Source organism: Polyodon spathula, chromosome 3, assembly GCF_017654505.1.
Source record: "Polyodon spathula isolate WHYD16114869_AA chromosome 3, ASM1765450v1, whole genome shotgun sequence".
Classification (NCBI taxonomy): Eukaryota; Metazoa; Chordata; class Actinopteri; order Acipenseriformes; family Polyodontidae; genus Polyodon; species Polyodon spathula.
The window spans coordinates 41,750,730-41,822,818 of NC_054536.1; the positions used below are offsets into that span (position 1 = coordinate 41,750,730).

The window sequence follows — 72,089 nt, forward strand, 5'->3', positions numbered from 1 at the left end:
AAAAAGATAAATGTCCTTGAGTGGCCCAGTCAGAGCCCTGACCTAAATACAATCGAAAATTTGTGGCATGACTTGAAGATTGCTGTCCATCAATGCTCCCCAAGGAACTTGACAGAGCTTGAACAGTTTTGTAAAGAAGAATGGTCAAATATTGCCAAATCTAGGTGTGGAAAGTTGGTAGAGACCTATCCCAACAGACTCACAGCTGTAATTGCTGCCAAAGGTGCTTCCACCAAGTATTAACTCAGGGGGGGTGGAGAGCCAATTATGATCTTTCAGTTTTGTATTTAATATATAATTTTTTTCTCAATAAAAACTTTTTTCCCCTTAACAGTGTGGAGTATGGTGTGCAGATAATGACTTTATTACTTTTTAAAACCGAACGAATATGCAAACGAATATTTAAATTATGAGCAAATATCCGAACATGAAAAGCCTGTGTTTGTCCCAACACTAATATAAACTCACACATTTGCACTTGTTTGTACCATTTTTTCTTTTGACCCATTATTTTTGATGTTTGTGTCATGACCAGCTGACTGGGATAGAACTAGCAGCACAGTTTTACAGACTGGTTTCATGGTGCAGATGGAAGCATGATTTTAGGTAGAATTATTTTGACTCCTCTGGCTATACATACATTTCATACAAATGGCAGTTTATGACGGACATTAGATATGTTACCTTTTTACTATTTTACATAGGGCCATTGTTTTGCCATTCAACATTCAAGGTTGTAATACATCTTGTAAATTTACACATCACAAGCTTTCAGATTATATTGACAAAGGTTTGAAAGCTTACATTTTCATATAACTTTTGTTTTATTTCGTTTTGACATCAATCTCACTCCATAAATCTACATTTGGTGATTAAGGTACATTTGAACATTGGAACATTCAAAACAATGTATTATTTTGTGATACAGAGATCATGAATATACCGATTACTTACATGGCAATAATTCAGTAAACAATGTGGAGATCTTGCTGATAGAAGAATGAGTGAGACCAAGTATAAATGCTTGCTGTTCTAAGACAAAAGTTTTTAGCAGATAAGTATAACTTACATCAGACATAATACGTTTCAATAACATTTCACAAAATGAAACAAAGTTTGAATAAGTAATAGCTTTATTTACATATGCATGAAAAACCAATGGGAAAAAAAGATTAAAAGTTTTGGGACTTGAGATATTCTTAACATATCTTGTATGAAGTAATTCTTACCATGGAGCACTAAAAGCATATAGTGTGTGTGTGTGTGTGTGTGTGTATATATATATATATATATATATATATATATATATATATATATATATATATATATATATATATATATATATATATATATATATATATATATATATATATATATATATATATAATTTCTAGAAGTATACTTCATAAAGTGATATATGTTATCTAGATCGCAATATAAACGACAAATAAAGGATACAGAGTCATAGTTTTATAGGAAAGCCAACACCTTAAGTGCATAGAAGTACAGTATTGTATAATCATTGAGTACAATTGTTAATGAAAGGTGCACATTTTTAAAAGATGCAATATTCCATAACAACCTGACAGAAGAGTACATATTGAAGATGCTACTCACTATTAGACAAAAGTCATAAACACAAATATGTAGTAGGTAACCCGTAGTAAAGGCACATATTCTAAGCCACCACTAGGAGTGCTCAACAGGTAGTAGTAGATCCCAATTACAAAGAAACTTCCATGGTTTATTTCTGGGAGCTGTATAATGGATACATAGTCTCTTCTGTTTATCGTTGAATTCTTTACAAGTCATTTACAGGTGTGGAATACAGATACTGCGGTATCCATAAGATCTTTTTTTACTTCCCCCAACACTAATAAGTAATCTACAGCAAAAGCATTCCCGCATATCAAAGGTACAGCATGCAAAATACCTTTAAGGCTTATCAGAGTTGAGCTACACATTTTCTTAACAAGATGGATCACTTAAGATGAACTTTGTCGAAAAAGAAAAAAAACAAAAAACTTAAAACTATACTGCTCTATCTCATGGTTTGCCATATGATACAAATGATCATGACCTGGTCCATCCTGTCTATTTAATGACCTGAATGAAATCAAAATGTATAGTTCGCCATTTTGTCATAATGGCTATAGAGTATTATAGTCATGCAATTTTTTTTAAAGCTCTATAAAAATAAAGAAAATGTATTTGAAAATCTAGGAATATTAGGAACATGAAAAACACAGCTACACGCCTCTTGTCCACCCCTCAAGACTGCTTTAGGAAATCAGTCAAGTTGAATTTCCCATAGAGAGCTGCACAGTATTAGAATGCCACCTTTAGATGAAACCATAAAAGAGGATGAATACATTTGTTATTTTATTTTTAGGTTTAGCCCTCCTGGCCGAAGTCCTCTGTAAACTTCTTCAGTTTCTCCAAGTCCTGCTGGTTAACAGTTGGCTTGGTGCTTGTAAGGGATCTCAACATGTCAGACTGTTAAAAATAAATAAATAAATAAATAAAAATAAAACACAGATTTTGACAGAATTAGTAGGTCTTTACTATTAAATACTGCCTACCACTATAGACTAAAAAAGTATATAATTCATAAGATTACAAATGGAATTTCTCTGCCATTCACTTTTATTAGGATTTCAAAACCATGACATTGTTTTTTGGAAGTGAACTATCATCACCAAGACTCCCACTGACAGCATGGCATAGAAGCATGTGGCTACTGGCTACAAGTCAGGAAACAGCATATAACTGATTTTTTAAATTAAAATTCTGGATCTTAAAAATAAAATACCAAAAGCACTTGACATGTATAGCTAAACCATAAGACACTGAGTGTACTTGGATCCATTTGTCAGACAAAAATGTTAACTACCAGTAGGTAGACTGAGGAGTAGATGTACTAAGATGGGCCAGTGGCAGCGCAAACATACCGCATTTGCATTTAACACTTTGCAAAGTATACATTTTGTCGTATGTACTAAGAGAAAATATGTTAATAAAGAGAGTTGCAATATACTAATTAAAATATTTGTTGCACCAAAAAATGTGTTTCTATCAAAAAGCTCATCAATCATACAGCAGCCCCTCGCTAAACCGGACATGTTTGTCTGACATAAGGAGGTGTCGGGTTTTAAAAAATACAATAAAATCGCACACACATAGACTTATAGTGCTCAGTGTATTAATCATTGTGCAAAATGGGTTTTGGGTAGGCTACACATTACATTATTAAAAAATATAAATCTGTACAGTAGGCCTATACAGTACAGTTGTAAAACCAAATGAATACCTACTGCACTTTCTTTTTACTTTAGCCTGAAATTATGCTGCTGCATTGTACACATTGGTGTACAATGCAAATAAAAGATTATTTTAAATTGAAAAATAAATGTATTTTTAAATTATTATTATTAACTTGACCTACTTAGTAGCCTAGACAATTAACACAAAACAGATCATGGTGCCGCATGACAAGTTATGATACGTACAGGACCACAGTCAATTCTCATTAGTACGAATTTCAAGGGACCAGCAACAAGAGCAAAGCATTATACCACTAATCTCTATTATCATAAGTAGCCTATAAGCCAAATGTATACTGTCAGTTGTTATTTAACTTAATTAGTGGTGCAGTGCTAAATTGTGCACATTTACAAACCACCTACACATTAACAGAATAGGTGTTTCCTACTCCTATACAGATGTTAGCATGAGCTGGAGGGGTTAGCGTCACATGTGTGAAGTCTATTGCTCCCAACATGTTGGAGAAACCATAAATGTCATAGAAATTTGTTTTCAAGGCTTGTAAGTACACCCTGCTTTTAGGGAAAAATAGGTATTTGGGTGTTCTCCTCAAAAATGCAAAACTGGCAACACACGAGTGGGAAATGCCAGCATCAATTGCGACTGTTTAAAACATGCTTTCAAAATTTCTTAAACTGATCTAATTGTAAGCGTCACAATTGCCAGCAGCTTTAGTACATCACATTATAATATTTGAGAACACTCATTTGCACTATATCCATCCCCTTTTTGATCATTTATACAGGAACGCCCATAATTACATATTCATCTAAGGCTAAACCGCAAAGAAAAACTGCCGCAAAGCATTGCATTGCATATGTTTAATACATTTCACCCTGGACTTCCGACTCGTTTTCAACTAGTGTATTCTATAAAAGAAGATGATAAATTGGCTTGAAACCCAGACTTACTGATCCACTGGTTTGCACTAGCCATACAATTGCTATATCGCTATTATTACACCAGGGTGAAATAATGTAGTTACATTTCTTACCATGGAAACAACTGGCTCCAAAAGTTTATCCCCAGGGACTTCCATCCATGTCATTTCTATAGCTTTGGGATCTCCTGGAGAGCATGGGGTCAAGAGGTCTTCTACCAGCCGGTCTGGGTCCTCTCTTGATGCTCCTCGTACCTGTACAAGGTAATTGTGCCACTAAAGAAAACGTGTAAACTAACTGCACAAACTAAACTTTACCCTTAAAAGTTGGTTGTTTTGTATTCAAATATGGTCTTAGGTCCAATTAATTTAACAAAAATAAAGCAAAACTGCACATTGCTAAAACAGAGCTCCACATTTCAACTGTCTAATGTCTGCAGTTTTGTTTAAAATGGAATGGCTCAACGTTTGCTTGCAGTAAAATAAATTGCACATATTTAAAACATGGGACCCTTGTTGTACTCCTTCCTTTCCCTTTACTCAAAATTCTACCCATCAATCAAATAAGGAAAACAAACTAACTTTTTTAAAGTGAGTGGCTGACTGCACTTTTCTGACAGGCTGCATCAGGGCGTCTCTCACGATGATGCTGATGTCAGCTCCAGAGTACCCTTCAGTCTTTTTTCCCAGGGTGTTGTAGTCTGCTTCAGTCAGGCTGGTGGGAGTAGTGCCCATGTGTAGTCTGAACATGAAGGTGCGGGCATGTTCTTCTGGGAGGGGAATGTAAATACGCTTCTCAAACCTGAAGAGAAACAAACAAAAAAAAAAAAATCAATCACTCATTCTCACTTTTTTTTTTTTTTTTTTAAATATGTATTTGAATGGCAATACACTGATGGACTAACTCTTTAAATTCAGTTGGACAGCATGGAATTTTAATATTTGTGCCTCCAAGAAGAATTATGTATCTCAAGTTACTCCACTGGATTTAATCTCTTATAATTTTAGTTGTCCCTTCATTTAACATGGAGAAATGGTGTTCCAGCCTTCTTTCAAACACTCACAGAGAACTAAGCACTTTAATGTCCAAGGATTTTGCATTAAAACTATTAATGCAAATGGAACTATAAAAAAAAGTCTAACGTAATATAAATACTTCTTTACAAGTTCATTTGCACATGCTCTTTTATCCATGAATGTAATTAGGCGTTGCACTTGGTGTTTTTTTGTGACATTGGTGTTTTGTAACAGAGCTGTATCCCGTTAAGACCGCTGATGCAGCATATGACAGACTGCACAAAATGTCAGTTTATCAACAGAGATGATTATTGGTTGTTAGTTACATTGGAAATTAATTATATCCTGCGATTACTTAGTAAAGCCCAGCCACACAGCATTTGACAGGCTGCACAAAACATGACAATAAGCGGGTTTCTGAGATGATATTCCATTACATGAGAGTAGATGTTGAACTTCATGCTGATTTAAACTCAGCTCTCACCAAGAAAAGCACCAGCTAAGACGTAGCTTTGCAGTAAACTAATGTGATCCATCTGCATCTCCATCCATTTGCATTGTTTTCCATCTGATGATGTAGATATCCTTCTGTCTGGTGTTGATTGCTGAAGTGTAATGCTGGCTCCAGGGACAAGCTCATTTTGCCTCCTCAGCGCATCACCACACACAACGGCTGCGATGCTGGCTCTAGGGATCAACCACAGTGTGGTCTCCCCAGCGCATCAGCATGACAACCGTCTGGATTGAGCTAAGTAGGGTACATCTCTGGGGTCTTCAAGTGGGCACCTTCCATCCTCTGTGTTTCGTTGATTAGCTCACGACACCAAGAGGGCTCAACAGTGATTCTGGCGTCCCAGCATCACCACCTCCATCCCCCTACTCAGGTCAGCCCAGCTTACTTACCTGTTCATCAGCGTTGCTTTCTTTCTATTGTGCTTGAGATCCCCAGCCAGAATCTTTCCGTCTCAACCATAGCCAGTTGTTGCTCCTTTCCGCTACTTCAGATAAGTTCTTCACTGTGTGACGCAACTCTTGGCCACTGAATCCAACGTCTCTGAGAAACCGGGTTGTAGAGTGTGCCACAAATCCTCGACAACCCACCTCCACTGGGTAAACTCGGACTCTCCATCCTCGCTGTTCCGCTTCAGCAGCTAGTTGAGCATATCGAAGTTTCTTCCTCTCATATGTATCATCCACAGCATCTTCCCATGGCACTGTTAACTCTACCAGATGAGCAATGCGTGCTGATCCAGACCACAAGATAATGTCTGGTTGAAGGTTAGTAGTGGCAATCTCAGGTGGATATAAAATATGATATAAAATAGGTTCACAAATTTCTCCATGCCAATTAATTAATTTTTATTGGTGCTGTATCCCAGTGCGGTGCTTATTAAAAGTAATTCGGTATTATTACTTTATTTAAATGAATAATATAACTTTATCCATAACTAAACAAATGTATCTGTGTAAACTGATTGGTGTCTGAAATTATTTTTTATTATTTTATTTTTTTGTTTCAGACAAATAAATACAACATAACAGAAAAGCATCCCTTGGACTACATATTATATAATCCAAAATCATTAAGCAGTTCCTATTATGTGTGCCACTAGCCTGCTTACACATGATGCTGTTGTAGAACTTGCCAAGCAAAACTGGTAAAGAACAGTTCTCATACTTTCCTTTCTCTTTGTGCATTGCTTTTTTTTCAGATCTTGTTTTGTTGATCTTTTTACAATCAAAAAATTAAGTTGTTGGGCTGTAATATTTACAAAAAGTACTACTCATAGTTTGCACATGTGCAGTACACGATCAGAATACTTTTTCTGAAAATGTGTTTACATTACATAAATTATGTTAGTTTTGGAATATTGTAAGTGCCGTTATTCGAAAACTGTGCTACATGACTTCTGATAATGGAATTGCTTTTTGGAAATATATAAATTCTGAAAAATACCAACATTTTTATATTAATATAAAATGCAATGAATGATGTTGCCATTTAGTTTTGAGAAAATTGTCACAATACCTGCCACATACAGTATCAACTAAATGTGTTATGGATTTTAAACAAAAATATGTTTCTGTTCAAAGTTAACATAATCTTAAATTAACTTCATTTTAAACAAACAAATAAACAGCATTTACAATCAAATGCCCTAAATATATGAAACTTTGATTTAGCTACTGAGATAAAGATACCAAGCATTATAATTACCTTCTTCTGATTGCAGAATCTAGTGTCCATGGAATGTTTGTAGCCCCAAGTACCAATATTCCATCATTATCTACCCCAACACCTAGAAATGAGTAGTTACATATCTTTAAGGAATAGCACACATCCCAGGAGACGTGTTGACAAATAAGAGAAGAATCTGAAAGGTTTCAATATATTTGCACTTTAACACAAACACTGAATGCAGGTAGGACAAGTATGTGATTTTAGGCTGGGCCAGTGTTGCCCTGACCAGTCTTGACAACTAAAAGCTGTCACTCTTAGCAACCACTACCCCCCTCCCCATTTATGGTAGATTGCTTGCAAGCATGCTGCTTTCACAGCTTTATAGTGCTGTAGGGATCACATGTCACATCACAAGAGCAATCTAATTTGCACCACTTAGTTCAGGGTGATACCAAAGCTAATGAAGTAGACAGGTCCTAATAAAGTTTCCAGGCAACGCATAATGGCCAACAAGGACTTAAAGTATACATAATATCTGAAGATACCACAAACAGTACGACTTCACGAATGGCTGGGTAAAGTACAGAACCGATACATAATAAATGCTGTACACAGCATTATAAAATGCAGTGGATGAATTAAATGCCATGATTGTCTGAAAAAGATCACATGTCCATGCAGAAAGAATCATCTTATGCGAATCCCCTCTGAACATCAAAGTGCGCCTGGGTCAACATCTTTAAAAAATAAAAATCACTCTTGACGCCATACTGGCAGTTAAGGAGTTAGGGCTAAATAGATATTCAACATTTGTATTTTTCTTTATAGCCAAACACTAACAGAAATGTAATAGAATGAATCAATTGCTGTGCATTTAATTTCTTTATAATCTCTAACTCTTGATCTCCTTGGCCACAACAACAGTTCCTGTGAAGCCCTGGGCTTAAGTACAAAATTCTGTTAGACTGCAGGATCTGAAATCGAGGGAGGTGATCTGTTGCGTTTGGAGGAATAAAAAATAAAGGTGCAGAACATGATTATTGTACTTTGAGAAACAGTGATTTAAATCAACTTTACTTCCAGAAGTGTATAAAACATGTAAATAAGTTATATTTTTAGCTTTTCAAACTGCACTTAAAAAAAAAAAAAACTGAACATCTTTAAAAATAAATGTACTCAGCAATAATACATTACATAAAACAAAGTTTAAAATGCTATTACTTTTTTGTTTTCTTTTATAAAATAAACATTTTAAGTGCAATAACCCACTCTAGGAGATATCTATCTTACTGCACTTCTTGGTGGTTGAAGACACTCTGCCTATGGCCTAGTGCAGTGCTTCTCAACTCCATTTCCTGGTGGTGGTATACAGTCCAGGTTTTCATGTTAACCAGGGATCTAAATCTTTTGCAAAAAAAATGAATGTGTATTTTAACCTGATTTTGGCAGAATAACTACCACAAACAACAGTCTAAAAGGTTTTGAGTACCATATTTTATGGTCTGTATTGGAAAGCTATGCAGATTTTAAATTAAAATGTAGATTCTGGTTAAGAAAAAAACCTGGGCTGCATACTGCCACCCAGAACTGGAGTTAAGAACCACTGGCCTAGTATATCACAAGGCACCCAGGTTACTGCTTACATATAGGAGGCTTTTGGTCCAGTGGTTAAAGAAACGGACTTGTAACCAGGAGGTCCCCAGTTCAAATCCCAGCTCAGCCACTGACTCATTGTGTGACCCTGAGCAAGTCACTTAACTTCCTCCATCCTTTCAGGTGAGACGTTGTTGTAAGTGTCTCTGCAGCTGATGCATAGTTCACACACCTTATCTCGTATCTTGTAAAGTGCTCTGTGATGGTGGTCCACTATGAAAGCCGCTATATAAAAAATAAAGATTATTATTATTATTATTATTATTATACAATTCAAAACACTATAGTCTTACCCTGCATCTGAACAAGAAATTCTGTTTTAATGCGCCTTGCAGCCTCACTTTCATTTTCACTCCTGGATCCACACAGGGAATCAATTTCATCAACAAAGATAATAGAGGGCTTATTCTCTCTAGCCAGTTGGAACAGGTTCTTTACCAGCCTGAGAAAAAAAAAAATATAATGCGAGAGTTACACACAATCTATCTATATCTGTGTGTGTGTGTGTGTGTGTGTGTGCGTGCATATATACACACACACACACACACACACACACAGTGACTCTCAAAAGTATTCACCCCCATTGGACTTTTCCACATTTTACTGTGTTACAACATGAAATCAAAATGGATTTAATTAGGAGTTTTTTGCCACTGATCAACACAAAAAAAAGTCCATAATGTCAAAGTGAAAAATAAAATCTACAAATTGTTCTAAATTAATTACAAATAGAAAACAGAAAATAATTGGATTGCATAAGTATTCACACCCTTGAGTCAATATTTGGTAGAGGCACCTTTGGCAGCAATTACAGCCATGAGTCTATTTGGATGAGTCTCTACCAGCTTTGCACATCTGGACACTGCAAATTTTACCCATTCTTCTTTGCAAAAGTGGTCAAGCTCCGTCAATTGGATGGAGACCGTTGGTGAACTGCAATTTTCAACTCTTTCCACATATTCTCAATTGGACTGAGGTCCGGGCTTTGACTGGGCCACTCCAGTACATTGAACTTTTTGTTTTTAAGCAAATCCAGTGTGGCTTTGGCTGTATGTTTGGGGTCATTGTCCTGCTGGAAGATGAATCTTCTTGTAAGTCCCAGGTCTCTTGCAGACTTCAGCAGGTTTTCCTCCAGGATTTCTCTTTACTTTGCTGCATCCATTTTGCCCTCTAGCTTCACAAGCTTCCCAGGCCCTGACGCACAGAAGCATCCCCATGATGCTGCCACCACCATGCTTCACTGTAGGGGTGGTGTTCTCAGGATGAGATGCAGTGTTTGGCTTGCACCAAACATAGCTCTTAGCATTGAGGCCAAAAAGCTCCATTATGGTCTCATCCGACCACAGAATCTTCATCCACTTGGTCTCAGTCTCCCACATGCCTTCTGGAGAACTCTAGCTGAGATCTGATAAGAGTTTTTTTTCAATAATGGCTTTCTTTTTGCCACTCTCCCATAAAGGCCAGTTTTGTGAAGTATTTAACCTGAAATCATATGAAACACCTTAATTGCACACAGGTGGACTCCATTCAACTAATTATGTGACTTCTAAAGACAATTGGTTGCACCAGAGCTTATTTAGGTGTGTCATAGCAAAGGAGGTGAATACGTATGCAATCAATTATTTCTGTTTTATATTTGTAATTAATTTAGAACAATTTGTAGATTTTGTTTTTCACTTTGACGTTATGGACTTTTTTTGTGTTGACCACTGGCAAAACCTCCTAATTAAATCCATTTTGATTCCATGTTGTCCAAAGTCCAAAGGGGGGGTGAATACTTTTGAGAGCCACTGTGTATGTGTGTGTGTGTGTGTGTATATATATATATATATATATATATATATATATATATATATATATATATATACACACACACACACACACACACACACAAATTTCAAGGGACCAGCAACAACATCTCATCAGTAATTCTTATTTATCAGGAGTCTAAATGCCTACTGGCAGTTTTTATTGAAATTACAGTACAAAGTAAAAGTATTATGAATTAAACTACATTTTATTGAAAATAAGGTTGTAATGACCTTTTAAAAAGTATATAATGCAATCTGTGTGTCCCATTCTGATCACAGGCATCTTTAAACCACAAAAGCAAGGCGTCCTGAACATCGGGGTGCTGAGCAAATCTAAAGTAGGCCTGTATTATGGTTAGGGCTTGAATTTTTCAGTTTCTATTTTTTGTTCCGCTCACGGTTTTTTCAGTTTTTTATTATTACTTGGCAAAATCGGTTATTTTTGGTTATTAAAAATAAGCACCACACAAAACGCATCAATTTTAGGTTTCTACAATAAATTGCATGCATGTTTCACTCATACACATACAAAGGTTAACATACTGTATTGAAGTGAGGATGTCAACATTTAGGATTCCGGCAATGTAGAACTTTGGAAGCATTTTTAATCCAAGATCCCCAGCGAATCACTATAGCATACAGTAGCAGTGGTCTGCTCGGGCTTAAATTTAAATCTCGATCCGAACCCGACCCAACCAAACAAATTCGACCTGAGCCCGAGACCTTTGAAATATTTGCATACCTGACTTGACCATCTCCACAAATATATTCTAAATATATGCTACTGAAACTAACTTTCTATACTACCTTCAGTGTAAGGTATTCATAGTTTCCAGTTAAAATGTAAATAATGAAAAAAATCAATCAATCATATCTCATTTACTCCTTTCCTAGTAATCCAACACTGCATGATTTAAAACAAGACAACAAGCTTCTTCAAAACTTTGTTACAATAAATAGCCACACAGAAGATGCTCTTGCAAATCTGCATACTAATTTTGGACAAGCCTATATTACTGGAGTCTGCAGAGTCAGTGCCCAGGGGGCATAGATTTGATGTTAAGGCAAAAGTGGGGGAGGGGCGTTGACTCAAGACATGGGCAAAATAACAAGCAATATCACTGTAAAATTTGTAAGATTAGCTAGAGATTACATTTAGAATTAGGCATGTTTGAAATTCAAAAGGTAAAGCACAGAACACAGTTACGCTAAAGAATCAAGAAGTGCAGCTACAGAGCTTTGGCAGAAACATTTCGATCAGACATCCACAAAGCAGCAGCAGCAGGCTGCAGCTTCCCAACCTGGATTCTGTGCTGCACCGAGTGACACAAAAGCAAGAGAAAACATGTTACTTTCATTTTAAATAAAAAAAGACTTTCATTTTTACAGTTTTGAATGTACATATACCTGTTTACAGACTAGTTTCTTTTGAAATGTTCATTTTTTATATTTTGAAGTAGTACTTTATATGTGGCAAGTTAGAAAATAAACCTTTTTATATTTTTGTTCATTTCAATACAGCGTTTTGGCAGATGTTTGATATTACGTGCTTGAATAAAACTTGCGTTGATCTGATAGTTTGTCTTTCATTTTAATATTGATGTTGTTTAAAATGTAGCCATCATAACGACCATCATAATGTTTTAGGTATGGTATAAACGCGGCGGTTCCAGTGTTAAATGGTGAAATACAAAGTAAAGGGTTTACTTGAAAAAAGGGTGCTGCGTAAGACCACTGTAAGTTTAAAATCAGCAACTTCAACAGTTCCACAGAAGATGATTCTGAAAGTTTTTTTTTCCCCAAAAATGCATCTTGAAAATGTAGGAGTGGCAGCATTATTGTTTCACGAAACATAACCATTTTAATATATTTGCATTCCGCTGTCACCGGAACGATGCCTACCAAGTTTGGAGTCTGTTGGTTAGAGGGTTTTCAAATAAAAGCAGTCTGCTGTTAACTGCGTGTTTCTGTGAAATTTGCGGCAGCCATTTTACTGTTGAATTGTATCACAGCAACTTTGGCACATCAGGTTTGGATGGTGATAACATCTGCCAAGTGTCAGATCAATCACTTCAACTCTGCCAAAGAATAACATTTTGGAAGGTTTCAAGAAGAAATGCATCACAAGGCCATTTCAGTTTAACACCAGTTTCTTAAAAGTCAGTTGTATTGCTACAGTGTCAAGGATGATGCTTGTGAAGTTCTGAGTTAGTCAAGTAAACCTTTTGTCAACTGAGGCAGTTTTAAATTTCGGATGTAAATGTACACCTGGTGGTCATCTTGTTTTATAAAACATAACCATTTTGACAATTTGTATTCCACTGTTACTGGGACAATAACTACCTAGTTTGGAGTTTGTCGGTCAAACGGTGTTCAAATAGCAGCAGTTTGCTGTTAAGGACGCGTTTCATTAAAGTTTGTGGCAGCCATTTCAATATTAAAATTTATCGCAGAAACTTCTGCTTCGCAAACTTGATGAGGGTTTGGATGCTGATGATATATGCCAAGTGTCAGATTAATCGCTTCACCGATTCCCAAGAAGATGATTTCGAAAGGTTTCTAAAAAATGCGTCAAATGGCCATTTTTGTTTCCGCTCAACACACTTTGTCAGTTGTATTGATACAGTATCAAGGAAAATGCTTGTGCAGTTTGGAGTTAGTCAAGTAAATCGTTTGTCAACTGAAGCAGTTTTAAATCGCAAATGTAAACGTATAAGTGGTGGCCATCTTGTTTTATAAAACATCACCATTTTCACATATTTGTATCCCATTGTTACTGGGACGATAACTACCAAGTTTGGAGTTTGCTGGACAAACGTTTTTCAAACAGTAGCAGTTTGTTGTTAGGGATGCGTTTCGATAAGATTTGTGGCAGCCATTTTGACATTAATTTATCACAGCAACTTCTGCTTATTTGATGTGGGTTTGGATGCTGATGATATATACCAAGTTTCAAATCAATCGCTTCACCGGTTCCCAAGAAGATGATTTCGAAAGGTTTTATCGAAAAATGCATCAAGGCACCAATTGCAGGCATGCAGCAGCAAAAATTTCAGCATCTGACAACCAATGTATCCAGCTTGTTACCTGCCAAGTCAGAACCTGATCAGTCACACAGCCTCGAAGCAGCAGCAGTTTAAAGTTTTGGGAACAAAAAAATAATAAAAAAAACTAAAAACTTTAAAACAATAACAATAGGCTTCCCAGCCTTTGGCTTGGAAGCCTAATAAGGCAGTCGCTGTACACAAGAAAAGCTTTAATATGCATTAGTAGAAGCATAACTGTACAGCCGGTTTATATTTACAATAACTTTTTTTGTGCATCACTGAATAAAACCTTAACACCACAAAAATGAACTTGCGACGCCATGTTGCTGGTTTGTTTACAACCAGGTTCATGGGCGTTAAACCCGTTGCTAAGCAAATGACTTTCCTAGTGTATTACGTAGGGCCACAAAATTGATCAGTAGCATGTCTTTGCAAACTGCCTCCCTTCTGAAAGCCATCTTCTGTATATATAGAAACAGCCATGAATGATTGCCATTATTTAAAGCACAGTGCCAAAACCCAGGTTTATCAGTTTTTAAAAAAAAAAAAAAAAAAAAAAAAAAAAAAAAGTCTTTCAAGGTGTTTTTTCGGTTATTATTGGTTAAAACTGAAAACTTCTAGCCCGAATTATTAACTCACGGTTTTGTTTGCAGCAATGTTTAAATCTGTACGGAGGTGCATTATTCACACCTTTCAACACATCCACTTTTGCCTGCAAGGACAATGCACTTTTTTGTGCCGGTGACTCGTTTCTATGCTTCATGGACATGGAATTGATGCATGAGCATTATGGCTACTTGAAATGCATTACATGATCAGTAATCCCAAAACAGCAATACATTTCCCAATATCCTTTACATTCAAACTGTTTAAGCTTGGGCAATTTGTTTGGAGAGCTCCAAATTAATTTTCAAAAACAGGAAATTTGTGTCAAGTGACTTTGTATTATTCACAGTAAGCGACTGCTAAATTTGGCCAGGAACATACAGAAAATTCATACCATCAGGAAAATTGTGTCATCTCAGTTAGTCTTAATGAGAATTGACTGTATATCAAACAACATTATGATACACTGTGCTTATTGTCAAGTCTATTCCCATATGAATGGTACTCTCCTTTCACCTAAATGAAATTACTGCAATCAGATACAATTGCTTACCTCTTTTTAGCTCAAATACTGACTTATTTTGCTATAGTTTTTCTTGTTTATCCTTTACATTAAAGTGAATACGGATTTTAAAACTACAATGCGCAGAATAAAGGTTAAACTGATACTTTGATATGGAGCCTTACTCCAACAGTCTATCTGCAACTGCAAAAAAACTTTTAAAAGAATTCTCTCAAATGAAAATGGGTCTATGTAAAATATGTACCACACTCCAGTTTAGGGGGGTGTTACAGGTTAACCTGCAACAGTCACTTACTTTTCACTTTCACCAAGCCACTTCGACACCAGATCCGAGGAAGACACAGAGAAGAACGTAGAATTGTTGGCTTCTGTTGCCACAGCTTTGGCCAGGTAGGACTTTCCAGTTCCAGGTGGGCCAAACAGGAGAATCCCTCTCCATGGAGTTCTTTTGCCTGACCAAGTTAAGGTTGAAGTAAATGTTACATAACAAGTCTGGTAATGTAGTCCCATGAATTAGTGAAACCATGAACTTCCCAAACCAGGGCAATCCTAATAAAAGTGAGATTAAACATTTAAACGACCACCATATTTAAAGTAATTGTAGCAAACAAAACAAAACCATAACTAATTGTGAACAGCCGTTAACTACATGGGTCTCAAATGTGCAGTTTTGCAAGACATTTAAAAAAAAAAAAAACGTTTTTCCATTTAAAAAAAAAAAAACAGTATCTGATGCTTCTTTAGGTCAGAAAGTTCTCAGTTTCTATGCCTTATTCTCAGGTTAACTGTTTCACTTGCACTTCCAGCATCTACTGGCTCGAAGCATGCAACTGGCTATTCAGTAGGGGAGGAATCAACTGGTTGGTTGACAGTATAAAAGACACTGAAACGGTGGGACAATAGGTGAAATAAACAAGACAAAGCAACACTAATGGAATGCATGGCTTGTAATCTAGACATTTGAGACCTATATAATGACTAGAAGAAAAGAATAATGAAAAAATGTTAAATAGTGCATCACACATTTATTTTAATACATATCTACATTTCCCCAGAAAGCACCAATCTGACATGTATTTAGATATGCAAGTCACAGTTCACTTAATCTTTATTTACCTGTGAAGAGATGTGGAAATTTAATGGGCAAAATCACAGCCTCTTTCAGGGCCTCTTTGGCACCCTCCAAACCAGCTACATCACTCCATTTTACATTTGGCTTCTCCATAACAATGGCGCCTACAATACAATTATAAGGTATAATTATGCAAAAAACTAGACAAAACTAGACACATTGGTGTTTACAAAATAATTAAACTGGCTTTTCAGATTTTTCTGCTAATAAGCATGTTGTATAATATATATATATATATATATATATATATATATATATATATATATATATATATATATATATATATATATGAGGCGGTCAAGCAATTTAAAAAAATGTATCGCGATTATTCTCACGATTAAAATTTTTTAATCTCAGTTAATCTTGGTTTTAATTGCATATTTCATTCTACAATTACTGCACCCATCTCATTAAAGTTTGTTTTATTACTGATGCTATTATTTTTATTATTTAAAAGTTCTTCTTCTTATTACCTATAAGGCCTTACATGGTCTTAAACCTTATCTTCAAGATCTACTGACCTCATATGTCAGTGGTTGTTCTTGAGGTCGGAAAATGCTAATCAAGGCATTTAGTTGCCCCTTGTCTTTGGAACTTGCTCCCAAATCATATCAGGAATGCTAGCACAATTTAATCTTTTAAATCCTGTTTTGTAAAGTGCCCTGGAATGCTTGCATGAAGAGCACTGTATAAGTGAAACTTGTATTATTAATAATAATAAATAATAATAATAATAATAATAATAATAATATTAAAAAACAAAAAAAAAGAACCCAAAAAACAAGCAAAAAGTACTGGATAAAAGACCTAATTACAGGCTTTATAGTTTTACATTTATTTACACAGAATTATACAGACAAACTCCAGCATTCAATGTTACATTGTTTGAACCAACTGCTAAATCACAATGGAGTCATTTTATTGCTCACCTTAATGCATTTCAAATTATACTGTAGATTTTCTTATCAGTTTCCTTTACTGATATTTTTCATTGCCATTTAAAAAAAAAAAAAAACAACTCAAAGCATTCCTGGAATAACAGTTATATTTTCCTTAATTGCAAAAACTATTATAGTATTATACCAGGGTTTTCAAAATAAATGAAAATAAAAATACACTGAAGGATTGCTGGTTGATCATACGCCATTAATAAAATGCTGTAAAAATAAAGAAAATATTTTTAATGAAGGGCTGTAATGCAACAAAAAGCTAAATAATTAAACAAAAGGAAGTGAAAGGTTACTGTATCAAGCTGTAAAAGTTTTCTTTGTAAACTCCAATAAACCAACATTATCTTTCGCCAGTCAAATTGTAGCGTGCCTAAATGAAGTTTTATTTAGTCTGTTGCACCTTATTTAGCAGCTGCAACTATCCCAGGTAAAATACATTCGGTCACATTGTTTACCATTAAGAGTTTAAGGATGGTTTAATTGCGCAGCAGATTCTCTAGTTAGATAATGAACTGACAACATCTCATCAGCCAAAGAAGAATGCACGGTAATTTAAAAATGAAAAACACTACAGTACAGTACTTTGCTGGAAACTACAAGCAGTCCACCGCTAGTCTAGCATGCTTAAACCGTGCAACAATGCACCAGTAGGCACCATTTTAATCTATTTTTTCATAAATCTGAGCAGATCCCTGCCTGTAAATAAAAGTGTTAGGGATTGTGTTTTGGTTGGTGGTTGGCAGGGATGGGGTTAATTGTGAGAATGTGGCTGTTCCCAAATTGGATAATTGGTGCTAACTGGGAATAGCCACAGGATATAAAAGGGATCTTGAAGCTCCATTAGAGAAGACTACCAGGGAGCTGGGAACAAAGGTCTGTTCAGGCTAAGGCCTGTGTGAAGCCCTGGAGTAAAAGGTATTTAATACTTGTACTTGAATAATTGTGGAGTGTTGTAACCGGTAAACAGCTTAGCTGTCTGGTATAGTTTAGACCTGAAGAAAAGTTTAATTTAGTGCTCCTTCAAGGATTAGGCTTTTTGTTTGTTTATTTTGTTTTGTGTGAAAATACATATATGTGTGTGTGTTTAAAATTGTTATGTTTGCTTTCAGAATATTAAGTAAGACTACAGACTTGATTTCTACCACAACTGCTGACAGATATAGCGTTGAATAATTTTGAGTTCAACACTAAAGTGCTGAATTTATTCAAAAACAGTGACTGAATGACAAGGCATTTTTCCAAATTCAACATCTTTTCAACAAATGCACTTTATTTTAACAGAATAGTACATAAATGTTCATGTGGTGCTGTGTTTATTTCACTCACGAGGATGGTCGTAAACAAAACCCTTCCTTGTAACATACTGTACAGGGAATGCATACCTTGGAGCTGGTTTTGGAGCTTCTTTTTCTCTGGGTCACCATCTTCGTCACTTTCATTCCTAGACGCAGTAAAACAAATAAGTTTCACAGTGCTGAGTTTAGTGGGCTGAAACTGTACTTTTTGTCATTTAAAACTAGGAGTCCATATTGTGCACAAAACATGTTTTTCATATTATATCTCTTAATAACAAAAACTGTTTCTTTGGATAGTACAGATTTAGCCAAGAACAAGGGTTGTACAAAATGTAAATAAAACAAATGATACGTTAAAACTCTGAGAAACTTGCTGTGTTCACAGGGTTGACACACAAAGATGATGACTTCCTACCCTTTTTCATCTGCCTGCGATTCTTTTACAGGCTTAGATGGGGCCTTTTCCTTCTTTTTCAAGTATTCCTTTAGTTTTTCAGCTCTGTCCAAGTATTCCGCACATTTCCCTCTGATGCTCTGTTTGGCTTTGTCACCCTGTGCTTCATCTAGAGAAGGGAAAAAAAAACAGGAGAAATAATCCTACATCCTTAATTGTACTTCTTATTTTAGAATATCCAATGATGTTCCCCCAACAGCTCAGGAGGTTGTCCACCGATCCCACAAGCTCAAAAGAGGATGTTGGCAGGCTACTGATGCTACGAGGAAAAACAGGTGCGAGATATGAGCTTTGATATAGCAAACATCTATTGTGTTGCTAACACTGTTTTAGTGAGTCAAGCAAACATTTTGCATATACAGTAACTTTTATAAAGTATTGGGGTGTGTCAGGGCATGGAAGGAAAAATGAATGGCAGGCACCATTCAGAATAACCATCTATTTAGTTTTGTAAAACATCCTAAAAAAGCAAATAACTATTTGAAGATAATGGTGTAAAGGACATATCAATTGAGATTCTATTTTCACAATCTTGCACAGAGGATGTGATACAAGTTTTTTTTTTTTTTTTTTTTAGTAAAGGTCTGCAGTTTAACTTTATGTCATGTGCAGTACTGGAATTTTTTTCAAAATATGCTCAAAGCAGACAAGATCATTAGTTATTGGTTACAACTGATAACATACTAAGATCCAACCAGAAGAAACTATGGCTATTAATTTCTCAAATTGTAACATCATGAATAAATAATACTAATAATAACAAATACTCACATTTCACTACATGTAGGAAGTACTGCACAGCATGCTGGTATAAACGAAGGGCTTCTTCATAATTCCCTGCTTTGTCTTCTTGAGCAGCCTTGCTAGCTAGGTCTATAGCTTTCTGAAATAAAATAGCAATACAGAAACAAATATGAGTAACATACATCCCCTGACAAAGTGTGTTAGACTTAGGTAATGGTGATGGCTCAAAACAAGAACTGAGTCTAACATATAGTACATCCTCTCAAAACACCCTGGTACTCTTAAGGCAAAAGACTGTCCCAAATTGCTTTTTTCAACCTTCTACATTTTGTAATCAACTATTAATGATTTCAGTTTTATCAGCCAATGTATCCCAGCCCTGCAGTTGTAACTGTTGACAAACTATCTAATTGTGTCATTTACCTACCTCACAGTTTTAGTAAAGCAAGATGGCACAACATACAAATTGTCTAGAACTAATTACCAAACTCAGATTCCTTTGTTTATTTTCCTTCTAAAAGTTGCACAATTTTGGCTGTCATTTTTCTTATCACAAAAGTTTTATCGAAGGCTTACATACCGTCTAATTATAAATTTAGCTTTTTTGATCAATCTTAGCTTCACACTTGCTTTATAGTTACAAGAGATACAGGTATCTGATGAATTATATATATATATATATATTATATATATATATATATATATATATATATATATATATATATTATATATATAATTTCACATCAAGTTCAACATTTACAATAAAGCCTTCGATATCAAATATGCTTATGATGCTTATCACCCATGAGAGGTTACAAATTCAGGCATCATGTGACAGAATAAAGACAAATTACATAAAATAATGTAATATTATTATACCTATTATTGTGGTATCTGTAAAATGAATAAATAAATACAAATAAAACAACGAGAAAACTAGAACCTATGCAATGGTCAGTTCCTTATTGTAGTCCTGGTGTTGTGTTATTTTGTGGTAGGCATTAAGAAATGGTACAACGTGTACTGTGCTTGCCTGGGCATATACAAATGATTTCAGCTCACAAAACAAGTTAAACGTCCATCTGAATGGGCTACGACGTACTGAGTTTAGTCCTTAAAGTTCTTTTTAACAATTCAGCAAATATGTGACTAACTGATGAGCAACCAATTGAGCTATCTAAAAATATGTAAACACATACAATTTTGTAGGGAACTACAGTTTGTCTTGTTCTTAGTGATTTGTGCTGTAGTCAATCGCAGCACTGACATGGTACCATTTTCTGACGTCACACGGGCAAGGTTTTGTTACGCCTATCACATTCTGACGACGTACCACTTTCTGGCCCTACACCGGTACTTCCATTTATTGTTTATTTTTTTCTAAAAACATTCTACCACTTGGAAGTTGGTTCAACATCACTCTCTACTATACACATATGAACACGTTTTCTACTTTTACCGAAACGAAGAATGGTACATTCACTAACTAAATTAAGAAGGAAAACAAACAGTACATACAAAAAAAGCGTGGTACAACATACAGCATTTTCGGGTACAATCATGGAAAGCAACAACTGATTTAATAATAAAAACGTTTAGAAATATATATTCGAATCAGCAAAAGCGATGCGTCTTTTAGAACAATTTCCTTACTCCCTCCTAACAACAAAAGTAGCGTTGTTATTGTTACTTTTCTTTACTCCTTACCTGTAAGTTGCCATTGGTAGCCATGGGCGCTGAGAGTGAAGCGACAGGCAATTCAACAAATAACACCTACTAGTCTATTAAAATTACATTAACGTTGTTCAAAATGCAAATCTGTGGCAGTTCCTTCTTTATTTTGTTTCCTTCTGATAGCCTGATTACCACAGAAAAAAAGGCTCTTCCGCATGAAGATGTCAGATGTCACTTCCGTCTGCTAGCCCCACGTGATCAAAGGAATGACGCTAACCCTTCAGTGTTGCCAGATTGGCGGGTTCACACCCAATTGGGCTTGTAGTTTTTGTTTTGTGCGTGAAAAAAAGGTTTTGGGGCGTGTGCCAAATTTTTGGGCTAGCTTTGGGCATTTGTGCGGGTATTACAATTGGATATATTTTGAATAGTTTTAAAGTACTAATGATATTTTAAACCAGAATACAACGCTATATGATACACAACCCTTATCACTGTTGCTAAACATTGTAACAATAACACGCATCAATATCTGTGGGTATGACGCACATTGCATTGTGGGTAGTGTATCACTTTGGCTTCAAATGTAGCACTTTCTAAAAGGCTTAGTCTAGTACTGGGCTTGCAAATGAAAATTTGTTATCAAGGGTTTAATATAAACAAACGTAAAATTTTACTTTAAACATTACAAATACGTTTGTGTACTGTACTGAGAATAACCCCCCCCCCCCCCCCCCTAAAACTATTTTTTTTTTTTTTTTTTTTTATCTCGAGTTAGTCTTTGTCACCGGGATGGCTAGTGCCAAACTCATTGACTCATTGGGTTTTTCTAAAAATAGTTGGCAACCTGACAGGCATCATACCTACTGATGTGGTGAGTGAGGGATAGCCCCTGCAGGAACAGCTGCAATTAAACAAAAATAAGAGTAGAGACCAATGGGGAGACTTAATTGGAACCACGAAAGGTTAAATTAAGAAAAATCACATTGCCAATCACATGCTTTTTAGGTGTAAAGGATGATCTGCTGTTATTGTTACATTATTTATGATTCAATTGCACTGATTGGATAGGTGCTAGCTATGAGGAGATGCATTTGTTTGTGGTTGGGAATATTACACTGCATATGCTATACAGGTATTTGTTATATTTGTGGTTTCTGTCAGGCATATCGGTTTCTGTTTTTAAAGGTTACAGTAACCATTTCCAACTTCTTCAAAGCTCAGGTAAATATAAAAGTGAGGAAAACAATGAAAAGCACCTCCTGTACTGATACATCATACATTGCAATCTAAATATAGTTTAATGTTATGTTCTCACCTGCACAGTGAGTTGGAGCACAGCTTAATTTCCGTGTCAAACTGCTTGCCAACAAGCAGGGTTTGCACGCAGTGACAATCTGCTACCTTTACTCCAAATAAGCATGCAGGAGCTATGCACAGACAACGCCTGCTGCTCACTAACCCCCTTTGCGGAGGTGATAGCCAAGAGGAAGGCTGTCTTCATGGACAGATGCTTCAACTCAATGGAGTATATAGGTTCAAACGGGGCCTGCGTGAGAGCCTTCAGTACAATCTCAAGGCTCCATTGGGGGAGAGTAGACCTCTTAGGAGGGTGCAACCGCCTTGCATCTCGGAGAAACCGGGTAGCCAGGAAATGCATGCACAGGGACATTGAGTAAACGGGGGCATGGCAAGCAGAAATAGCCACTAGGTAAACCTTCAGTGTGGAAGTTGATCTACCAGCATCAAGCAGATCTTGCAGAAACTGCAAAGTGGCGGGCATAGGACAGGAGATTGGAATGCGCCCTAGCATTCTGCAGAGTGGAATGCGCCCTAGCATTCTGTAGATTACCCACAACCGCATCTGACAGCCCTAAAGCTGACCAGCTGTCCCTTTCAGGGGCCAGACCCATAACTAGAGCCTGCCTGACTTCGTGTGCCAAAGCGTGCCTCTCGCCTGGCTGAGGAGATCCCGGTGAAGCGGGATCTCCCAGGGTGGGCTGTTCAATAGCTGGCACAGGGTTGAGAATCAGATTCTCCTGGTCTACCTGGGGGCCACTAGGAGAACGGACACCTTCTCTGACCGGAACTTTTCGAGAAAGGCTGGGAGTAATGCAGCTGCAGCGGTGGAGGGAGTACCACAGGAGGCAATGAGTCGTCTCTGCCGAGGCAAAGACATCGACCTGCGCCTTCCCGAATCGTTCCCAAACATGCTCTACCACTTGAGGATGGAGCCGCCGCTCCAATGGATGCGAGCCCTCTCTCGAAAGGATGTCCGCCTCCCGATTCTCCACGCCCGGAACATGCGTCGCCCGAAGGGACAGCAGGTTCCGTTGTGCCCAAATCAGGAGCCTGAAGGCTAGGTAATAGAACCCCGGGGACCGAAGGCCTAGGTCTGTTGGGAGACTTGGCTGGGAGGGGCCCGTAACGGGGAATAAAGAACGCCCCTGTGCAACTCTGTCCAGGCGATAGGCGAGCACTCGGAGCTGAAAAGCAGCGCAGATGCCGCAAGAGCCTTGTAGGGTTGTAGAAGCACGCACACATGGTGTGTCTCTCCTCCTGTGGGATATTAGTCCCACAAGCATGGAAACCAGCCCCGCTCGACATTGTAAGCCTGCGTGCAACATGTACTGCACACCACGCGTCCCGAGTACCGTGCACCGCTGGATACTATGTGCACCGCGTGTCCTGAAGCACCGCACCTTGTGCACCGAGCACCGGACGCACCGTGTGCACTGATCACCGAGCGTACTGTGTGCACCGAGCACTGTGTGTACCACTTGCACTGAGCATCGCTTGCACCAGGTGCCGTGCCGCACCAAGTATAATCTGCACCGTGTACCGCATGCACCACATGCACCGAGTCCAATGCGCACCGTGAACTAAGCACAGGGCAGCAGATAATGTTCACACTGCATGCACTGAGAACCGTGCTCACCGTGTTCATCGAGCAACGTGTGCACTGAGCATCACGTGCAAGAGTGCCGCGCAGCACCGGTATAATGTGCACCACATGCACCAGGTACCACCAGCAGCACGTGCACTGTGCACCGAGTGCACAGGGCACCGTACTTACCGCTTGCACCGTGTACTGCGAGCAGACCTGCACCTAGTACCGTGCAGCACCAGGCAACGTGCGCACCACGTGCACTAAGTACCGCATGCATCGCGTGCACTAAGTACCGCATGCACTGCGTGCACCAAGTACCGTGCAGGACCAGCACACTTGCCTGTAGCGGTACTGCGAGTCAATAAGCACTGTGCGCACTGTGGTACCTAAGTAGCGTGGGCTGAGTCTTACGCACTGCAGTATTGAAAAACACTGGGGCAACTATGCCACGGTGCCTTCCCTGTCTGCGTTGACACACACCTGAGCAGCGCGTATCGTACAATAAGGGAACAGGGCCGAAGCCTCAGCGGGCGATTGACTTTGTAGAACACAGTAAATCGATATACAACAATACAATATTGTAATAATCTATACACAGTACAGATGGGGATAGCACACTATCTGTCTGATTGTTAGGTCTACACACGTGGTGAAGGTCGATGCAGCCTACGTACAGTACTGTGCAAAAGTTTTAGGCAGGTGTGAAAAAATGCTGCAAAGTAAGAATGCTTTCAAAAATAGACATATTAATAGATTATATTTATCAATTAACTAAATGCAAAGTGAGTGAATAGAAGAAAAATCTAAATCAAATCCATATTTGGTGTGACCACCCTTTGCCTTCAAAACAGCATCAATTCTTCTAGGTACACTTGCACAAAGTCAGGGATTTTGTAGGCATATAGTTAGGTGCATGATTAAACAGTTATACCAAACAGGTGCTAATGATCATCAATTCAATATGCAGTTTGAAATACAATCATTAACTGAAACAGAAACAGCTGTGTAGGAGGAATAAAACTGGGTGAGGAACAGCCAAACTCAGCTAACAAGGTGAGGTTGCTGAAGACAGTTTACTGTCAAAAGTCATACACCATGGCAAGACTGAGCACAGCAACAAGACACAAGGTAGTTATACTGCATCAGCAAGGTGTCTCCCAGGCAGAAATTTCAAGGCAGACAGAAGTTTCCAGATGTGCTGTCCAAGCTCTTTTGAAGAAGCACAAAGAAACGGGCAACGTTGAGGACCGTAGATGCATTGGTCAACCAAGGAAACTTATTGCAGCAGATGAAAGACACATCATGCTTACTTCCCTTCGCAATCGGAAGATGTCCAGCAATGCCATCAGCTCAGAATTGGTAGAAAACAGTGGGACCCTGGTACACCCATCTACTGTCCGGAGAAGTCTGGTCAGAAGTGGCTTTCATGGAAGACTTGTGGCCAAAAAGTCATACCTCCGACATGGAAACAAGGCCAAGCAACTCAACTATGTATGAAAACACAGGAACTGGGGTGCAGAAAAATGGCAGCAGGTGCTCTGGACTGATGAGTCAAAATTTGAAATATTTGGCTATAGCAGAAGGCAGTTTGTTCGCCAAAGGGCTGGAGAGCGGTACACCAATGAGTGTCTGCAGGCAACAGTGAAGCATGGTGGAGGTTCCTTGCAAGTTTGGGGCTGCATTTCTGCAAATGGAGTTGGGGATTTGGTCAGAATTAATGGTCTCCTCAATGTTGAGAAGTACAGGCAGATACTTATCCATCATGCAATACCACCAGGGAGGCATCTGATTGGCCCCAAATTTATTCTGCAGCATGACAACGACCCCAAACATACGGTGAAAGTCATTAAGAACTATCTTCTGCGTAAAGAAGTACAAGGAGTCCTGGAAGTGATGGTATGGCCCCAACAGAGCCCTGATCTCAACATTATCGAGTCTGTCTGGGATTACATGAAGAGAGATAAGCAACTGAGGCTGCCTAAATCCACAGAAGAACTGTGGTTAGTTCTCCAAGTTGTTTGGCCCAACCTACCTGCCGAGTTCCTTCAAAAACTGTGTGCAAGTGTACCTAGAAGAATTGATGCTGTTTTGAAGGCAAAGGGTGGTCACACCAAATATTTATTTGATATAGATTTTTCTTCTGTTCACTCACTTTGCATTTAGTTAATTGATAAATATAATCTATTAACATATTTATTTTTGAAAGCATTCTTACTTTACAGCATTTTTTCACACCTGCCTAAAACTTTTGCACAGTACTATATCTCACAACTCAACAATGGGGCAAGCCTCGTGAGGAGTATGCGGGTGGTCCGGCTGTAAGCAGCCGCGCTGCAGCTAGTCCTCTGCGCAAGCGCGGGGACATGCAGCTACAATCAAAACAAGGCCCGACCGCCGGCCCACAGGCGGCTGGTGGACTAACTCGACAACGGAGACAAGGCAGGCCCAGCCCCGTGCAGTAGCAGTGCTCTCCCAAGAACACATGAAAAACATACACAATTCTTAATATACTTACCAATGGTCAACTAAAAGATGACAGACAAAGAAAAGCAGCCTGACACACAGAGTGGGCAGGTGCTGGATAGAAGGAAACAGAGAAAAAAGGCTACAGCTTAGAGATACTGATTCTGGGAAAACAGTGGAGCCAGCTTTCGGCAGGAAGTGCAGGGGAACTAGCAGTAACCCAGCGCAGCGCTTTTTTTTTTTTTTAAACAATCAGAAGGCTCAATGCAACACAGAGAGGTCTTACTGTACCAATCCTGAGAAGCGAAAAGAGATTGAGTCTCCCCTCATGACAGTTAAGTACCCTTGGTAGGCGGGACCGAGGGGGTCACCGAAGGGAGAGGGCCTATCAGCAGCTTTGATAGATAGAGCTCAGTGACACCTACCAATAGGCATGCGTAGTCCCATACCAATGTTTTGGTGGCCATAGTTGAATTGAAAGGGAACTATCACCCCCAGGAATGTAGTGAATTATACAATTTTTTAAAATATAAATTAGTCTCTAGGCGCCTGAGCAGAGTGTCATGCCCCTTTGTGTTTATTAGTGTTTTATGTGTTTAGTGTGTTAATGTAGGTGTTTATGTATAAAATACATAGGATATAAATATGGGTTATAAAGTGTAATTTGTATTTAGACATGAGGATGGCACAACTCACGCCACTTGCATATTTAAGTGGGTACTGATATGTGAGCACAGGAGTACACAGATTAGTTCACATGCTGAGATTCAAGTGAATAATTAATTGATAATTGAATCCCAGCATTGTACATATATATAGATGCACAAAGCACTCATTCTGGGTTGTGTCTTCATTAGTGGAGAACGGGTGGAGTTAGGAGAGAATTATAAACAATTGCTACAGCCTGCTGGAAGTGCCAGCATGGTACTTGTTTGTTGGGTTCGTCCACGTCTGTTTTGTCTGTCTGTTTGTTTGGCCAACACGCCCTTTATTTTCAGTGTTGTGTGTTTTGTTCAACTGTTTGTTCTGTTTTGTGTTAATAAATATATTGAGCGCAAGTGTCTCAGTTTCACCCACAGCAAGTGTTTTGGTTCCTCTTTCTAGTCTGATGTCACGCCTGCAAAGCCAGTCTGTCATAGCGTCCTCTTTAAGAACGTGCAAATGTTAATAATTGAGACATACCATAATGGTTTGGTGGGATCATATAGAACTTGGATTACCTTAGAAAATAATTGACATTCACACCACGTATCAGAAATATAAAACAATAGTTTATTTAAGAAGGAGTGCACAACTAATCTGATATTACAGAAAGGAAAGGCTATTGGTTAGAGATATGTATCAATAGTGTAGAGCTCATTGATTCCATAGTCAAACGATTGCAACAACCATAACATCATTAGCATACATGGTTAATATACTAATATTGAATATGGCTTATAACATAAAGTGTCTACTTTGCATTAATATTTTCAATACCTGTTTCTCATTGTAAATCGATCATGTCAATATGCATGAGAATTAATGCAACTTCCCATTCAGAACGGAATCCAACATTCCAGTACCTAATTTAGCAAATTAGCTTTACTGTGTTAATTTAGTTTAGACGTGATGTACCAAACTAATAATATGTTATCAACCTCAGTTGATTATATATTCAATTAACTCAGAAATGGTGCATTGATCAAATTGTCTGCATTTACGAGGCAACTTCATTGAGCTGTACATTTCAAACAAACATAATACATTTCTTACACACTGTAAAACAGGAAGTTATATTCTATTCCTAGAACAGTTTATCCACTAACTTGATAGCATTTACTAACATTTACTTTCTTGAGTCATAAAGTATTTAATATTAGACATGTTGAATACTTATCGATTTCCATATAAAGAAGAAAATCTATGTCGATGAATACTGCAGCTCCCTGGAGCCGAAGTTCCAGTGAAGACGGTACTTTGCTGTATGCATTGTATTGCGTAGGCTTGCAATAAACAAACAGTTTTTTTCAAATGGAGATCAACTTGTTGCACCACTATAGTTGTTGTTGGCAGTTTTCAGATAATGCGTTGCAATTGAAGATGTATGTAGTTTGTAGAAATGTTCTTGTTGCAGTTCTTCTGTATGACTCGTACATGACCTTAGGTCTAGCTGCTGGATTTGCTTCCGTTTAATGTTTCAGTCTGTCGTAGGACAAAGCGCTACGGCTCTCTTCAAAGCTGATTTTAGCCATTCTTCAGAACATTGGTTCTTCCTTGCCTTCCGTGAATTTGAGCAGTTATTCTCCCATGAATCAGAAACTTTCTTCAGAGCAGTTTAGCTTCCATTTCTAGTGGGTGGAGCTCACTTCTTTCTCTTGCCTGGAGTGATGTTCCTTCTGTGAGGCAAACTCAAGCATGGGCAAACTGCAGCTCTCTCATAGGCAAACTCCAGCATGGGCAAACTCCCACCTCTCATGGACCCACAATCCTGCAGCTGGTTTTGTTGTCCTGACTTCCACCCTGTTATTGGTTAGTTTGGTTATTTTGGGCTGTGCCCGAGTCCACGTGGGGTGTTTCTGATTGATTGTTCTCATTCAGAGACAGCACATTTTTCTCAATTGGTCCATGGTTTCAATTGGTCCCCAATTGCAGGTTGGATTTCTTCTTTGGGGTCAGCCAGTGTACCATGTGGTCACACAATGGCTCCAAAACCACACTTGGGTGTTTCTCTGGGATCTTCAGTACCCAAACCATGCCCGGTGAGTCTCTGCCATAATGTTGAGGCGACGGAGAATGGCCAGCTTGACCAGGTCGTAACTTGTAGCATTGAGGTAGCTCATAGCCTGGTAGTGACAGCTCCGGAATGTGTTAGCCGTCTATAACTATACAAAAGCAACAATTATAGACAAGACAAAACAAACAGTCACGATACGTTATCACAATACTGCACGGGTCCTTCCGGGTTATTTCTTCTAACCAAAGCGAAGGAACTGATTACGATTCTTTGTCCCCTTTTTATGCTGTCACACATGACACCTTGGTAAATGAATGCAACCACCTCTCCAGTCTGTCTACCACGTCGTTTCCTTTCTGGGTCAATGCGTTCTTGCAACAGAGTCTCGCCTTCTTCCAGACTGGCCAACTTCCCGACCCTGGGAAAGAATTGTCAGACAGGCCCGTCCAAAGAACTCTGTTCTCGCTGCTTAGCGCCCTCACAGGTCGGGAGGGAGATTTACAACCAATAATCATTGTATTTCTATAACACCTATCAATTAATGTTATCTTTTATATACTTAAATAGTGGGCAAAGAACTGAAGGAATGAAATGCAGTTCAGTGGAAAGTGGACAGATGTTAAAGGGTTTACTATAGTTTCAAATTACATTTTCAGAGCTGTCCTCTTACCTCCTTCTACCTGCTAAAGCAGCTTTTTATTACAAAAGACCACTTGCATCAGAATCATTTTTGTGAAAATAACAATGTCATTCAGTATTAACTGGGTCTATATACAGCAAAGCTTCTGCAAACATGACCAGACAGTTTTATAACTTGAGTTATACTGAGATCTATTCAATTGCTATAAACATCATTGTGTTGTATTCATTAAAATAAGACAAGTTTTTTTTCACATTCTGTTTTTATAAAACAACATTAATTAAACTTCCACAGATGCTTGCTAAAGAGAACTACAATTCCAAACAGGTCATTCAATATCAAACTGCATTGTATGCATAAATGGATGGCTGCTCTGTGTTTTTTTTAACTTCCTTTTCTTTTATTATTATCTGAGTAGCAATGCGCTGCTCAACTGTAGCTGTACCACTTGCTGGTAAACCAGAACACTGTTACCTATCTAGTAATGAGTCCCTGCTTAATAAACCATGAATTAAGAACACTAAACCCTGAGTGAGCCTCCTTCATTTCCACGCAATGTTACAGTATATAATTTTCAGTTTCAGTCATCACATCCTGGTGACATTTTAAAAATAGTTTAAGCACCCCTGTGTCCTCAAAAGGGCATTCAAACATGTCTTCTCTCAAACTTTAGCTGGTACACCAGACTGGAACTATTAACCTGACCTCTTAATTTGCTGACTCCAGTACATGTACGAATGCCTTCTAAATGGTATTTCTTATGGGTTAAATCTAATGCAGATGGTGGGTAGAGGCTAAAAGTAAGACTTTTTTCTTTTTAAATTTGGAATCGCCAATTGTATTTTACGTCATTTTCTCCCCAACTTGAAATGTCCAATTTTAAGCCCCGCACTGACTCGGGAGAGACGAAGACGAACACACATGTCCTCCGAAACCTGTGTTGTCAACTTCTTTTCATTCTGCAGGCCAGCCATGCAGCTACCTCAGAGCTACAGTGTCAGAGGACCATGCAGCTCTGGGCTGTTTGCAGGCAGGCCTGCAGAAGGCTGGCCAGTCTACAGGGGCTGCTGGTGCTCTGTGAGCCGAGAACACCCTGGCCGACCTAAGCCCTCCCCACCCCGGGCGGCGCTCGGTCAATTTTACACTGGCCCCTGGGAACTCCCAACCCCGGCCGGCAGTGGAATAGCCTGGACCAGAGCCAATGACCTCCAGGCAATAGGGTGCATCCTGCACTCCACGCAGAGTGCCATTACTGGATGCGCCACTCAGGAGACTCCACTTGAGTTCTATAAGTGTCTGGACCATGGGGTGCCAGGTCATAACTGTCAGTTGATCATCTGTGGCTTCTCAAAATATACTAGTGTTTTTATTTTATTTTACTGTAATTCTTTTTGAGTCTTGTAGTGTGTTTGAGATCAATATCATGCTTGAACAACTAAAGATTGTTAACTGGGTAGGAAAGGTTAGCCCTGGATATGGTGGAACGTTGTTCAAACTCCAGTGGTGGTAATCCCAAACTGTTCACTTCCAGCATAAACAAAAGAAAAAAAAAAAGAAAAAAGTGAGAGTAAATTCTTGTGAATGATGGACCACTAGAGGGTAGTACAAGCTTTTCCTGTTTAACTGTCTTATAAAACAACGCAGATGTAGAAGTTAATGTGCTTCAGTCTTCCACAAATGGTAATATATGTCTTAGTGATGGTGGAAAGTTAACGGACAGCCTTGTATTGCATTAAAATGTAACATCATGTATTTTCTCAATGGAAATATCAGAAATCTATCACAGAGTAGTATTTGCCAAAATTCCAGTACCTATTATCCTATTATACCATTAGTGTACAGATGTCATTCAGTGCATAAAACACAACGCCTAATTCCAATGTTCAAAAATCTAAACAAAAGAAATGAAACACACTTACCAAGTACTTAAAACAATAAATAAATAAAAAATTACCGAGAATAGAAAAGCAATCTTCAAAGTCTGAACAGGGTAAAATATGTTCAATTATTTAATGCTACTGACACAAGTTTCTCTGGCTGCACTTTTGTTTTTAGTATGAAGTATAAATCAATATTACTTTACTTGCCTGAATGTGCCAAATTTCAGGTGATAATCTGTAAAGAAAAAAAAACAACTTGTAACTCATTACATACAACAACTATACTAACTAACTCCCAATATTACAGTACTGAATCATTTGTGCTGAAGATGGTATTTACTGTGTAAGTCTGCATTGCAATGGAGGATAATAAAGAGTTCATATTCTAATATATACATGTTTTAATCTAAATGGTGCTGTTCTTCATATGCTACTGTAGTTGTGGCATCAATGTGTTATTTACTGCAAATAATAAATATGTTTTTTATTTAAATTAAACAATCCCTGTCCTGTCTGCTGACATTAAACATGTTTGTCATAATAGCTTGCCTTGCCTACTCTCCTTACCCAAATGTGACCCACCCCTTTTGTCTGCACATTCCGACACTGTGCAATATCGCTTTAATTCACCATGGGGCAATATCAGTACTATCTTTTTAAAAATACAGTTTGCGGAAGTGCAGTCAGTAGAAGGCGTGGCTGGTTTATAAATATTCGAGGTATGACACAGGCCCAGTTTTTAGGATGGAACCGCATAACAATCTCGTGTTTTGACTGGTCCTTGTCTGACGGAGGAATATGACATAAACATGAGTGGGAAAGCTTGGAGGCATTTTAACATTGTGATAAGAGAGAGAGAGAGATAGACCTACTTTACAGAACTTTTCAATTAAAATATAATATGGTGTTTTGTTGTAACAGTATAATAAACTATGGGTGACTATTATTTGGTATAAATGAGCATGTTATGCACGAATGTAAGAATTGGCTTTCTGTGGTGATATACTTTTTTCTTTCAAAAAGCATATATCTATAATCGTTCACATCATGTATTTTAATTGCAAATATTTAGAGACCTGTATTTTTCACAGAAACGAAATAGCATGAAATAAAACAAAATGCAACATATAAAACAAAATGCAAATATAAAACAAAATAGTGAAAAATCATTATAAAGCAAACATAGAGGGGGCTCCCAAGTGGCACATCCAGCAAAGGCTCTATAGCCTGGGGATCGCAGGTTCGAGTCCAGGCTATGTCACAGCCGACCGTGACTGGGAGCTGCCAGGGGATGGCGCTCAATTGACCGAGCACTGCCCGGGTAGGGAGAGCTTAGGTCGGCAGTGGAATCCACAGCTCACTGTGCATCAGCGACCCCTGTGGCCGATAGGGCGCCTGTGGTTCTGCAGTGGAGCCACCAGATCTGTGTTGTCCTCCGGCACTATAGGTCTGGTGGCCTCGCTGTGGATCTGGAGTGCAAAAAATGACAGATTGGCAGGAGTATGTTTTGGAGGACGTGTGCTTCAGCCTCTGCTTCCTGAGTTGGCAGTGGGGTTGCGAGTGGTGAGCCGAGTAAGTTTACAGTTTAAACTTTTCATTGAGGTTTGTGTTTTTATTCAATTGTATGTGTGTATGAGCTACAAAGAGTAAGGTCTTGACTAAACAATACCTAGAGCCCATGGCCGTAACTAGCTATGAGGACATTCAGGTCATGTCCTCGGTTGTTTTTTTTTACATCAATGCTGATGCATATGTAAAGCTGCCTCTGCTTCCATCACCATCAGGGGGAGAAGAGCAGGCACTGCATCTCCCTTCACCAGAAGGACCAGAAATAGATGCTGGCGGTCCTCAGCAGCCCTTGCATAGGCTGCTGAGGGAAGCACGGGCAAGAACCGCCCAGACGCAGTGGCTGAGAAGAGGGCCAAAACCCGCACCCCAGCTTGTCCTGACTCCCTGCCTCGCTTTGTCCAAGATTGCCTGCCTCGCTTTGTCCAAGGATGCCTACCTCGCTTTGCCCAAGGATGCCTGCCTGACATCACCCAAGGATGCCTGCCTGGCATCGCCTGGGGTTGCCTGCCGCATCGCATTTCCTGGGGTTGCCTACTGCTCTGCATCACCTGGGGTTGCCTGTTGCTCCACGTCGCCTGGGGTTGCCAGCTATTTCGCATCGCCTGGGGTTGCCCGATGCACTGCATTGCCTGGGGTTGCCGTTCGCTCTGCAATACTTGGGTATTGCCAGCCACTCCGCATCGCCTGGGGTCACTGGAACTGCTTCGCCAGGAGTCGCAGTCAGCTCTGCTTGGCCGCAGGGGTCAGTGTGGCCGGAGCCCCACCAGAGGGAGCTGCTGTCTATGAAAAAAGGGGGAGAGGTCAGGAGACCATCTTTCCCAGCAGCATTTTCGCTGCAGGAGTTCTGGGGGCTGGAGTCCCCCCAGAGGGAGCTGCCGGCTTTGAAGGGGGGAGAGGTCAGAAGCCCACCTTCCCCCACAGCAGTTTCGCTGCCGGAGATCTTGGGGGAGGTCTAGAGACCACCAACCCCAGCAGCTTTTCCGCTGCTGGACTTGCCCTGGCTGAAGAAGTCAGTCTGGGAGCTGTCAGCACATCTGCTGACAGCCGCACCATTGGCAGCATTTCCACTGCCAGTGGTACAGCGGGAGGATAGATTAGCCCCACGGTCAGCATGTCTGCTGACAGCGTGGCCAGTAGCAGGCTGGCTACTGGCAATTTTGCCGCCCATCAACCTCATAAAGTCCCTATTCTTGGCCCAGGACTTGGAGCAAGACTTTTGGGATTTTAATGGTGGAGGTGGCCATTGAGGCCATGTGTGCTTTGCACAAGGGGAGTATATGTGGCAAAGTGCCCCACCTCTGTGTATATTTTGTGTTGTATGTTGTGTGTTAATGTTGTTGTATAGTCATTGGTACACAAGTGTTTAAAATGTATATTTGTATTTAGGCACAAGGATTGCACAGCACTTCACGTGCAATTAACAATATGTGAGCACAGGGAATTGCACTTTATTAATTCACGTGCAGTTGTACCGCAACTCCAATTGAATGATTGATTAGCACTCGAGTCTCGGTACAGCTGCATAACAGCAACATGTTTTCACTCACTCTGGGTTGTGTGTTCAGTGAGTGGAGAATGGGTGTGGATAGGAGAGAATTAAAACGAGAAAACTAAACAGAGTAATATATATAACCGATAACCGTTGTTTTGACTCACTGTATTTGTCTGTTATTCCACTGTTTGTTTAAGTGTTGTCCGTTTTGTTTGTCTGTTTATTTTGGCCTCAAGTGCCATGTGCTGTTTTAGTTACAGCCTTTTTATTTACTGTCTGTTCATTCATTCAATGCTGAGCTCAAGGAAGTGCTCAACTTCCCCCAAACTCCACCTGTTTGTTTATTTCCTGGTTCTTGTTTCTGGTCTGACGCCCCCCACTCCAGCCATCTTTGTGACAATGCCTCAAGACCTAAGTCCCTTAATTCAACTGATAATTTGCTTAATTAGACCTTTTTACTTGTTTTCAGCTCTTGAACAGTTGCATATTTCAAGTTAGCACATTTGATAAGTAACTTGAACTGCAACTGCTTAATAGCTGAAAATAAGTAAATATGTCTAATTAAGTACATTATCGGTTCAATTAAGGGTCTAGTTAAGTAATTGAGAGCTCGATTGGAATAAAAACCAGCAGCCACAGGGGGTCCTCAGGACCGAGTTTGAGAAGCTCTGTTCTAGTGGATATTCCTTTACGCTGTGAGCCGTACACACTTGCTCACTTACGGTATCTTGTATCCCAGCAAAAGGATGCACAACACATCACTCCACAACATGAAACATGTAACCCAACAACTACAACAGCATTGACTGCACTGCAAACACAACAGTCACATTGTCCAAAATTCTGGGCCATTTTAATTTTCAGATGACTTCTGAAATTTTGGGGCTTTCTGCCTTTCTGAATTCAGCTCAGTTTTGGGGATGTTCTGCTGTTACAGATGACAGCTGAGTTTCTAAGTAATGCTCAGTTTACCATAAAAATGTACACCAGAACTGGATCATGAATTCATATAAGAATAACTCTTAGTACATGAATCAAAGTGAATGTATTTTTTTAACTCTCCTCAGAAACATTTTTTTTATGAAGAAACAGAAATCAATTAAAATTTATTAAAATAAAGAAACTACATTACACTGAAATAGACACAAGAACATTCATTAATGCAGGCATTTTCCATTGTTAAAGGTTAATATTAAAACAGATTGAGAAGGAACATGACATTCCAAAAGGAGTTCATTTTTTTAACCTCAGAATCTAATAAGTTGGATTGTTATGGTGACATTGTATTATTTATTTTCTTTTGATAGATCTACTATATGTATATTATATAATATTTTTTCTCAAGACAATATCTTAGGACGCACATTGCGTAAATACCAATCTGGTTTTGTTACGCAAGACGTTTAACATTTAAATAAAATAAACAATCCAACTTACTAGATTCTGAGGTAAAAATGAACCGTTGCAAAGTACAATCTACTACAGTCTCTGACTGGATTCCCTTATGATGTGAGCCTACCTGTCGGATGACACGGTAGCTGCCATTCACAACTGTCTGGCCCTGTTTCAGCAAGGGTCCACAGTACAATTGGTGTTGTGCCAAAAATGACTGGATCTGATGACCGCAGCGTCGTCAGCCATCCAACTCGGGTACCGTGCACTTATCTGCTCCCTATTTTACTGTATTTAATCCTGTACTTAACTGAATCTATAGTATCTTGTATTACACTTGCACTCATTATCAGCACTGTTATCTGCTCTTGAACTGCCCTGATATCAAATCATACTGTGGTATACTTATTAGGACTGAAGTCATTGTATTTTATATCTTTCTCTTAATTGTACTATAACTCTTCATATGTATTTTTGTATACAACTGTGTAAGGACGCCTGCTAATAAATAAATAAATAAATAAACAAATAAATAAATAATAACATTTCGGCTAAATCACTAGCGTGACAAACACCATCAGCTAACAGTGTCTCACCTATGCTGGAAAGTGCTACGCGGTGGAGGCAAGCTCCTCACCTGAGCAAAGGCGTAAGGATGGGAGTCATTTACAACCGTCAAGTGGTGACGACAGACGCATCCAACTCCGGTTGGATCCAACTCTGGGCAGGCAGAGGAGTGCAGATCCTGGCGGGCCACTGAAAGCGGTTCTCCTCCAACATTCCTCCCTGTGCTCTGCAACATGTATTTGTCCGCATGGACAACATCTCAGTGGTTGCGTACATGATCCGCCAGGGAGGACTTTGGTCCCTGGGGTTACACCGCATAGCCTTTCCGGCTGCTGATCTGGGCACAGAGGCACTTACTGTCCCTCTGGGTTGTACATCTCCCGGAAGTAGTGAACTGGGCGGCAGACCTCCTTTTGAGGGAGGCTTCTCATCCGTCAGAATGGCGATTGCACCATCAAGAGGTGCAGCGCATTTGGGAATGCTTTGGGGAGGCCCAGGTCGATCTCTTTGCGACGGCACAGATGACCCATTGTCCCCTGTGGTTCTCCCTCCACAGCAGTGGAGGTCCACTAAGCATCGATGCCCTAGCGCACAAATGGCCCAAAGAGCTTTTGTATGTTTTCCCGCCTATACCGCTGCTCCATGCTTTCTTCAAGAAGGTCAGGAGAGGTCAGCTGACAGTTCTCCTAGTTGCACCTGAATGTTTTTTGAATGTCTGCCAGCTGCTGTAAGGCCAGCCCTGGGAGATCCCACTGCGCATGGATCTCCTCAATCAGGCAAAAGACACCCAGAACTGGCAGACTCCAATTGTGGGTCTGACCCCTGAACGGGACCGTCTGTTCGCCTCAGGTCTCTCAGACGCAGTAGTCAGAACACTGCAAAATGCTAAGGCTTCTTCCACAAGAGCGTTGTATGCCTACAAGTGGAAATATTTTCAAGATTTGTGCATGGCCAGAGGCCATGATCCCATCTATTGCTCTATAGTAATTATTTTATAGTTTCTGCACGATCTGCTAGAGGCAGGTAAATCCCCCCCCCTACATTGAAAGTGTACCTAGCAGTCACGTCTGCATACCATGTCCCTATTGACTCCGGATGCCCGGGCGCTCATATACTGGCGACCCATTTTCTAAAGGGTGCTAGGGGGTTACATCCTCCTATAAAGGACATCCTCCCTGAATGGAGCCTAGACGTGGTATGGGAGGCTCTCACCAAGGCCCCGTTTGAGTCCATACATTCCATAGAACTGAAGTATCTCTCTATGAAGACAGCCTTTCTATTATCACCTCTGCTAAGCAGGTCAGTGGGTTACAGGCACTGTCCGTGCACAGTTCCTGTATGCGTATTTGGGACAATGGAAACGCACAAACTCTGCTTTCCACCCTAAGGGGATTACAGCTTTTCACTTGCTTTTCACTTCCCTTTGTGGAGGAGTCGGATAGGAGATTGAATTCCCTCTGCCGGTCTGGGGATTGAGATGCTATGTGGATACAACGAGAGCGCTGCATCAGTCTGACCAGCTCTTCATCTGTCATGGTGAAAGCAGCGACTGTCCCATTGGAATACTACGTATACTAATGCCAGCCTACCCCCATCTGGGAGGGTGACAGCGCATTCTACCAGAGGTGTGGCTACGTCATGTAAAGTACCGTGGGTGAATCGTAAAAGCGGGTCGGGTTTGAGTCAAGAGTGAACTTTTTCGCGGTTCTGGTGTGGGTCAATAAAAAAAATTTCGGGTGTGAATTTCAATCACCTAAAACGTTTTCTGTCCTTTCATCGTACTCATATGTAACCTTTTCCCAAATAATGTATTAAAAGGTAAATGTACCAGTATTTCCAGCACTAAGGGCCTGGTTGGGGATGCAGCAGAGTGGTTCTGGGCAAGAGACTAGACTCCGCCAACGCCCAAGAGGGAGGATCCTGAACAGCCACAGCCCAAGTCTACCCCAGCTGAGGAGGAGTGCCTGCTGGTCCCACCACAGCCACTGGAGGAGAGCAGCTGGCAAGCCTTCCTCCACACCATAGAGGTGACACAGGAGTGCTACCTCTGTGGGGAGTGGGGGCACTTTCCACTCAACTGCCCCCTCCCACCAGAAGAATACCTGCTGATTCTGCCACCTCAACCAAGAGGGGTGGAGCCCGAGCGTCCAGCGCCTGAGTGGGATGAGCCCAAGCTTTCTGCACCTGAGTGGGAGGAGCCCGAGGGTCCACAGCCCAAGAAGGGAGAGCCGGTGCGTCAACAGCCCAGGTTCCCACCGGCAGAGGGAGAATACCTGCTGGTTCCACCTCCACTGCCGTGGGAGGACTGCTTGTCACTCCCGCCTCCACCAGCAGAGGGAGAGTACCTGTTGGTGGTACCTCCACCACTGTGGGAGGACTACGTGCAGCTCCCACCTCCACCAGCGGAGGGGGTATGCATGCTGGTTTCCCCACTGCAGCCAGAAGGGGAGGAGCGCCGACCACCTTTGCTGCCAGAAGGGGAGGAGCCCTGGCCGCCTTCGCTGTCGGAAGGGGAGGAGCCCCAGCCGCCTTCAACAGGAGCAGAGCAGCAGGAACTGCCTCTGTCTCCACCACCACCAGGAGCAGAACAGCAGGAACTGCCTCTGTCTCCACCGCCACCAGGAGCAGAGCAGCAGGAGCTGCCTCTGTCTTCAACACCACCACCAGGAGAAGAGCAGCAAGAGCTGCCTCTGTCTCCAACCCCTCTAGAAGGGTTGGAGACTCAGGGGTGGTACCGACAGACTGGAAAATTGCAAACGTAATACCGATCCACAAAAAGGGAAACAAAACTGAACCAGGTAACTACAGACCAGTAAGCCTGACTTCTATTATAGGCAAACTTATGGAAACTATAATAAGATCCAAAATGGAAAATTACCTATATTGTAACAGTGTCCTGGGAGACAGTCAACATGGTTTTAGGAAAGGGAGATCTTGTCTAACTAACTTGCTCGATTTTTTTGAAGATGCAACATCGACAATGGATAATTGCAATGCATATGACATGGTTTATTTAGATTTCCAGAAATCTTTTGACAAAGTCCTGCATAAAAAATTAATTCTCAAACTGAATGCAAGTAGGGATTCAAGGAAACACATGTACATGGATTAGGGAGTGGTTAACATGTAGAAAACAGAAAGTACTGATTAGAGGAGAAACCTCAGAATGGAGTGTGGTAACCAGTGGAGTAGGTATTAGGTCATCTGCTATTCCTAATCTACATTAATGATTTAGATTCTGGTATAGTAAGCAAACTTGTTAAATTTGCAGACGACACAAAAATAGGAGGAGTGGCAAACACTGTTGCAGCAGCAAAGGTCATTCAAAATGATCTAGACAAGATTCAGAACTGGGCAGACACATGGCAAATGACATTTAATAAAGAAAAGTGTAAGGTACTGCACGCAGAAAATAAAAATGTGCATTATAAATATCATATGGGAAATACTGAAATTGGAGAAGGAATCTATGAAAAAGACCTAGGAGTTTTTGTTGACTCAGAAATGTCTTCATCTTGACAATGTGGGGAAGCTATAAAAAAGGCGAACAAGATGCTCGAATACATTGTGAAAAGTGTTAAATTTAAATCAAGGGAAGTAATGTTAAAACTGTACAATGCATTAGTAAGACCTCATCTTGAATATTGTGTTCAGTTCTGCTCACCTCGCTATAAAAAAAAGATATTGCTTCTCTAGAAAGCGTGCAAAGAAGAGCGACCAGAATTATTCCAGGTTTAATAGGCATGTCATATGCAGACAGGCTAAAAGAATTGAATCTATTCAGTCTTGAACAAAGAAGACTACGCGGCGACCTAATTCAAGCATTCAAAATTCTAGGTATTGACAATGTCAACCCAAGGGACTTTTTCGACCGGAAAAAAGAAACAAGGACCAGGGGTCACAAATGGAGATTAGACAAAGGGGCATTCAGAACAGAAAATAGGAGGCACCTTTTTACACAGAGAATCGTGATGGTCTGGAATCAACTCCCCAGTAATGTTGTTGAAGCTGACACCTGGGATCCTTCAAGAAGTTGCTTGATGAGATTCTGGGATAAATACACTACTAACAACCAAACGAGCAAGATGGGCCAAATGGTCAAACTTTCTTATGTTCTTATGAGAGAAGCAGGATGTGCTTCTCCCTTCAGCATTGGAGGGACCAGGGCAGGATGCTGCTGGACCTCCGCAGCCCCTGCATAGGTTGCTGAGGGGAGCACGGTAGAAAAACGCCCGGCCACAGTGGCTGCGAAGAGGGCCAAACCCCGCACCACAGCTAGGCCTGGCTCTCCTCCTGCCATCGCCTCCCGAGGATCTGTTACTGCCCTGCCTCGCACCGCACAAGGATGCCTGCCTCGCACCGCCCAAGGATGCCACGTCCGCATCGCCTGGGGCTGCCTGTCGCTCCGCATCCCCTGGGGCTGCTTTGCTCTCTCTTTTATCCCCCAGGGTCACCGAGGGTCTCGCTTCGCCTGGGGTTCGCCAAGGGTCCCCGCTTCACCTGGGGTCACCGAGGGTCCCGATTCATCTGGGGTCGGCTGTCTCTCCTCCGCTTTGCCTGGGGCCGCTGCCGGCTCTGCTTCGCCTAGGGCCGCTGCTGGCTCTGCTTCACCTGGGGCTGCTGCCTGGCTTGAACCGCCTGGAGCAGGTACTAGTCCTGCAGGACCACAGGAAGCACTGGGGCCGGTGCCTCGGAAAAGGGAGGGGGGGGGGGGGGGGGGGGGGGGATCAGTGGACCAGCTCCCCCAGCCGCACTTTCGTGGCAGGAGGAACAGTGGCTGAAGCCCCAGAAGAGGGAGCTGCCAGCCGTGAAGGAGTGGGGGGAAGGACCTCCCACCTTGGCCGCCACCATCGACACCTTGCTCCCCCTTTTCCAGGACATTGAGACTAAGGGGGGAGGTGGCCGCTGGGGCCATGTGTGCTTCACACAAGGAGGGGATATGTAGCAGGGCAGTAGGAAAGCCCTGCTTAAAGATATTTTGTTTGTTTATTTTTAGAACGGGGTCTCCCTCTCCATCCCTATGTTATTTAATGTATTTGTTTATTGTGTTTTTTTTTTGTGTATAGATATCGGCCTTGCGTTTTGTTATTTTTTTTGCATCGTGGATGGGAAGCCCCATCCACATTAAAAACTTTTGCAGAAGGTGGCCATCTCCCGAATTAAGTGGCTAATTTGTTGCTAATCGGGAGATGGTCACCTCCATAAATACCTGTAGCTTTTCTGCATACCTGTAGCTTTTGTGTTTGAGATTTGTTTTATTTCAAACCTTTTATTTTGCTCTGCGAGCAAGTGTTTATTTTTATTTAAATATTTTATTTATTTTTGTTTTCTTTAAACAAAACAGCGCACACGCCACTGCACTGTACCCGTTTGTTGTTGTTCCTCCTTCTGGTCTGAATCACCGCAACGCCATTTCCTGTCACACTGCCATTGTGTTTTTGTAAACAAAACTCTCTGAAAGCACAGGTGTAGCTCCCTTTCAACTAGTGGCACGAAAGGAATAGACAGGTATTTTATAGTAAAGTAAGTAGAGATAATTAATGTTACAATGTTAAAATATCAGACCACTAGAAAAAGCTAGCATGCTGTATAATAGCCTATTGTATAAACTCAATCTATGGAGAATGGTAGAGATATCTATGAGTGAATGAGAGCGTGAGAGAGTCAGTTGACTCAGGCAGTAGGTAAAGGACAAACACTTGCAGGTTTGGGTCGGGTTGCAGGTCTTATTAAAATAGGTTGGGTTGGGTCGAGGGTAAGAAGACGGTGTTGCAGCAGGTTGTGTCTTTGGGTCGGGTCCTGTAGTTGCGGGTCCGGGTCGTAAGTGGGTCATAAAAATCAGAACCACGCAGGACTGTAACATCATGGGCCCTCTTTAGAGGTGCCTTGTTGACCGATATTTGTACTGCAACTAGTTGGGCTACTCCGCATACATTTATCAGGTTCTACCGTAGATCCCTCTATGCCTTCAATAGGCACTAGTGTCCTTGAGGTTGCACTAGATGGCGGTAGCAAGATGTCCCTCGTATGCTGTCTGCTCATTCTCCCTTGCAACGGCTTTGGTATATTTTCCCAAAAGTATTGTTTTGGCAGTCATTTTCGAATTGAAAGAGAATGATAGGTTACGAACGTAACCCTGGTTTCCTGAATGAGAAGATGACCACCAACCTTGCCAGACCGCATCACTCGCATTCGCGGGTTCCCTTTCAATTCGAAGACGACCACCACTACATTAGGTATGGGATATTACTGCCCTTAGGGTAGGTATTGCTGAACTCTCTATACCAGAGCTGCCGACAGGCCCCTTCCTGGGATGACTCCTCCTCTTTTTCCCTCTCAAGACGGTACGGTAAGACCTCTGAATTGAGCTGAGCGTGTTGATAGAAAAGAGCTTCTGGAGTTGATTTGAGTTGGTTGTATTTCCCTCGCATTCGTGCTGAAAGCCGGCTTGCCATATTCCTGGAATCAACAATTTAAAAAGACTTTTTGCCTTTCTGTCTTTCAGCGGCCTCCCGGCTTGTGTGGTAGGCTGCTCTTTATTTATCCATCTGTCGTATGTGAATGACTGCCTGTGCTGTCATCCACGAATGATTGTCTTTTACATGTGTCCTCCTCGGGGCTAGGCCTTGCCGTATCTCCACTGTCGAGTGACCCTCCCAGCCGCGCTCTCCTCCATGGGGTTAGGCCTTGCCACATCCCCACTGTTGAGTAGACCCTGCCGGCCATATAGGCCCGCCCACCTCGGTGAGTCGGGCCTTGTAAACAAATGATGTACTCTGTCTCCCTTTACTATCTTTCTGCCGTGTTCTATTGTCTTGACCACCGTGGCTTCAGGCCAGCGTCCCCCTGGTAAACGCTACACACTGACCTGGTGTAGGCACATTGCATAGCGGCCTCCCCGGTGCTGTGGTACCACGGTGCATGCATAGCCTGCGATATATATTATTTCAGGGAACAGGTTCTTTGTATAAGCGGCACACAGTGGCCAGCGCCTCAGTGGTAGTGCACAACAGTGCTGCACAGTACGCGGTGCACTTAGTGCCCTCAGTACTCGGTGTGCTTAGTGCTTGTTACACACAGTGCATGTGTGCACATGTGCTGCTACCTCTACCACACTAATGCGGTAACGCACGATGCGGCACGGTACGCAGTGCACGGTACCTGGTGCGCACGGCACTTGGGATGCACAGTGCAAGCAGAGCACCTGGTGCATGTTGCGCTAGTTGCGTAGGCACTGCTCAACCTAGTGTATAGCTCACAGTGCTGCAGTACCCAGTGTAAAACAGGATACTCGGTGTGCACGGGGCTCAGCATACACGGTACACGCAGTGTACATAGTGCACAGTGCACACGTAAACTGGTACCACACTAGTGTTCGTAAGGTGCTGCGTGGTATGTGGAGCATAATGTGCCCACAGTATTTGGTGCTAATGCCCATGTCGGGGTCCCATCCCTGTACAGCCTGCAACACCAGCATCCCGCAGGAGGACAAACACTCCCTCTGCATGCGGTGCTTGGGCGTCCCACATGCCACCATGGTCCTTGAGAGGGACGGGGCATGTAGTGTCTGCGAGGCCTTTCAGTCCTAACTGAAAGAGACCCTTTTAGAGAGATCCAGGAGGGCAAGATCCACATCCTCCATAGCCAGACCGTCAGCGGCTCTGGGTGCCCCAGACGAACTGTCCCAGGAACCCCCCGTTGGACATTCCCAATGCGCAATCTACCCGCAGTCGCTCCCCTTCTCCGCAAGTGAGATGGGTGAAGCGTTCTAAGCAGGCGAGGGACATTATGGACCACAAGGCCCAGGTGGCCCAGGTCCTGGAGCTCTTGGCTAGACAGGTGCCAGCGCAGACTCCTGTCCAGGCCTCGCTGCAGCCCCAATTTCCATACCTCACCTCCCCCAAGGGAGTGCAGGGGGGGTGGGAAGGGTCGCCTCAGCTGGTGCAGGAGGATACGCTGTCCATAGCAGCCTCGGGTGATGGAGCTTCTTTCTCCTCTGAGATGCAAATAGGTGAGACCCTTGCTGAGAGTGCCTCAGAAGCCAGTACCACCTCACTGTCCAGCTTGGTCTCGGTACACAGGCGCTGGCGCCTAGTGTGCTAAAACAGGGCGCAACGCTCACTTCCTTGGCCTGGCGGGGTTTCCCCTAATAGACTCCACCATCGCGGCCCTGGTTAAGGCCCTGCTGGTGGGTGGTCTTGCTAGAGACCCAGCATGCCCAGACCCTCAATGCAGGGTGATGGAAACACATTTAAAGCGAGCCTATGCAGCAGAAGTGCAGGCAACTCATTTGACTAACACAGCGAGTGTGCTTACTGTGTATTTGGAAAGTGCACTGCGTGAGGTCCCGCTCCCTGAGCCTGTGGCCATGGAGCTGCATCTCCTGTCCAGCATGCTGCTGCAGATCTCCGGTCTCCAAGGGCAAGCCCTTGGCCAGAGCCTGGCTTGCTTGGTTGTGACTCGTAGACAGCTGTGGCTGACACAAGCTAGAGTCCCTGATGCAGATAAAGCTGTGCTGCTTAACGCGCCCATATCCCCAGGTCATACTTTTGGGTCAGATGTGGAGGAGATACTGCAAAGATCCCACCAGGAACGCGAGGTATCCCATCAGGTGGCCGCGTTGCTCCTTCCCTGTGCCTCTGTATGGGATAGGTCGAGCCACTGGCGAGCTCCCCAGACTCAAACTGTCACCAGAAAAGTCCCAGTCCCCACTGCTCCCCTGGGCGACCTAAGGCATCGCCTACAGAACACGTCAGCAGGTATCCAAGCCCAACCGGTAGGCAGAGGGAATGCAGGTCATGGTCAGTCCACAAATCAGAGCGCCGTAAACACTCACCCAAAACTGCCCAGCCCCAGCCTCAGCAGCACGAGCAGGGCCCCTGAAGGCTGAAGGCCTCAGACCCCCTTTCCGGCACAACAGCTGCAGTACTAGTGCGCTTGCACCTCACACTCCTGGGTGCTCGCCTGTCAAGGAAATTTATGGTTAAATCATTTTCCATCTATTTAATTCAGACTCTTGTCTGCATGACATGCTGTGGTGATTGGGTTGTTAACACCGACTCCAGAACATTCTTAACCATATCTACTTCAAAGCTGATTAGATAAGGCACAAACTGTGTTAACTCTTTGAAGCTCGCCTTCCAAAATGCTATCTGATTGTCTGGCCTCCTAAGGTGTCATAAAACTTATCAAGCAAGCTATAGTGACAATGCAGTTGTACCATTATTGTGGTAAAAGCTAGTTAAAATGCTTTAAGAATCATTTTTAATTACATAACTTGCGGACACACGTTTAATAGTTATTTTAAGTAAGTTTACCAATAAATCTGAAGTGTTTATTGTGTTTTAAATGAGCAAGTCAACAATGGTCAGGGGTTTGAAGATTCATCAAGGGAGAATGAAATGCTTGAGAGAGAAGGGACAAGGGCCTTGCATTGATCAATACTTCTTACAAAGTCAGTCAAGTCAGTCGAATGAAATCCAGCGACAGGAAGCAAACCACAGTTCGCAGGATATCAGCACCCCTGTCATAGATGAGAGGAGGACTTGCATAAATACAACTAGTGATGAACCTAATGATCCTTGCGAACCCGGTCAGACAAACCAGCGTAAGAGAGAAAAGAACCTCAACGGCATAAGCCTGGAGTTAAATGGCCAAGAGCTTGTGAGAAAACTGCATGGGACACAGTAAACACCGATCTCTGTTTTACTTTGGAAAAGTTAAATGGAATAGTTGAAAAGAAGCTGGATAAATTTGGGGACATCATCTACGCATATGGAAGCGAGAGGTTTGGAATTGAAATAAGAAAGGAAAAAGTACAAACTATTCCTGGAAAGTCTAGACGGCAGCAGGAGATTGAATGCTCAGTTAGAGAAAGGAGGCAGTTGAGAAAGCAATGGAAAAAAACAGAACAATGTCAGAAGAAGGGACTCAATCTGTAAGAAAGGGTCATAAAAGATAAGCTTGCAACATTGCGCAGAGCTGAGCGCCTACGGAAACTCTACAAAAAGAGCATGCAAGAACTAACTTTTATAAAGATCCATTCAAATTTGTAAAGAAGATATTCACCAGCGAGAGAAATGGCTCATTAAAATCATCTAAGTTTGAGCTGGAGGGATATTTGGAGGAAACACATGCAGATTCAAAAAGGGAGGAGCCTATGTCAATTCCTTCAGATATTCCACCTATCATTCCACCCGAATACCAAATGGAGGACTGTGCGCCTAAGTGGAAAGAAGTAGAGTAATCTGAAAAAAGCAAGGGCATCACCGTCTCCAGGGCCTAATGGAATTCCATAGAGAGTATACAAGAGTGTTTCTGGAGTTCTACGAATCCTGTGGAAATTGCAGAAAGTGGCATGAAAAAAATAGGTTGTACCAAGAGCATGGTGCCGAGCAGGTGGAGTCTTTATACCAAAAGAAAAGGATTCTACAAGCATTGGTCAGTTTTGTTCTATTTCCCTATTAAACATGGAAGGCAAGATTTTCTTCAGCATTATTGTGCAGAGATTGTCAACCTACCTATTAAAAAAACTGCTTCATTGACACTTCAATACAAAAAACAGCCATTCCAGATTTCCCAGGATGCCTAGAACACATCAGCGTAACCTGGCAACAAATTCAATCAGCAAAAAAGGAGGGGAAGGAGCTCCATGTGACATTCCTGGATTTGGCTAATGCATCTGGTTCAGTGCCACATGAACTTCTTTGGGCAGTGTTTGATTTTTTCAGCGTACCGATGACAATAACAAATTTAGTGAAAGCCTACTTTGGAGATTTGCAATTAGTTTTTCAACTTCAGAATTCAGCACTACATGGCAATGCCTAGAAGTTGGAATAATGGCAGGATTTACCATTTCTCCACTGGCTTTTACCATGGCAATGTAAGTAATTATTAGGGTATCAACATGGGTAGTGGGAGGAGAGCACTTGGCTTCTGAAGTAGCCTACACTAATTGGTTATTGGGCAAATTAACCAATAACATTGAATGGGCACAAATGCAATTCCAGCCCACTAAATCAAGGAGCATCTCTATAATTAAAGGTAAAGTAGTAGATAAAAGGTTCTACATTAATGGTGAGGCAATACGAACAGTGTCCAAGAAGCCAGTGAAAAGTCTAAGGAGATGGTACGACGAGGATCTAAAGGACACTGTTCATGTGGGAGAAGTTAGACAAGAAGCAGTGGAAGGGTTGAAGAGCATAGACAGTAGCACTTTACCGGGGAAACTGAAACTCTGGTGCTTTCAGTTTAGTCTACTGCAAAGATTGCTGTGGCCACTGACTGTGTACGAGGTTTCCTTGACAACAGTTGAGAAGCTGGAAGCTTTAATCAGTTCATACGTCAGGAAATGGTTGGGAGTTCCACTCTGCCTCAGCAGAGTGGGACCTTATGGTAAAGGAATACTGTAGCTACCAATCTCTGCTCTAACCGAGGTGTTTAAGTGCGCCAAAGTCCGACTGGAAATGACATTAGTAGATTCCGTGACAAATGCATAAGGGAGGCAGCACCTGTGTTGAAAACTGGAAGAAAATGGATGGCAAAGAAAGCTGTGGAAGATGCTAAGGCTGCCCTTCGAATCGGAGATATTAGTTCAGCATGGAAAAGGAGGTTTTGGTCTCAATTCAGCTCCTCCTACGTGGCACAAGGCAGCCCCGGCTCAATGGAGCAAACTAGTAGTCTATGAGGTGCAAAAGCAGGAGGAGAGGAGCAGGTGTGTAAAGGCCACACATTTCCCAGGCCAAGTAGGGAGAATGGATGAGATGGGAAAGTGTGGAACAACGCAAGATCGGACAATGGAACAGAGCAGGATCAGTTTCCTCATCAGATCAGTATATGATGTTCTCCCATCACCACAGAACCTAAACCTCTGGGTGGGTGAGGATCCCTCATGTCCTTTGTGTTCATTACCTGCAACATTAAGGTACATTTTGACAGGATGTAAGGTGGGTCTTAGCCAAGGACGGTTTACTTGGCACCATGACCAGGTGCTGCGATGTTTGGCCTCGCATTGGAAGACAAGCGTAACCTGGCCAATAAGTTGCCACCAGTTCCATCAAACCATTACACACAAAAGACAATATTCCTCCATCCAGGAGAGCAATTACCAAGAAAAGTGTTAAAATCAAGCCTCGCCCAGGACAACTGGAAGCTGCTAGAGACTGGTAGATGCTGGCAGATGTTGGTCAACCGGTCATTTTTCCACCTGAGATTGCCACCACTACCTTCAACCAGACATTGTCTTGTAGTCTGGATCAGCATGCCTTATTCATCTGGCAGAGTTAACAGTGCCATGGGAAGATGCTGTGGATGAGGCATATGAGAGGATGAAACTTCGATATGCTCAACTAGCTGCTGAATAGGAACAGTGAGGATGAAAAGTCCGAGTTTACCCAGTGGAGGTGGGTTGTCGAGGATTTGTGGCACACTCTACAACCCAGTTTCTCAGAGATGTCGGGTTCAGTGGCCAAAAGTTGTGTCACACAGTGAAGAACTTATCTGAAGCAGCAGAAAGGAGGAACAACTGGCTGTGGTTGAGACGGAAAGATTCTGGATGGGGATCTCAAGCACAATAGAAAGAAAACAACGCTGATGTATGGGTAAGTAAACTGGGCTGAGCTGAGTGGGAGATGGAGGGGGTGATGCTGGGATGCCAGAATCACTGTTGAGCCCCCTTGAGGTTATGTTGCGTGTGGTGTGTTAAATGTTGGTGTATATTTATTGGTACACAGGATATAAACGGGTCTGTAACACGAGTGTTTAAAATGTATATTTGTATTTAGGCACGAGGATTGCACAGCACTTCACATGCAAGTAAAAAGTAATAATATGTGAGCACTGGGAATTGCACTTTATTAATTTACGTGCAATTGTACCGAGACTCCAATTGAATGATTGATTAGCAGTCGAGTCTTGGTACAGCTGCATAAAAACAGCATGTTTTCACCCATTCGCGGTTGGTTGTTCGGTGAGTGGAGAACGGGATAGGAGACGGAAGTAAAAGTAATAACAATAATAATAATAATAATAATAATAATAATAATAATAATAATAGTTAAAGTATCTGCTCACCGTGTTTGTCTGTCTAGTCCGTTTTGTTTGTCTTTTTGTTTTGGCGACGTGTGCCGTGTCCTGTGTTTGTGTTTGTTTGTACAACCTTTTTATTTTCTGTTCTGTTTATTAAATGCTGAGCGAAACATTCGCTCAGCTCCACCAAACCACACCTCTCTGTCATTCATTCCTTTTCCTGGTTCTGACGCCGCCCACTTCGGCCGTCTCTGTGACACGTGGTGTCCTCATTGGGATTTAACAGCGCCTCCAAGCATCAGACCAGGAGAGGTGTTTTGTGTGGGGGGGGGGGGGGGGGGGGGGGAATGGGAAAAAGTGGCCAGAGGAAGAGGCAACCCCCCTAGCAGCCAGAGCAGGTGCTCTGGTTTGAGATGACTGTGTCCAGGGAAATTCGGGATGAGGACCTGGACGCATTTTTGGAGGCTTGGGAGAGCCAGGGGGGATGGTGCCACCTGTGCAAGCGCTACGGGCATGGAGTGGCTGACTGCCCTCTCCCGGATACAGAAGGGGGGCAGTTTCCACGCCAGCAGCCGGAGCCAGAGCACCTGGAGGCCCAGGAGAGGAAGGTGAGGAGGAGGCAGAGAAGGGGAAAGGGGAAGAGGAAGGTAGAGTGTCCACTGCCCAAGTCTCCACCAGCAGGGGAAGAATGCCTGCTGGTGTTTCCTCCAGAGGGAGAGGAGCCATCTCCAGCACCAGAGGGAGAGGAGCCGTTTCTGCCATCTCCAGCACCAGAGGGAGAGGTCCCACCACTGTCTCCAGAGCCGCACCAGTCCCCTGCAAGTGAGGGAGAGCCGCACCAGTCCCCTGTAACAAGGGTAGACTACACACCGCTCCCACCACCACCGCCAGGAGACTACACGCCTCCGCCACCTCCACCGGTAGGCGCAGAGCAGCAGGAGCTGCCTCTGCCTCTGCCACCTCCATCGGCAGGAGCAGAGCAGCAGGAGCTGCCTCTGCCTCCTCCACCAGCAGAGGGTGAATGCCTGCTGGGTCCCTGTCCACCAGCAGAGGGTGAGTGCCTGCTGGGTCCCTGTCCACCAGCAGAGGGTGAATGCCTGCTGGGTCCCTGTCCACCAGCAGAGGGTGAATGCCTACTGGGTCCCCGTCCACCAGCAGAGGATGAATGCCTGCTGGTATCACTTCCCCCACCAGCAGAGGGTGAATGCCTCCTGGTATCACTTCCCCCACCACCACGAGGACAGGAGCTGGAGCTGCCTCTGCCTCCACCTCCATCAGGGGGAGAAGAGCAGAAGCTGCCTCTCCCTGCACCAGAAGGACCAGGACTAGATGCTGGCAGGAAGAACTGGGAAGAACCGCCCGGCCGCAGTGGCCGAGACGAGGGCCAACACCCGCACCCCAGCTTGTCCTGACTCCCTGCCTCGCTTCACCCAAGGATGTCTGCCTCGCTTCACCCGAGGGTTGCCAGTCGCTCTGCATCGCCTGGGGTTGCCAGCCGCTCCGCATCACCAGGGGCTGCCTGTTGGTCCGCATCGCAGCAGGAAGTATTGTGGCCGGAACCCCACCAAGGAGAGTTGCCGGCCACAAAGAAGGGGGAGGAGGTCTGCTATGCACTGGGGAGACCGCACTGGGTTGATCCCGGGAACCAGCATCTTAGCCATTGTGTGTGCTGGTGCGCTGCGGAGGCAAAATGAGCTGATCCCTGGAGCCAGCATTACACTTCAGCAGTCAACACCAGACAGGAGGATAGCTACATCATCAGATGGAAAACAATGCAAATGGATGGCGATGCAGATGGATCACATTAGTTTACTGCAAAGCTACGTCTTAGTTGGTGCTTATCTTGGCAAGAGCTGAGTTCAAATCAGCATGAAGTTCAATATCTACTCTCATATAATGGAAATCAGTATTATAAACTAGTTACTATTTTAAATATTATCCTTTGATTGTATTATGATGTGTTTTATATGCTTGTAATCGTAATGAAACTGAAAATCATATGCTTCTCTAATGAATGTAACTAAAGTTATATTGAATAGGAGGTTTAAATGTTAAATCCTTTAATAATAGGCAGATACATTCCATTTCTAACACACCCTGTTTGTGTGACAAGCAACTATCTATCAAATACTGTGAACCAATGGAAGGAACGACAAGGATTTGTTTACAGTACAAGGGAATGCCTATACATTGTGTTATTTAAACTCAAAACAAGGATTTTTTTCTCTCTCTTCTCTCTGGACTCTCTCTGGATTCTCGCTCTTTCTTCAAAACATCTCATCGCTCTCAAGTCATCAAACTCTGAAGTTCTTCAATGAAAACACAATGATGTAATCTGCAAAGCTGTCCCAGAGAAGATAGGCTCCCTCCTGAAAAACGAAAGCTTTTGCCTACAGCCTTCACAGAGATACTGCACTGCGCTGCTGCACAGCTAACTTCTACAGAGAGGACGACCATATTAAGAAGACTTTGTTTTAAACATTGCACCAAGAAAATAAGTATCAAACTTATACTGTGTGTTTACAAGTAACTGAACTGAAGCTATGATACTGATATCATCACAATATGTAATGTGCGTCTATTTCACTAGATGCTGATCACTGTACATGCGTACTTAGCAGTGTGGAAGCTGGCTTGTATATGTAATGTGTGACTCAGCCAAACAATGCATAATGAACTATTAAGACTGCTTCACTAATGCAGAACTCTATGACCAGAGAGCACATCAAGGATTTATTATGAACATTTAACAATGCATTACTTTTCCTTGAATGTTTTAATTTGTTTCTTCTTTATACATGTTTTTAAGTATGAAGCATAGCCTTTATTTTTCTTCCTTTGAGAATATGAATAAATGTAATAATAATTTGGATTGTTACGTTTCTTTTTATCTTATAACAAATGCACATTTGTGATTGATTTGAAATACTTAAACATACATAATATTAATTCTTAATCTCTTTTCATCATGAGTCTAGGGCTAATTAAGCCAGAATCACTATTCTTATTGAGGTATTGTGTTTATTATGGTTAAAAATTACATTATGAGCTATAATGGGTATTTTCTTTAATGGTAATTGGCGAGGGCACATAAACCCTAGATATACAACGTAAATATGCACGACATGCGACCATGCAAAACGGCTATGCACTTCAGTTCGCTTCGGACCTCCTCCCTTTCGAGGTGTCACAAATACTTTCATGACAGACCCTCTACAAGCCTTGGTACTTCAGAAAGAAGTGGCTGCCTTGCTGTGCAAGCGAGCCATTCGTCTCGTAGACCCCATCCCCCACAGAGAGGGGTACTACTTTCGCCCCATTTTAGACCTGAGGCTCATAAACAGGTTCTTAAAAGAAAAGAGGTTCCGAATGCTGACGCACATCACATCCTCCAGTCCTTCCGGCCGGGCAACTGGTTCACCACCGTGGGCTTACAGGACACATACTTTCATGTTCCCATTTGTCCAGAGCACAGAAAATGTCTGCGCCTTTCCTTTCAAGGAAGCATGTATGAGTTTGCTATGCTGCCATTTGGCCTCTCCCTAGCTCCACGTAAGTTTTCAAAGTGCATGGACGCTATCCTGGCTCCCCTCCAGCTGCAGGGGATCAGAGTAATAAACTCGATGATGGGTTGATCTGTTCCCAGTCGCAAGAGGGAGCACCTGCCCACACGGCGGTTGTGACGGAGCATCTGGTCAGGCTGGGCCACACCATAAATGATGCAAAGAATCGGCTTACACCAGCACAGTGCACCACATACCTGGGGCTCCGTCGGCTGACTGTATCTTACGTGTGCTCAGCAGCCCCACGCTGGGGGAGGGTTCCCTCTCACCTGCACAAAGGTGTGCAAATGGGAGTAGTACCGAACTGCCAAGTGGTGACAACAGACACTTCCAATCTGGGTTGGGGAGTTGTCTGGGAAGGCAGAGGAGTACGCGGATCCTAGTTGGACCGCTGGATATCCCTGCACATAAACATGCTGGAGTTGCAAATGGTGTTTCTTGCTCTCCACCACATCCTCCCAGTGCTGAACGCTACACATGTGCTGATCCGGATGGACAGCGCAACAGTGGTGGTGTATGTCAACACCAGGGAGGCCAAGGGCCGCCGGGTTGCATCGCATAGCTTTCAAGTTCGGTTAGAGAAAGCATCAGTTCTCCAAGTGGCTCCCATGTGACCCAGGAGAATATGGTTCTCGACCCTGTGCCAGCTGTTGCATGGCCAGCCCTGGGAGATTGCACTTCGTTTGGATCTCCTCAGTCAGATGAAAGGCTTACTTTGTCACCCGGAACCGGGCAGGTTCCAACTATGGGTCTGGCCCCTGAAAAGGACTGCTGGCTAGCCCTAGGGCTATCAGACATGGTTGTGGGTACGATGCAGAGCACTAGGGCGGACTCCACTAGGTCTTTGTACGCCTATAAGTAGAAGTATTTTCAAGCTTGGTGTCTGGTTGGGATCCATGACCCCATCACTTGCCCTATATCAGTCATTTGTTTCTGCAAGAACTGCTCGATGATGGAAGATCACCCTCCACCTTGAAGTTGTATTTAGCGGCTATCTCTGCTTGCCATGCCCCCGTAGATCTCCAGGTGCACAATTTTTGACTACTCATTTCCTTAAAGGCGCACGGCGATTATGCCATCCTAGTAGGACTGTTCTCCCCGAATGGAGCCTTAATATTGTATTACAGGCTCTCACGAAGGCCCCGTTTGAGCCCTTACACTCCATAGAGCTGAAGTACCTGTCTATGATGTAAGGTACCAGGGAGGGGGTTAAAATCCTTCCCTGCTAAAAACCTTGTGAGAATGCACATTTGGGTGTTATGGGGTTTAATTGTGTAATTGTTTTATTGTTTAGTAATCCCCTGCACCTAGTGGTAATTGTAAATTAGAGCCAGGTGCAGGGTATTTAAGAGAGGCAGCCAGTCTGTTCCGGGCTGCTGCTGAGAGAAGAGCCCTACTGTGTGAGTGAGCAGTCGTATCAAAGGTGAAGTACGGAGTGAAGCCCGTGTGAGTTTGTATTTGGTGTTGGTGTCAGGTAAATGGCTTAGCCGTCCTGAATGTTTAGCTAGGTTCCCGTTAATGTTAGTTAGAGCTCCAAGAGAGAGCTAGGTGTTTGTTTCTGTTTTGTTTGTTTTGTTTAATTTGTTTGATTGGTGTTTATTAAAAGTGTGCGTCAGCGCTAAAGCAATTCCATTTCTGTGTCCTGGGTCTGGTCTTAAAGGGGCAACAAACTCCATGAGTGTGAGGATCGTTTACAATGAAGACAGCCTTTCTCTTGGCTATCACCTCCGCTAAGCTGATTAGTGAGCTGCAGGCGCTGTCTGTGTACAGCTCCTGCATGCGTATTTGGGAAGATGGCAGCAGGGTGTCACTGCACACCAACCCCGCTTTCCTCCCCAAGGTGATTACAGCCTTCCACATTAACCAGTCTGTGGAACTGGAGTATTTTTATTCACCTCTGTTTGCTTCAACGGAAGTAGCGCGATTGAATTTCCTCTGCCTAGTGTGGGCATTGAGATGCTACATGCATAGGACAAGAGCTTTGCGTAAATCTGACCAGCGCTTCGTCTGTCACGGGACACGGACCCTAGGACAGCCCCTCTCTAAGCAGCATCTATCACGCTGGATTGTGGACACAGCCTCAACTGCGTATAATGGTGCTGGCTTACCCCCACCTTGTAGGGTAGCCGCACACTCCACTAGGTGGTTGGCTACATCTTGGGCCCTTTACAAATGTGCCTCGATGTCTGACATTTGTACTGTGGTTAGCTGGGCTATGCCGCATACTTTCTCCAAGTTCTACTGTATTAATGTGGTAGACGCTGCCTTGCCTTCTGTAGGCACAAGGGTCCATGAGGGTTTAAGTTCACACCACTAACCTCTGGGTTAGATAGTGTTGTCCATCCCTCATATGCTGCCATTCCTTCTCCTTCGCGACGGCTTTTGTATACATTATCCCATACCTAATGTAGTGGTGGTTGTCTTCGAATTGAAAGGGAACGTTAGGTTGCTTACCGTAATCCTGGTTCCCTGAAAGACAAGACCTCACAGCTTCGATGGAAAAAGATGAGGATCTTCCAGTAAATGACAGTTTTATTCCCTCCGTAGGCAGGACCGAGTGAGTCATCCCAGGAAGGGGCCTTTGGTATAGAGAGCTCAGCAATACCTACCCTAAGGACAAGAATATTCCATTCCTAATGTAGTGGTGGTCGTCTTCTCTTTCAGGGAACCAGGGTTACGGTAAGTAATCCAGCGTTCAATGCAAGAGAATGAAGTCTCCCTGCAGTGACTGTTTATTACCTAGATGGGTGGGACTGAGGAACTCACTCCACGGAGGCGCCTATCGGCAGCTTTGACATAAAATGCTCAATAAATACCTGACAAGCAGGCATATCCCAAAAGTACTGTCTGTTTTGGCAGTCATCTTCTCTTTCAGGGAACTGGGGTTATGTCCGTAATGTATTGTTTTCAGCATTGGAGGTATAATGCCAAAAATGGAGAACAAAGCAAAACAAAGCAAAGTACATTTCGGCTAAGGGTCGTATCAAGATAGTTCCCAAAGATACTTTACATGCAGATGGTGGTAAATTGCTTTGCATCTTGTAATGTGACTGGAGAAAATGATAGCTTGCTATTTAGTTTCAGAATCACACATTAAACAAAAGACTACTACAGAGGCTGTTAAACAGAACATAAAACAAATAACAGCTTTCAGAAAACAAAGCTGAACGTCAGAACAGACAAAAAGTATTCTTGTTGGGTGTAGCCAAGTTAAATCAGTACTGCAGGTACAATCCAGCACAGCCACCTCGCTTCAAACAACCAGCTGATTATTTTAATGCCGTTAGAATTGTAGACCTGAATAAGCACATTTTCTTTCTTTTGACTCTGTACAATGTATGGGTAAGTCTTCACACCACAGACAGTGTCGCCAGCAACAGCTGGGGGATGTTGCATGCTTGTCTTTAACAAATGACAGCACTCAGTTTTAGTAAGGAAGCAAGAATCACTATTTTTAGGCTTTTATAGTGCTCTGAATTATTAACTACTTAGGTTTATTTAATGTTTAAACAGGTCTACAAAAATCTATATTAAGTACTATAAATGGAAAACTGCTGTTAAAAACCAACAAAATGTAGCAGGTGGACTGCAAACGGTAGGATTGTAGGACCCAAGGGAATCCTGTCTGTAAACGCATTGGCTTCCCTATTCTTAATATCTGTTTCTTGTTGTCATTGATTGTTTTATTGGCAATTTGGGCGAGTTATATAAACTTACCATTTTGTCGAACTACAGTCAAACACTACCTGATTTGAGATACTGCTGGGGTTGCTCCATAGAAGGAACTTTTAGTTCTGTTGACTTTGGTCAGCCTCATTGCATTGCCTACTTTTCTGTGTATTTTTGTGTGTTTCTTTTTGTGAATTTGTTGTTTCTTATGTTGGTAATTTGTAGGGCAAGGCTGGGTGGCGTACTGATTCTGTGTGCCTGCTGTGTTTGGCTGAGGTAAATATTATAAAGCATTTTAAGCATGTTTTGATTCCTGGGGAAGTATTGTGGGTTGTATATGTTTTTAATTGTATTTTATAATGGTAATCCAGTCAAGCATGCAATAACTGATGGGTTTAAATGTAATTTTATGAGACTTTAAGGACGTGTGCATAAAAAAAGCAGCTATGTAGTTATTTTATTCTGCATCAATAAATGTATAAGCACAGCATCTGAAGTAGGGGAATATATCAGTATTTAACTTAATAGCAGAGCTGATGTTAATTGTATGTGTTTTGTTTCTATTTTTAGCGAGCATCATTCACTGTTTTCACTAGGCCTTGTTTTCACTTATTGTGTTTTAACTTTAAAGAGATTTTATTTTTGTTGTCACTGATATCGTGTTTTGGAATTTATATTGTTGCGTTACTTTTGTTTATTTTTTGATTGAGAGACCTATATATTTGAAGCTGCTGCTCACTGCAGATTGACCCCATGTGAATGTTAGATAACTAGTTTTGTTTTTGTCTTGACGTTAACAATTTTCTCTATTGCTTTACTACACCAACGGTTAAGCGTCTGCATTAACTGGTTAATATCATTAAGCACTGGTTGGACTTTGGGGCTTCATTGCCTTAGGATAAACATGCATTTGAATAGCTAGTCCACCTATTAGGCACCTAATACTATTTTAGACTCATGGCACTTTGACTGTGCTGCTATACATATATTTAAATTGGATTATTGATTAGTATATAAACATTGCACCTTGCTATTTTGCACGAGACTTTGCCGCTTACATAGCGAAATAATTGATCTATGTACAATTTATTGCACTTGTTTTGCACATTGAAGTTGCTACCTCCTACTAGGTTTGGATCTTTAAGAGTATTAATAACTAAAAGTGACTGGCCTTCTGCACTTCAGTTATAGCTGAACTGTTGGTGTCGTAAAGGAACGACTAATTATTATTTGATATTTTTTCACGTTACACCAACCTAGTTGTCTCTCTTTATGAGTGGATAGCACTGCTTGTTTTTAACTACTGTGTAAAGTTTCCTTAAGACATCAATCTAATTGATATTAATGTACTTTTTTATTTTGTTTGAATTGTATGATACCTGTTGAGCTTTTTTTTTTATTAACCTCTTTCCTTTGTATTTTAATAAACAACCTTGGCATCTTTGAATTGCATATATGTCTGTGTCTTTCATTTAATTAAAGAGAATCAATGCGCGGGGGGGGGGGGGGGGGGGGGGGGGTGTTAAGATTTACTTGTGTTTAAATACTCAATTTCCCTTCCATAATTATAACATCTAGTAAGGGTGACGTAGTCAACTATATTATAACTTATGATCCATGGTCAGGGCGCTACAAAAATAAAATGTTATTAGTTAACAATGGTGCAAATGCACCAACTAAAAATGCTATGTAAAATTATTCCAATAAGTATGCCGAAATGAGTACAAAACAGGCTATGCTTCTGAAAAAAATAACGGTCTAAACTAAATAAAAGCAATTGTAAAAAAGTCATGCATTTCTTTAAACAAATACAGACGTGCAGAATAAACTTTTTTTTTTATTTTTTTATTGAACCATAACGACCTACAAACACAAATTTCACGATTGGTAGGTCTAGGTGTCATGTAAACATACGTTTTTGAATTGTTAACCAACCTTTTGTGGCCTTGGAGATAGAGGGGTTGGATTAAGCGCGGATGTTTTCACTGGCGGTTTGTATTCAGTCTTTGCTAGGTTGACAAATCACAACGCTTTAAAAATGCCTCATTTACATCTTTACTAGGTGCAGAAATCACAGGGCTCACCTGCGGCTGCATCAGTGCCACGCCTACACAATGACAACACCCCACATGTCAGACAGGGAGGTGCCCGGTTTTTAGGGGGACTGCTTCTTTGCATAAAACTTAGATCCTCCCATTTTAAACTGCCAATCACTTAGAAGTAAAGTTTTTTATGTTTTTTTTTTTTTTTTTAAACGTGTAACTGATTTAATAAAAAGTAAATGGGCGATCTTTATTATGAAAGCTTAGGACTGACAGGCGCTTAAAAAAAGATGGCAGCCTGCCAAACAAGAAGCTAATTCTGGTGCGTTAAAAAGCCTTTTTAAACGTTTCTTTTGAGTTTCAATTTTAGATATCTTTAAGTTAAATGAAAAACCGTTTGCAAAAACCAGTTCATTGTTTATTTTATTAAAATCTAATTTAAAGATAACAATCGTGTAGCTCCAGCTTCATCGCAGAACAAAGGAGTGATTTGGAGCGGCCCTGCTCAACTCAACAATACGGTTATTTAAAAACATAAAGGTAGATAAAACACTGAACTGATTAAACTACTAACACAGGACATTTAACCTTCAGAGTTAACTTATCTAGTAAATGACTTTTTTAAGCCAATAGACTGCAGTCACCACGGCCTTACTATTTAAATATGTATGCCACTGTGTAGGTGCGCTCAACGCTCACTCACGGTCAGCAGCCAGCTATATTCTTAGTTAACATCTTCCAACAGAAAGGAAACGTACACCAGTACGGCTGTGGTTTTATTTTAAAGGAAATTCAATATTGTTGATGTCTAAGTCACAAAATACAAAAATGCGCTGTCCGCCAATGCCATTATAGGATGTTTCTCGTGTACCCCAGATTGAAAACCACTGCAAGTTGCCTGTTTTATTAATGCTCTCTGTCTACTCTCTCGCCTCCTCTCCCCCCCGGCTTCAAAACCGCGCCCAATCCTTGCAGATGTCGCCACTCAGGTTGTATCCAATCACTAGTCTCTCAGTGGAAACTACACCCTCGTCACGCCCCTGCTACATTGGGACTTGTCTTTTCAGGATACGGGTAGGAAATAAAATTATGCAAGCTGTTCCACTCCAAAAAAAGAGTTTGTGTCTGTCATACCTCGGATTGAAATACAATTGCCACCTGCGCTTTATAAAACCAAACTGCAGTAAGTATTAAAACCTAGATGAAGGTTGGTGTTGGATACGCTCTTGTCAATGAATATTTAGATGTTATGCTCGGTGAATAACTATATAATGCGATAGTACCCAACACAATGAATTATTGCGAACTACTGTAAGCGGGTAACTTGCGTTTATGTCAGTGTTATGTGTTAAGACACGGCTTGATTTCAAGTGAAGTACAGTTGAAGTGGGGTGATTTAATATTTTATTATTAAAAGCTTATGGTTATTTCATGTACGGTATCGAAAATATTTAGTTTTCTCTTTGGATTGGAAGTTAGTGTGGAGCTGTTTTCGTTTGCATTATTCTTTTGATAATTTAGGTGTGCAACTTCTGCTAAATGTGTGACACATCCATTCCTAGCATGAGTGGTAAAGCTGTAAACTTTTTTTTTGTCTTGCTAATAAAATAAAACAGCACAATATGTGTGTGTGTGTGTGCAAATGGGAGGTAATGTTATTGAGTAAACTTGACAAGAACCCATTAGAATACATAATATATGTGGAGGACATATTTGGAATATGGACACATGGAGAAGAATCTCTTGTACAGTTTCACAAATTTAGCAAATGATATCCACCCTAACATTTCGCTGGATTTAAGGTGGACAAAATCTGAAAATGAATTGTTAGACAGCTTGGTTAAAACTTGATCAATGATCTATTAAAACAGATCTTTACTCGAAAGCTACTGATATGCATCAGTACCTACATATGTCACCTGCACATCCTATCTACTGAAAGAGCAATTCCCAAAGGATTGTGTATAAGGATAAAAATAATCTGTTCCGATGAAAATTGCTAAACAAAATAGAGAAAATAATTTAAAAATAAATCTTAAGAGGCTATAAAGAGAATTATTGAAAAATAATTTAGAAAAGTTGACAAATTCAGTTGGAAATTTGGCTGACATTTTAGTCCGCACAAACGTATAGGGATAATGGATATAATAATAATAATAATAATAATAATAATAACCTTTTTTTTATATAGCACCTTTCATAGTGGACCACCATCACAAAGCGCTTTACAAGATACGAGACTAGGGTGTGTGAACTATGCATCAGTTTCAGTCACTTACAATGTCTCACCCGAAACATTAAGGGACTTTGAAACCTGTAAAAGCACATGTAAAGTGTGCAAATATATTGGTAAAGATAAGTGAAATTGCAAATAAAGAAAAAAATTCAGTCTTAAAAAATCCATCATGCAAGGATAGCAACCTTGTTTATTGTAAATTTTGCATACAATCTAATAAAATTGTATATGCAGGAGAGACAGGTACATCACTATATAAAAGAATACAGAACCACCTATCAAATATAAGAAATAAAGAAGTAAATGAACCAATAGTTCAGCACTTTACAAAGAACAGACACACCATGGATGACCTGAAGTTTGTGGTTTTAGAAAAAGAAAGATACTGTACAGTATAGAACAAGAAAAAAAAGGACAATAGACTAGATACCATGATGCCTGAAAGTTTAAATAAAAAGGAACAGTAGATTGTTACATTAGCAATGTAGTGAATGACATCACAAGGACATTACATTCAAAGAGAAATACATGTGTGGTTACCATGACATCAAAAGCCTGTAAATACCTCCAATGTTTGTTTTTAAACACACTTTCCCTTGACAAACAATGTTAAACATATGGAAACGTTGAAGTTGGTTCTTTGAGCAGACATTTTTACATTATTGGCAAAAAAAACATGTATGCTAACATACCCTGCTGTGCAAAAGTCTTAGACATGTTGCATTTTTCTACTCGGATGCATTATGAGCATCAACAATTTACTCAAAGCCTCCACTAGATTTTCTACTATTGTAACAACCTTGACTTGCATAAAGGAAAAACATTTAATAAGCATATAATTAAGCATATGACTTATAATCAAGTCATTAAACCTGGACAAAGCTGCCAAGCCTTAGGAGATGCACCTAATGAGGTTTGCTAATCCATGGAATCATAAAGCAGAGGACTGTGCTGAATGTGATTATCTACAGTGTAATGGTGGCTCGCACCTTCTAAATGATTGAAGAGAAGCTGACCTTTGAAGTATTTGGTCTGTTGCTAAGCACTCCCATTCATTGTTTCCTTTCTGAAAAACATAAAGCAGTCTGGAGCCTACTGTAAGTATTGTGCGCATTTTGGTAGAAAAACAGGAAAAACAGTGCAGGGAAACCTGGCAGGGTTATAGACAAGCCCTTTAAAAATCTGAGATTCAGCAGTTACAAATCAAGAAAAAAAATCAGGGTTCCACAAGCAGCAGTAATATTTGGCAATAATTTTGTATCTGTGGTGCAACATACTAAAACACCTGTACATCAGGAGTTGGATTCAGCATAAAGAGAAAGAGAGGAAAAAACAGGCAGAAGCCATTTTTATATTTGAATAACTCCTAAATATTACTTATTATAATTGTACTCTTGGTATGTTACTAAAATTTACTAGCAAATGTGTTCCAAGCTGCACTGAAAGGAACATTTCATTAAAGTATGTTGTACATGTGTTGAGGTGAGGTGGGGTCACAGGGAACCTTTTGTGTATCTTGAAGAATTTAGTAAACCCGTCAAGTTACTAATCACTAATTGATTGATTGTGTTCACTGTTAAAATAAAACCAAAATCCTAGAAGTTATATTCAACTTTTTTGTGTGACGGGGAGGGGGCAAGTAGATTTTTATGAAGGAAGTAGATTTTTCTAGCATTTTGTCCCTTGGACAAGTTTTTTTTCAGAAATTGCGCACCCCTGAGAAGGCAGTGGCAGAAATCTGTAAAGTGATTTCTCTCATACAAATTGTTTATAAAAATGTCACATTTTAACATGAGATTTAGAGCTTTGTAATTGTGATTTTCTACAATATCATTATAACAAAGTAATTTATATATGATTTACATGTAGCTTTTAACATGAGTTGTCCAGTTTCCAAATGTCCATAGTGCTTAGTAAAGCAAATGCACTTGACATCAGTGACCTGGGGCAGCTTGGAATAATGGGATCATAAAGCAGGACTGGATGCTGGCTCATTTTCAGCTAGATCACGAAAAGGTGTTTAGGTGTTTGTGCACAAAGCAGATTTTTTTTTTTTTTTTTTTTTTTTTTTTTTTTTTATTAGATCTTTGAACAGCACTAGTGGTCACTAGGGGGTATGAGTATTTCGGTTTCCTCATATAGAGCCAAATATTCAAAGGTGGACAAGAGGTGGCTTTAGCTGTGTCGTTTCATGATAAATAAAAATATAACAAATGCATTAACAACTTTGCGTTTAATTTAAAGCATTAACCCTTTGAGGTCCTATGTCGGACCAGGTCTGACATTACAATTTTCCCTTTCCAGTCCAGTGTCGGACCCTGTCCGACATCATCAAAAAGACGTGAAGCACAAGTCTCTAGTCATTTATTTATTTTTTTTTTTTTCTGGAAACCTTTCAATGGCCAAGTGAGACCAGTGGGAGCCAAATGAAACCAAATAAATAAATAAATAAAAAGGGCATTTCTCATAGCCCCATGCATTAGAGATAACACGGACATAACAATGGAGGTAGCTGCTTCTGCATCCAGCGCTCAGAGAATATCACAGACATTTGCAGAGCTTTTTGAGATGTTATAGTAATAAAATAATGACTTGGATCACATTATTGAGCAGTTTGGTGATAAAACGAGTGATCAGGAGAGGATTTATCAGTATATATCAAACCCAACGTGCCTGATGAGTGCTGAATAAATGGACCGCTAAGGGTTAAAGCTGTTATATATATTTTACTTATATCTATATGTAATGAATACCTATGAAGGGTGGTTATTATTATTATTATTATTATAGCAATAATATTGTTATGCCTATGAGAATTATGAAATGCATCAATATAAACACAGACGATAGGTTGTACAGAGTCAGCTTGGATGTCTGTAAAAAGTAGCAGTGCAGTATCTAGGACCTCTCAGTCCAGGCACACAATTTTAAAGCTGGAATTTTGCAGGGTGGGCCTTGGCCTGACAATTTTCAGAAATTCTGTGCTGTATGTGAGGAATTTCAAACCAACAAACAGATTCCTCACGAGTCGGCATTACTGTTCAGTTACAGCAGCTGCAACAGAAATTGTGTGCTGCTCTGTCAGACTCCGAATCTCTTTCAGTTTCAGTAGGGCCTATTTGGAGCCCTATGATTTGCTGCAAATATTTTACCAATAGATACTAGCTCTTCAAAGTTACTTAGTTCCAGTGCTCTTGTGAGATTTGACATCTTTGTTTACAGCTGCCGGTTGAACGCTCCAACCAGTGACGTCACAGGAAAACTCACATAACAATTTAAGTGCCTGTTGCCATAGTTTTAAGTCTTTTATTGTGTTATATGAAAATACAAGGGTGTTTTAGGTGGGAAATATTATCTTTAGCTCTTGATGAGTAATTAATGCACAAAGTCCCACCGTTTCCCTTCCCCTTTAATAAAACTGGGAGCAGTGGAAGTCAAACATTTATAGATGTATGTTTTGGAGCATTGGTCAATATACTCTTGTGCTGGGTAAACCCTGCCCCTGTGTGTATTTTGTTTATTTTGTATTTGTCTTATTATTTAATGTGTATGTTTGTGTTTGGGCAAGGGTGTTTAAAGTCAGCTGGGAAGGGTTAATTATCTTCCCTACCAAAGCAGTTCACATGCAGACTGTGCCTGGACTCGACTGAATGATTAACAAGCAATCGAGTCCTGGCACATAAGAGGCACGGCTCGCTCCCTCAGGGGTGGGATGTTCAGAGGTGGAACGAGAGAGTGAGGCTGTAAGGTAAAAAGAAATATAAGCAATTGCTTCTCGTGCTGGATTTGGAACAGCACAATACTTGTTTATTAAGTGTTTCTTTATTGTCTGTTTTGGCCAACGTGGCGTTTAGTTTTGAAAGATTTTGTTTTTGTTCAACCGTTTTATTTAATAAATCCAGGCACCAGCACTTCACCCCCCGTAGTATTGTCATTCTCTTTCTGGTCTGATGTCACCACACTCTATCCTTGTGTACCCTGTGAGTACTGCGGGAAGAAGAACCTCCTCCAGTGGAAGGACTGCCCAGAAGTCCAATATTGGTGTGGGCTGTGTGAGCATTTCAGCCATTTATGGCTTAAGTGCCTGCAGCCCGATGGTTTCTCCTGGGAGCTGGTGGAGGAGGTCCATGTTCAGGAGGAGAAGGAAGTGCAACCTGCCCAGAGGAAATAAAGAAGGATGTGCGAGCTCCAGAGCCCACGAAGGAGGAGCCATAGTGTCCAGCACCCACGAGGGAGGAGCACAAATGTCCAACGCCCTCGATGGAGAAATTGGACTGGCTGCTGGAACCTGAGGGCAACCTCAGGGAGGCCCTCCAGATGGCGGTTGGTTTGCTATGGGAGCAGCAACATCACCCAATGTCCATCTTCGCTATTGCAGCCATGGTGTGCAACAACCTGGCTGCAGATCTGGGAGGGCCCCACCATCTCCAGTACAATCGGGAGGAGCCACACCTACTCCAGATCCACAGGCAGTAGGTATGTCCACACCAGTGCCCAAAAAAGGGAGAGCCGCACCAGTCCCCAGCGAACGAGGGAGAGCCCGTACCAGTCCCCAGTGATATAGGGAGACTACCCGTTACTCCCGCCTTTGCCGCCAGGGGGAGACTACATGCTTCTCCCACCTCCGACGCTAAAGGGTGACTACCTGCTGTTCCCACGTCCACCATGAGAGGGAGACCCTGTTGCTCCTGCCTCCACCACCAGAGCAAGCTGCCTGCCGAGGGTCAGCTCCTGCCTTCGCCTCCCAAGGGTACGTTCTTGCCTTGTCCTGCAATGCCTAGGGCTGCTGAACCTGCAAAGCCATTGTGTCCGCCAGCAGTAGTTTCACTGCCAAAGTGTCCCGCACTGAGGGCAGCATTACCCCTGCCAGCGCCACCATCACTAGTGGAGCCCACAGAGCTACCGCCATGCTGTCAGCATTGCCAGTGGCAGCATTTCCACTGCCCTGGCTGGAGGAGTCAGCCTTGCCTCAGCCGGCATTGCCGCTGACAGCATTGCAGGCCGTGGGCCCATTTATACCTCCGTTCCTCGCCCAGGACTATGACCAAGACTTTTGGATCTTTAAGGTGGAGGTGGGCTTTGCGGACATGTGTGCTGCACACAATGGGGAGATGTGTGTTGGGGTACACCCGTCGCTGTGTATTTTGTGTTTTGTGCTGTGGATTATTATTTGAAAGGTATATATGTATTTGGGCACAGGTGTTTAAGTTGGCAGGGAAGGGCTAATTACCTTCCTTGCCCAAGTAGTTCACATGCAGACTTTGCCTGGACTCAGTTGAATTTGTTTATTGTCTGTCTGTTTTGGCCAACATGGCATTTTAGTTTTAAAAAGTTTTGTTTTTGTTAAACTGTTTAATTTAATAAATCCAGGCACCAGCACTTCGCCCCCAATATTGTCATTCGCTTTCTGGTCTGATATCACTGCAAGCCATCCTTGTAACAACTCTGTTGCTCATTTTTTGCACTTTCTTTCCCTAGGCTGCTGATCATGGAGAGTTTGGCCAGAGCAAACACCATCTTCGCCCTGGACCTCTTTAAGAAGCTCAGTAATGACAGAAAAGCAGAGAACATATTCTACTCCCCCCTGAGCATCTCCTCCGCTCTGGCCATGGTGTATCTGGGGGCTCGGGGGAACACAGCCGCTGAGATGGCACAGGTGGGTGCTGCTCAAGAGTTATAAGAATTACAGCTCTTTGTTGTTTTCATACCCCTCACACTCAACTTGGATATGTGCAAGGACCAGGCCAGTTGGTGTTAATTCTGTCCAAAGTGTTCTGTATTAGCCTTTTTTCCCCTGGGGTCCTAGTAGAATTAACTGTATTGAATAAACATAACCTTCATTAGACTGTACAGTGGCTTTTATTATTATTATTATTATTATTATTATTATTATTATTATTATTATTATTATTATTATTATTATTAATTTAATAGATAATTAAGTAAACTGTCATTAAAAAATAAACTCTGCTATCTTAGGTCTGTCCTTTAAAATACTAGACAGCATAAAATGATTGGGAGAAATGGCCCGCTTCAGATTGTTTTAAAGATAATTTCAGAGCAACTCAGATTTCTCTAGGGAAAGTGTTTCTGTCCTTCGCGCAAAAGCTAGGTGTGGTGCTCAGCAGGTACAAGTTTAATAATAGCAGTAAGCTGCTAGTGTCATAGTTCATTGTACTGTGAAAATGCTGCCATAAATCTAACACTGTTTGGGTGTGGTTCCAACTTTAGGGAATGGCATGTGCAGGTCTACATTATACTGTATACAGGGCTTATAAAGTGCCTGAATGTATACGATGTGTACAGGGCTTATAAAGTACCTGAATGTATACGATGTGTACAGGGCTTATAAAGTGCCTGAATGTATACGATGTGTACAGGGCTTATAAAGTGCCTGAATGTATAAGATGATATTTTGTTTTAAATCATGTGTCACCAGTGGAACTTTATTTCATTAAGTATTGAACTTCACCCTGTTGTTTTTAAAATACTGTATTTCTGTGGTGTAATTTTCCAGATTGACAAAGTGGTGTGGCTTTTATAAAACAAACTGTTTTCCAAGGATCTAAATTAATTACTTTGAAAAGTGAAATGCCCAGCTAATGTTTTAGAAAGAGGTATGACATTGTTACCAGACAAAGTTTCCAGTTTAAGCTAAGAATCCATTTATTTTTTTCATGGCAAGAGATGCTGTGTGCAGGGCATTCCAGTTGCCGTTGCTCCCATAATTCTAAAAGTATATAAAAAAATTTCCCCCAAAAAACATGATGAAATACTTTAATTCTGGAATTTATAGTAAGAACACATGTGTTTGTGGTTTTGTTTAATGTTCCCTGTTTACCACTTTATACTGAACAAATTGTATTTAATTCTGTCCAATATCTGTGTGTCAATAGCAATGTTTCCTGGCTCCCATATTTTCCAGGCAACGCAGTTAATCCCTTTAAGGTTCAATTGCTAATTTCGTTAATTTTAATTTTTTAGGTCAGATATACTAAACGTTTGCTCCAGTGCACCAGTTCTCTACAAAATGTAACCATTACCTAATGGGTATTAACCTCTTTAACCCTTTCAGGTCCAAGCATTTTTCAGTGGGATGCTCCCCCAGGACCAGGTGTTTTTTTTTTGCTGCAGTTGACTCTCATCCTATAAAAATTCACAAAATCTATTTTTCAGTTTTGTTTTTTTTTTTCTATTTTTTAAAATATTTTTTTATTATGTATTCTGCTTAGATACATGTATAAAAACACTTTACAATACTTCCTTCAGTTTTGCTGAAAAATATTGCTGTTTGGGCAAATTACAGTGTGATGTATTATTGCGATGACATAATACATGTTTATTCTCAGGGTCATTATTAGCACTAATGGACAATACTCTTTATTTTCTCAAATAAATATTTATAAATGAAATAAGTTATTCAGTCATTTAGTTAATGAAATAGTATACGCTTATATCCACAAGTTTTGTGGTATTTATAAGTGTTGTAAAAACATATATTAAATCACATGAGACGTAATTATATTAGAACATTTATTCTAGGTCATATACAGTGTTTCCCTTTTTTTGTATTTGCGCTAAACAAGTTCCTGTGATTTGTTTCTGCCGGGCTGCTGTAAACTGTCTCCGCCCCGTAGATACTAAATGCCCCAATTGGGTAGTGAACGCCAGTCCCTCCTCTGTCCATTGATATGTGTTTCAAGACTGTACTGCAAAATAAGGTGGCCCTGCAAGTCATCAAAACAAAGTGCTATTTTTTTTTTATCGCGTTTACATGATCGCGGTCCTAGAAACCCACTTCTATGTGATCGTGTTAACACGATTCTGGTCCTTAAAGGGTTAAGACCTGAAACCTGAATAAGATATAACAAAGCTGCTCAGCGGAGCCTCTGTGACAGTCATTCCCACCCCTGACGGTATAAAGAACTGTACGCAGAGATCTCTGAGTCATTTTTCCTTTTAAGAGAGACTGTTCAGATAAGTACTTGTAGAACAGAAAAAGTAACATATTCGTATGGTACACCTCTCCCAATTTGAGGAATGGTTCTACACTAGGTACTTCCTGGTGTCCAAGAGGGATGGTGGCCTCAGACTGATCCTCGACCTCAGACAGGCCAACCTGTATCTGAGCCAAAGGAGGTTAAAAATGTTGACGATGCAACAGCTGTTGCAATCAGTCAGGCCAGGTGACTGGTTTACCTTATTTCTACATCCCCATAAAATCAGTGCACAGGAAGTACCTGCAGTTTGCCTTTCTGGGTCTTGCTGTTTCACCTCTAGCTCACTGTGCCTTTTCGAAGTGCATGGAAGCTGTCATGGCCCTACTTATACTCAAGACTTCAGTACTCAATTATGTTGATGACTGGCTCGATTTATGTCCTGTCTCTAGCACAGGCAGATGCCCACACAGAACTTGTCATCGGCCACCTTCAACAGTTGGGCTTTATGGTAAATCAGGCGAAGAGCCAGCTCATGCCTTCTCAGAGATATTTAGTCAATGGGCTATTTATCTCAAAATGGCACTCACAGTAGTGAAGTTCTAGAAACTTCTGGACTGATGGCAGCAGCTTCTCAGACCTTACCTTTGGGTCTTCTGCGCATGCGCCCTGTGCAGGCCTGGTTCAACACCAGGGTTACGTGTGCAGTTGAGACTGCCATTAATTTCACCAATTCTTTATAGTTTTTGGTCAGTCTCGGCCCAAAATAACTGGATGTGGTAGCCTTTACTCCCCTCCCCCCCATTAGGTGACGTTTTATCTGTCCTGCCAATAAATATACTTTTATGGTGGGGTATTTCATCGGAGATAGCCACCTGACCTTGTAGCTTCCATGACACACCACCTAGGAGAGCTGTCCTAATTAAGGTCTACTCATGCCCTGTGTCCCCAAATGCATTGGTATTCGCATTCCCTGAAACCACATTAACAATACAAGGCTCATCCCAAATGGCCCAACCATTTTCCCCTTGCTTACCTATTTTAAGTGCCCAAATACACACCACCACGTCATACTCATTTGCAGCGGGGCATGACCTGGCCAGGTTCCAAGTTGGTTGCACCTAAAACAAGTTGATGAGACAGAGGGAAACTGGTTAGATATCTGTCCCATTGCTGGTATGGCAATGGGGCAGGGGCAGCACCTCTACCCCAGCTGGGGGCCCACCTTGGTCTCCATGAATGGGGGGCAAGGTGATCCATCAGGGTCGGCGGTCTGGGATGTCTCAACCCCGGTGCTGGTGGGAGAGAGAGAGGAAGTGGTGGTGGTGGGTGGCTCCGGTTGGTTGGAGCCATGAGGATGTCGGTCTGGGCGGAGACCAGGGAGTCTTCGAAGTCCTCGGCTACTGTCACTGCTTCTTCCAAGGTGTCTGGGTTGTGGCACCATATCCACACTTGAGTGTCGCCACTGACCACATGGCAAACCTCCCCCATTTGTAGATTGGTCTTCTTGGTGGGGGTCAGCTAGTGTACCATGTGGTCACACAACCTCTGAGCAACCACCCTGGGGCATGTATCCGGGTACTCCCTGAACCGTACCTTGTGCGTCTCTGACATGATGTTGAGGCGATGGAGGATTGCTAGTTTTACAAGGCCGTAATTGGCGGCTTCAGCGTCAGTCATCGCCTGGTATGCTGCCTGAGCCTCCCCGATCAGGCAGGGACCCAGCTGGCTTACCCAGAACACCTGTGGCCATGACATGGTGGTAGCCAGCCACTCGAAAGCCACCAGGTATGCTTCTGTGTCATCCTCCGTCGCCATCTTCAGCGTCATTGCAGGTACTGTTGTAGGGTGTGGCGTTATTGCCAGACCTACCATTTCAATGAGCGTTGTGTACCTCTCCTCTCTCTCTCTCTCTCTCTCTCTCTCTCTCTCTCTCCACTGTCTCCAATCTGTGGTACAGCACCTCCAGCAGCTCTGCTAATGCTGTGCGATCCATAATCCTACCTCTGATATCATGTGTGGCAAAGTGGTTAACAGTGTGCAGGTGATCAATAAACAGACAGACAATTATAAGCCAGGTGCAATGTTGTTTAATGGTTGTATACAGTAAATAATAACAGTGTTAATGAGAAGAAATGCAGCGGCATGTATTGCTTATCTGTAATCTGTGGGTTGGCCCCCAAATAATAAGTCCTGTTTTAATTCACCCGCATGTAACACATACACAAACACCAGTCCACAATGCATGCTCTAGTGCTCATGGTGAAAATACAGTAAACAAATTTGAAGTCCAGGGTACTCTGTTCCTGTTACTTAGTGCCCTCGGGAGGGAGATTTACCACCAAGAATCATTGTCTTTCTGTCACAATGACATACTCATGATTAGATGTATCCTTCCTAGACCGTATTATTGGTTGATTTGTATTAAAATAATAAAATCCAATCTGCTTTTGATCAAATACATTTATTTATTTATTTATTTAAATGCACACCCAGTGTACATGACGATGACTGTCTTCCAAGACCCAAGGGTGAAGTTTGTATTCTTGCCAGAGTCCTCCTATGTGTGCCCAAGGTTTCCTTGATAAATGAACAAATGAACGGCCCCAAATATATATGGATATATGGATAATAGGAAGTAAAAGCATTGTCATGTCTGAAAGTACATGTGTAATATTACATGTATTCATGATGTTACTTGTTTAAACTGTAGGTGCT

At 41.6% G+C, this 72,089-nt stretch overlaps 2 protein-coding genes across 2 annotated transcripts in view; one reads left to right on the plus strand and one right to left on the minus strand.

Annotated features, from left to right (window-relative positions):
- Window positions 1–1,448: 1,448 nt before the first annotated feature.
- Window positions 1,449–21,533, minus strand: LOC121313101 (vacuolar protein sorting-associated protein 4B). The gene is made up of 11 exons (XM_041245269.1): window positions 21,326–21,533; window positions 19,646–19,757; window positions 18,836–18,983; window positions 18,508–18,566; window positions 16,160–16,279; window positions 15,339–15,495; window positions 9,350–9,498; window positions 7,440–7,521; window positions 4,787–5,006; window positions 4,319–4,459; window positions 1,449–2,496 (listed from the first exon to the last, which is right to left on the minus strand). The coding sequence occupies exons 1-11, from the start codon at window positions 21,347–21,349 to the stop codon at window positions 2,395–2,397; spliced, it is 1,314 nt and encodes a 437-aa protein (XP_041101203.1). The 5' UTR covers window positions 21,350–21,533; the 3' UTR covers window positions 1,449–2,394.
- A 38,740-nt stretch (window positions 21,534–60,273) lies between these two features.
- The window catches only part of LOC121313102 (leukocyte elastase inhibitor-like), a 19,740-nt gene continuing 7,924 nt past the window's right edge, over window positions 60,274–72,089 (plus strand). The window contains exons 1-2 of the mRNA XM_041245271.1: window positions 60,274–60,381; window positions 66,913–67,090. Of these exons, the coding sequence (XP_041101205.1) occupies window positions 66,923–67,090 (168 nt within the window). The 5' untranslated portion in view covers window positions 60,274–60,381; window positions 66,913–66,922. The remainder of the gene's footprint in view (window positions 60,382–66,912; window positions 67,091–72,089) is intronic.

Coding starts and splice junctions, on each gene's coding strand:
- LOC121313101 (XM_041245269.1), bottom strand. CDS start 21,349: ATGGCTACCAATGGCAACTTACAG. Junction 19,758..21,325: donor CTACCAATGGCAACTTACAG/GTAAGGAGTAAA, acceptor ATTTTATTTCAG/AAAGCTATAGACCTAGCTAG. Junction 2,497..4,318: donor TGGAGCCAGTTGTTTCCATG/GTAAGAAATGTA, acceptor TATTTTTAACAG/TCTGACATGTTGAGATCCCT.